At 44.2% G+C, this 72,089-nt stretch overlaps 1 long non-coding RNA gene across 1 annotated transcript; it reads left to right on the top strand.

Moving 5' to 3' along the window:
• The first annotated feature begins 17,491 nt into the window (after positions 1 to 17,491).
• On the top strand, positions 17,492 to 45,712 carry LOC143836869 (uncharacterized). Its single transcript, XR_013230804.1, has 3 exons — positions 17,492 to 17,548; positions 44,335 to 44,396; positions 45,629 to 45,712. It is a non-coding gene; the product is annotated as an uncharacterized LOC143836869 (long non-coding RNA).
• Positions 45,713 to 72,089: the final 26,377 nt, after the last annotated feature.

Genomic DNA, 72,089 nt, shown 5'->3' with positions numbered 1-72,089 from the left:
ATAGTGCCGCATGGCTCAGTTGCACTGCAATGTGTTTTGGTGACAGCACCCTTAGCATCATTATGTCATTTCCTACACTAATATATGGCAGTTTCATAACCTTCATAACAGCCAGTGTATAGTGGTGCTGGACTGGCCTAAAGAGGCTCATATTTATTTATTTAATTTATTTATTTATTTAGATTTATATACCGCCCTCCCCGAAGGCTCAGGGCAGTTTACATTAAAACTAGTCAACGATACATGAAACAGTCTTCGTTAAAACATACAGTAATTAATAACAGTGGTTGTAACCATATAACAGAATAATGTAACAGTATAACAATATAATAAAATAATATAACGATGGAACAGTGCAATACCACAACAGGTCCAGAGCGCTCTGGTGGAGTTCTGGGAGGAAGGGGGGAGAGGGGGGGAGCAGGGGGGAGAGGGGGGAGCGGGGGGGAGCGGGGGCCCTTCATTCGCTGTTGGTTGTGCCTGGTCTCAACCAAATGCCTGGCAGAGGAGCTCCTTTTTGCAGGCCCTGCGGAACTGTTTAAGCTCTGTTTATTTCTGTTTATTTCCCTGGCCCATGTATTGCTGGATAGTGTTGCCGGTTCGAGTTGGAAAATACCTGGTGATTTTGAGGTTGGAGCCTGAGGAAAGTGGGGCTTGGGGAGATAAGGGACTTCAAGGGGGTATAATGCAATATAGTCCATCTTCCAAAGCAGCCATTTCCCCCCAGGTGAGCTGATCTCTGTTGCTTGGAGATTTTCAGCTACCCCTTGGAGGTTGGCATCCCTATTGCTGGGTGACCTTTGGATTGTCCCCCCCAACCTAATCTACCTCCCAGGATTGCTGTAAGGCTGAAAAGAAGGAGGGGGATGATGGAACCTTGAGCTCCTCCAAAGAGTGGCTGATGGACTGAAACACCTGGCTGTTCTTATGCCTTTAAAAGAGGCGTGGAAAAGAACTGTTTGCCAAGTGAACTTTCTTATTACACTAGTGATATGACAGAAGAAGTACACCTGCCAACTCACTCCCTGCCTTTTAACTCTTCACAACATGTCAGTGTCACTTCAGGGCAAGAGAGGTTTCCCAGTTGTGAGTAAGAGAGAGGTAAGCTGGTAGGGCGGGGTTACCCCGTTACAGTATTTTTACAAGCTTTCCTGTAATATCCACACTCTACCAGTGCAATTTCAGCATTTCATACCATATCCTATTAAACATTTCAGTAATCTTGACAACGGCCCTGTAAAGTAGGTTGTCATCCTCATTTTACAGATGGGATGAAAGAAAGTAGCCCAGTGCATTACTTAAGGTCAATATTTTTAAGGCTTCTTTCGTTAGATACTTTAGGAGGTATCTGCTGAAGGAATCTTTGACTCTCAAAAGCAGATACTCTCCAAACCAGGGGTAGTCAAACTGCAGCCCTCCAGATGTCCGTGGACTACAATTCCCATGAGCCCCTGCCAGCAAACCTAAGGCAGAAAGATGTATTTCACAAAATGAGAAGAGAATGCACTTCAAAGGTGAGTGGCTGCTGCCCATTTAAATGAAAGCTCACAAGACAAGAGCAAGAAGGAGTGGGCAAAAGAAGAAGGAAAGGATTTGCCTGAACTCCTAAGTCAGGTTTATGTATACACTGCTGGAGATGATTCACTGTCTGGTTTTCGCTTTGTTCAATTCTGTTGGCAGACAGGGTGTCTCTCACAGTTGCACAGTTCTGACTGTCAGCCCTCCCTGGACAGTTCGGCATTTCACTCTGCTTAATATCTCTGCCGGGACACAGGCTTTAAGAATGTCTCTTCCCTCACCCCTTCTGCATCGTTAAGAACCTTTTGAAAAATAGGAATTGCTTGGGGTGGTAGAAACCACCCCCCCTTAAAAAAAACACCCTACCCCAGAGCTGTTATTAGCAGTCTGCCTTACAGAAATGGAACAGAATACACTTCCCTTAACTTTCTGCCCCCTGCCCTGTTCAATTTCTGCATGTCAGGCTGCACAGGGAGCAAGACTGGGAAGCTGATGGTGACTCTGCTGCCTGAGAAGTCAAATTGCAGTCACATTTCCTTCTTTTGAATGGTTACAAGTCATGACATGATCTGGAAAACACACGCTAAGGCTCTTGTGCCAGTTTCTAAAGAGCCTAGATGCAGCAGAGCCATGGCATATAGGCTCAGGGATGGTAAACCTTTCCCTTTGCACCATTTTGCTGATCTCACTCTCCGCCCTTGCTATGTGCAATATTTTACAAATAGGCATGCTCAGTTCTTTATGGCAGTTGTGCTTACTAAGTGAGCGTACCTTTTTTTGAGTGCCCTCAATGACATATTACAGGGGCAGTTGACCTGTGGTCCTCCAGATGTCCATGGACTACATTTGCTGGCAGGGGCTCATGGGGATTGTAGTCCATGAACATCTGGAGGACCACAGGTTGACTACCCCTGATATATTAGGCAAGCTCTTGGTTATTTTGCTGCAATGTTCCCTTCGAAGTTTGCCGCCAGCACAGTCAAACAGCTTTGCCCCTGTACAATAGCCACTTGAGAGCTGTGGTAGGTTTTGCCCTGTTCAAGAACTTAATTATGCCATTGACTGAAGCAGAAGCAGCATGCCCTTTGCATTAGGAAACTGACCAACAGGTGGGAATCATAGAATCAATCCTTCCTGCACTTCCCTAAAACGTGTGATGTTGGCCACTTTGCACTGTCTGCCTCTGGCATCTGAACTGCCAGCAGTATTTATTTAAGGAGAGATTGAAAGCACTGACTGTAAGTTAAACTAGATTGATTGGCGGACACCAAAGGCATACGGGGGTACTAAGTCTCAGCTCAAAAAATCTCAAATTGATTTTTTTTCATTTTGCTAGGTGACCTTTCAAATATTGAAGGGGAAGCCATGAATAGGTGCAACTGTGCAAGCAGATGAATCTGAATCTATTCAGACATATCTAAAGTGCTTGCCGAATGATCAGTACCTTCCCTGTGACCAGCAAGTAGAAGGTGTCTGTTGCCTTCAAGGGCTCTGTATGTGCTGACTGGCATCCAACAGTCTTCTAAGTGCAGAACAGGGCGAATATTCCACCCTTCTAAACTAAGGATGTCCAGAAGAGGGACTGGCCTAGGGTCAGCTGAGCCAGCTCCCACTGTTGGCATCTCTGGCCAGGTTGGAGCTGAATGGCTTCGGGAGTGACAGCAGAGCAGCTGGGGTTTGGCTCTGCTTGCTCTGTGTTGCCAGCAGTCTGCCCACTGGGAGCCTTTCCTGGAAGAGAAATAGCAAGCCCATCCCGCCCTTCCAGTTTTCCATCGTGACACGTTTGGTTCCATGTTTGGTTATGCTTTCTAACATGCATTTTAGGCACATCTTTATTGAGCTTTACTATTGTGGCAATCCAGTTTCTCTTTGATTACTTTTTAAACATGCTAAACCGAACCAGGTAGGCCTGTTTTGTGCTACACTTCAATGCAAAGTAATCGTTTCAGAATTTGGTCTAATAATGACAGTACAGATTGTCGTTTTTATGGGAGGGTTATTGTCTTTACTGTAGACCAGGGGTAGTCAAACTGCGGCCCTCCAGATGTCCATGGACTACAATTCCCAGAAGCCCCTGCCAGCGAATGCTGGCAGGGGCTCCTGGGAATTGTAGTCCATGGACATCTGGAGGGCCGCAGTTTGACTACCCCTGCTGTAGACTGTCATGAGCTGGCTGCGTCCAGGAGTGATGATCAACAAATACAAGTATATGTGTGCACACAATACCCTCCCCCATATAAAACAACAACAACAATCCTCATGGTGGATAAAGTAAACTGCTTCCCTCCCCCCACCCCATCCACAGCTGATGACACCAGGCCACACTGGTCCTCCAGTAGTCCACCATTGACCTCAGGAGAGGTACGCATGTCCAGCTGACTAAGGCCAAAGCCTCTACAGGGCCTCTACAGGGAGGGACCCAATCTTCCTGGCCCAGCCTCAACCAAAAGCCTGGTCTTTCAGGCCCTGCGGAATATTTACGGCTCCATCAGATATAGAAAAATATAGATGCACTGGGAAACCAATATGGCAATAAAATATCCAAACTGGACTCTATATGTCTTCTTTCTTCAATAATTCTTTATTCTTATTATTTCACACAAGTTCCACCACGTTTCGCCTTACAGCTTTTTCAAGGGACAATGGTTTTTATATTTGACCAACTTCAACTTATTACAGAATCTCTTTATAGACGTCTGGAGCACCACAAGCTAAGTTTAGCTATTGTTAGCATGACCTTATACTCTATCAAGAGATTCCTTAATTTGTTTCTTCACTGGGACCCACCCCTCCCAATTCATTATTTTTACAGCTCCATCAGGGCCCTTAGCTCTTATGGGAGCTCATTCCACCAGGTCAGGGGCAGGACTGAAAAAGCTCTGGCCCTGGCCAAGGCCAGGCATGCCTCCGGGACCCAGGGATAACCAGCAGATTCATACCTGCAGAGCGAAGAGCCCTGCAGGGGGCATAAGGCATTAAAAAATTAACTCCTTCCCCCAACCAGCACAACACCTCCAGGACTCTGGATTAACTCTGGGGTTACATATTATCCTGCTTGGGAAACTGCTCTAGGTACACTCTGGTGTGTATGTAGGACTTTAACTGTATGCCCTTGTAGAGACATCTGGTGACGTCTCCTATAGCAAGGCAGTGTTTACATTCTTAGGCTCTAAATAATGGCAAGTATTTTGCAAATGAAAGTGCAACTGATAAATCATAGTGGTTTCTGTTTCTGCTTTTGGCCCCAGAATCTAGATTGCATGTGGAAATATTTGTATCTGCAACTCTTCCTGCCGAATGATCTGAAAGGTATATCTGATTCCAAACGGCCCTGAGCTGCGTTGAACCTCAGGGATCAAAAGAGCTCCCAGCAATGACATCATTTCCCCCCCTTTCCTAAGCTCCCTGCCAAGCAGGCCTTGGCCAGCCTGAAGATGTGGCCCTCGGCGTTCCTCCTTCCTTAAGGCCAGATCATTAAAGTGAATTATTTATGAGTTCGCAAGATTTGCTGTTCATCTCGCCCATAAACCAATCTGGCAGGAAACTTCTTCGAATGCTGTGTGAACCGGAATTCAGAGACTTCCCACACCGTTAGCCGGAGACCACAAAACACCTTTCACTTCCTCTGGTGAGGTTACGTGTTGCGCCACTGCTGTCATAGGTTTAATTATTGTACTGCTCAGAAGCAAAAGCAGATGATCTCAACAGAGCCAGAATGTCAAAAAGTGTCTGGTGGGTGGGAAATGGAAATTGACCATTCAGCCCAAGCCCTGACATAAGAACTTAATTTTCCATTACTTCTAACTGACAAGGAGGGCTATATATATATGTGTGTATTAGAAGGCTTTTGCTACCCAGGGGGGCTTTAATGTAAATGTATATGTGTATTGGTTTTCTGGGAACAAAGTCTGAGTCTAGAGGCACCTTTAGAACCTGCAGAGTTTAATTCTGGATAGTCTGCCCTTTTCCTTTCCCCTCCCCAGCCTTTCTTCCCAGGTACTTTTCTCTCCGTTGGAGATCAGCTATGGCAAAAAAATGTCTTGAGTAATAGTGGGAAAAAAAAAACGATGGTCTCAGGAAGACCACAGGTCCCTTTGGTGCATTCATCTACACTTTCTGCTTTACACATAACTAGGGCAGATCTATGTTTATATACAGTGTGGCCCTAATAGATTTTCCATGCACATTGTCTGGCATAAACTAATATGCCAACATCTATGCTCTGTCGTAACACAGAGCGCAACCCGGGACAACACCCACATTTCTCTGAATGGTTCCTCCAGGGATTAAAAGTTCATGAGAAGGAGAGCTGATATTTGGCAAAATCTTTTATTTTAAATGGCTTTTGAAATGCTGAACATTTTTAATTTTGGATTTGAAATTCAAGTTTTGAATAGAATGATTCTGCTTTTTTTAGGGGGGGGAATATGATTGATTTTGAAATTGCATTTATCGTACTCATAGTTATTATTTTCTCTCAGGTTGAGCATCGCATATGATCACATCAATGAACTGTCTTTCCAGATGTTTTCAATTTGGGCAGTTGAGAACATTTCACTATAGCAGATGGGTGGGTACCTGGTGTTGGTGTATTTTTGTAATCTATTCTTTTGGTTGAATTATGTATTTAGAAATGAAGCCATCACTCAGCAACAGAGTTTGGAGAAGGTTCTAGGTTCAATACCAAGCAATTCCAGTAAAACGGATCAGGTAGAATACAATGGAAAAAGACTTCTGCCTGAGACCTGGGGCAGCCACTGCCAGTAGAAGATCTATCCCCTTTTCTTGTCCCAAAGGGAGTCTTCTTCTAGCTACCCACTCCTCTCCTCAACTTCCCCAGTTTTCCATCTTTGCTGAACTGCTCTCAGTCGGGGCTGATTCAGTACTGGACTCTTCTCAGAAAGCCTGCTGAAATTAGACTGAATTCTCCTAAGCATGCAGTTCAAAAGTCTTTCTCTGCTCAACTAACCAATCAGATATCTTGGAGCAGCCTGTCACTCAAGACTTTCTGACTCTGTGAGGAATTAGCCCTTCACAGTCATCTACCAGTTGGTACAGCACTCCTAAACTAGGAAGAAGAAGAATTGGTTCTTATATGCTGCTTTTCTCTCCCAGGAATCTCAAAGTGGCTTACAGTCGCCTTCCCTTTCCTCTCCCCACAACAGACATATTGTGAGGTAGGTGAGACTGAGAAAGCCCGGATATCAATGATTGGTCAGGTTTTATCAGTTCTGTGACGAGCCCAAGGTCACCCAGCTGGCTGCATGTGGGGGAGCAGAGAGTCAAACCTGGCTCTCCAGATAAGAAGCTGCTCCTCTTAACCATTACACCACGTGGTCTGTAAAACTCCACCACTGAAAACTGAGCCAGGCAGCCAATGCCCGCGATCTCTGCCCTTGGGCCAGTAGAGGCTGCTGGCATTCACTGCTGCAGTGCTTGGACTTGAAGCAACTGCTGGCATCCACTGCCACCATGCTTAGGCACGGAGCAGCTGCTGGCATCCTCATATCTAGATGCTGGGCCTGCAGCAACTCCCAGCATCCACCACCATGGTGCCCAGGCCCACAGCAGCTGCCAGTATCCTCTGCTGTAACTGGGCCTGCAGTGGCTGCCGGCAGTCCCCAAGTGTGAAAACACAATGGACAAACTACTTGAATACAGTTTAGAACAATTTTGCAGGATACAGTGCTCAAAATTTGTTATCAGATTGTGATTCAAGTGGAGGAGTGTTTACACACCACTTGATTTGAACGATACTTTTAAAAATCCCAATCTTTCTTAATTAATTTTATAGTACTAATATCAAGTTGTCATAACCAATATATATATATATATATATACATTCTTTTTAGTAAATGTCTCAGCTGTATTTTGTAAATATGGGGGAAGAAACCCAATTCGAAGAAGGGGCAAAGAAGTATCATTGATTGATTGACTCCTGGTCCAAGCTGTCTCGTAGTGGTTTATAAGAAACCCCAGTAAAATAACAATAAAATACAATGATAAAACCCCTGGCAGCATCCCTCCCAACCCACCAGTCCGATAAGAGCCAAAAATGCCTGCCCCCTACACTCCCGTCACCCAGCCACGGCAGGAGGGGGCACCTCCTGCCCTAGATGTACCAGGCATCCTGAGGAGGGGCCCCAGATCTTCTGCAGCCTGTCCTCAACCAAATTATTAGGTTTCTTTACTTCTGTAAAGAGCTGATTTCGCCACTATGGGTATCAGTGGATCTCATTCTAATCTAGCATTTGCCAATGGGGGAAAAAAACAACTCATAAAGGTGAAAACTGACCATCTCTAACTTCTCAATAAGTAAGTACATCAAAATTTTAGGGAACGAAAAAAGAAAGAGGGAAATGTTATAACTATTTTAATATTGCTCCAATAAGGAGATAGTGAAATCCAGGGCATGCAGGCCAAGACAGATAAGTGCACCCTACTGAGATTTAATGCAGGATCACAAATTAGTCATAGAGAGGAAGACATTGTTTAAGAGAATAGCTCCCACTCCAGCTTGCTAATTAATCAAGCGCAAAAAGCTCATCAAGGAACAGTCCAACGACACGAGCCAGATTAAGACAAGGTTGCCTTGAAGGTTAAAGATGCTCAGGTTTTAAAAATTAAATAATGAACCGGGGGGGGGGGGGAGTTTCAGCCACCTACCTGCAAGGGTATGTAACATTGAAAGTTTAATGACACTAACAGAAGTTGGAACTTGGGAGTTGCTAGAGGGCTGTCCGATGTTTTGCCCTTCATCCTGGAGTGGAAAGATAAAAGCACGGTGGCTGTGCTTGTGGATGGAGCACCACTTTTAAGCTTCATTGACAGATCTGCCACACACCCCCTGTGAGAATCTGAACAGCATTCTTTCTAACAAAGCTGAAAAAAATTTACTTCATCACCACTAAAGAATTCAGGCTTTATTTGAACTAGGGCACAGCCCCAGAAGTTACTTGAATGATTTTAATTACAATAAGAAACCCTCTGAGCATGTGTAGAGTCATTACTCTGTATAATGGAGCAGCTACATACGCAGCATCATTACAGGGAAACATAATTCAAAACTATGTAACCAGAAGACATTTGGAGACTTGGCAGGTGTCGTGTTAAAAACAAAGGCCGAAGGGATGTCTCAGGTCAATGCCAAACCTGGTGTATTCTCGAGACAGTGCTTTTTAACAAATCCAGTTACATGAATACAATCTAGCAAAGAACAACCAGTTTTCTTCTGATTTGATAAAGTGTGTTTTAATAAATATTTTGAAGATGTGAAGCAACTACTTTTTCCTGTTGACAACAGCAGAGTTGGAAGAGTTGGTTCTCATATGCTGCTTGTTCTCTACTAGATGGATTCTTAACATGGTTTCCCTTTCCTCTCCCGATAACAGACACCCTGTGAGGTAGGTGAGGCTGTGGGAGCCCTGTTATTACTGCTCGGTCAGAACTGCCCAAGGCCACCCAGCTGGCTGCATGTAGGGGAGCGGGGAATCAAATCAGGCTTGCCAGATTAGAAATCCGTGTTCCTAACCACTAAACCAACAGAGGATAGGACCCACAGTAATGGGTTTAAACTACCAGCTAGATATTTTTCACAGTCAGAGTAGTTCAGTAGTGCAATAGTTTGCCTAAGGAGGTGGTAAGCTCCCCCTCACTGGTGGTCTTCAACAATGGATGAACAGATACTTATCCTGGGCAGAGTCTGCACTTACTTTGTTTATTCCATTGTCAATCCTGTTTAATCCAGATCGCTTTGAACTCGGGTCTTCCTCTCCCCCCTCCCCATTGAAACAGGAAAGTGTTCTGCACGTGGTTAGGGTTCTGAAGGGGGGGGGGGGAGCCAAGCCAAGCCAAATCAAAACGGAAATCACATTCTGTGTAGAGGTCAGGGACTGAATCCACCTGGGATTGGAATAAAAGCTCCATGCAGTTTACACCCTGGATGCTTTAGGCTGATCCTGCATTGAGGAGGGGGTTGGACTAGATGGCCTGCATGGCCCCTTCCAACTCTATGATTCTATACTGATTTCGGTTACCGCAGAAAGTGTAAAGGTAGGGTCATAGCTGAACAGCAAAGACAAAGAAATCATGATGACTCAGGAATTTTACAACTTTAATGTTGATTATGGAGAAACTGAAATTGCTCAGGTTTTTCTATCCCCTGGCTCCAATATCCTACCCAAAGCAGAACTGCAGCCACAAAATCAGAAGGAAACTAGGGACAGAAGGGCAGTCATGAGGAAGCTAGAAAAGATTCTTAAGTATAAAGCTGTCTTGCTGGAAACCAACATAAATTCATGCCCGAGAATTCCCTATTATTATCTAAAGTGTGAAAATCTGACAATGACAAATGCTGACAATAATAAAGTTAAGATATTTCAAATGCAGTGTTGAAGGAGAGTTTCACAGATACCATGGACTGCCCCAAAGACAAAGCAAACACGATTTGTCTAGTGGGTTCTATCTAGATCAAATCAAGCACAAACTGTCTCTAAAAGCTAAAATGACTAAACTGAGGCTAGAATGAGAAGGTCACATCATGAGAAGACAAGATTCAGCAGAAAAAACAACACTTCTAGGAAAAGTTGAAAGCATCAGGAAAAGAGGAAGAGCAACATGTGATGGTTGACTCAATAAAAGACGCCATGGCCTTCAGTTCGTGAGACCTGAGCAGCTGGGAGGTGGTTAATTCATAGGGTCACCATAAGTCAGAAGTATCTTAACACATATATACACAGAAGTGTTTTTTTATGCATAAACCAGCTTTTATGCTGTATTATTCAAGCTACCGTATTTGCCGGCGTATAAGACGACTGGGCGTATAAGATGACCCCTCAACATTTCCACTCAAAATACAGTACTATGGACCACTATGGGCAGCTATGTCTATCCCAACTGAAGTGCACCCGGCATATAAGACAACCCCCCCCCCCCACTTGGAGGCATGTTTTTCAGGGGGGGGAAGTAGTCTTATACGTCAGCAAATACTGTACTTGAGAGCGGTTACTTGATGACACTTACACAAATATTTTGGACACGCCTTTGTCTATAAGTCTTCACCATCTGAGGGAAGGTTGGTGGTGACAGGAAGTGGAGCCATCATTGTGGAATATTCTCCACTGCCCCATCCACAAAACCTGTCCTGCACCTTCTTTGATGACTTTCCAGCATCAGGTGAAAACATGACCGATGCCTGCAGCTTTCCCAAACTGTTGGTTAAACCTTCTGTCTATGAACTCTGTTTTTGTGGTTCGTCTTTAGATATTAAATTTCTGTCTCTCTTAACTCTTTACCGTTTATTGTATAGTGATTAATACTTACAGTTTTTGTGAGGTGCATTGGGTTATAGGGGAAATGGGGCTGATTTTTTTTTTTTAAAAACATACAAATAAATATGTTTTAGGGAACATTGTCACAATTTAATGCTTATCTATTTCATATTGAAGCTATCCATTACTGTAAATACTTACTTGGCCAGAGGAGAGATTCAAGCATGCCTGAAATATTACACCTTGAGAGTTGACCTTTAACCAAAAGAGGAAAGGGGTGCCTACTTCATTGTGTGCAAATTTTGATGACATGGCAGGTGTCAATCTAAGACAAATTATTTTTAAAAAGAAATACAAGTAATTATTTTTTTCTAGAATAATCAAAATAACACAATATGTGAAAAGTTTTGAATTCCTCAGAATTCTTTATCAGTCTGGATCCTTAAAAACAAAAGAACGGAGGGTGAGAAAAAAATACTGCATGCCTTAACTTTAAACCTTCTTACCTGCATCCTTTGTAGAATGATAGATGAATCTGAATGGATACAGTAGGGTTGGCATTACAGTGACACTTTTGGTTCTCTAGGGAAGAAGTGGGGGATAGCTTCCAATTGAGTATATAAACAAGCAGTTGGCTAAAAGTACCTTATCAGAAAATAGAAAGGTTGCAAGGCTTGGCAACCAGTAGGAGATGGAGGGGAGGTTGTGACAACCAGTGGGAGACTAGGAATGGTGGAAATGTGGGGCAGCCATATGTTAAAAGCATGGCATGATTTTCAGGGGGGAAACATGGGTTCTGCCAGAAGTGGCATAACTCCTTGCTAGGAATCTATATACTTTTGATGATTCCTAGAGAAGCATAGCATCGTCTGGGGTTTCCACTAGCCCAACATCCATTAAATTTTTTTTCCTGTTTTCACTGCAGGAAAAGACAGACCAGGGCAGTGGATCTCCCACCTCTTCAATGGTCTGGAAGCACTTGGGAACACACAGAAGGATAAAAGCATCGTGAATATATAGTACATGTGGTAGTGACATTCTGGAGAGTAATATTAGGTGCTGATCTCTGTAAAGGGTCAATGGAAACCAAAGAGTCAATGGAATGCCTCATTATATATGGTTTAAGAAACACTACAAGGTTATGGGATGGACTCTCGTGCAGAGACAGAATAACAGATTTGCACAGAGAATGTCCCAGATTCAATCCCCTGCTAGTGTGAAGTAACAAGAGTGTCAGACCAGTATCTGAGGGATGAGATTTGAATCACTGCATGCCATGGAAACTTGCTGGGTGACTAATAGGTCAATCACACTTTCTCAACATAATCTACCTCACAGGATTGTTGTGAGGATAAAATAGAGGATAGGAGAATGCTGTAAGCTGCTTTAGGGAGAAAGACTGGATATAAATGAATTATTATATAATAAATATATATTAGTTACTTGGACTAGGTAGATGATGCAGTGAAAGACCTCTATGACTGATTATGTGCAGGACAGAAAGGCCATGCAGGACAGAAAGGTGGTGGCAGGGCAGTGGGGCTAATTCCCGTGTATGCATGACATCATCGCCATTCCAGCCCCCTCCTGGCCTTGGCCTGAATCAGGGATTCTTCCATGTTCCCTGTCTTGCTGCAGTGGCCAGCAGAGGCCCAGCTGGGGCAGGTCTGTGCATAAGGCCTTCCCCACAACTATAGTGTCCCTGCAGGGACACAAAATGCCCTGTTCAGCTTCACGGTGTTGCAGAGCCAAACAGGACATGTCTACACCCCCATGATACCATCCTGAAGTGGGATTCCTGTGCCTCCCCACTGCTGCTGCCGCCAGGAGGTGCAGCAGACCTTTCCCACCCTGGAGTTGTGCTTGCGCATGCACAACTCCAGGAAAGTCCATGTGCACTCTGGGATTTTGTCCCCTGTGTATTCAGGAAGCAGCAGCGGCCCGGCACAGCTGCTGTCATGCATAATTGGTTGTTGTGATTCCATAGGGAGTGGCTGCCACTTTGATAAGGCAATTTCAAATGTCACTTCTCAGGTCATACTTCATTTCATTGGTTAAATTCAGGTATTTTTAAAGACTATTACATAATTTCAGTGCAAAACCTGCATTTTATTATGACCAACCAAAATAGCATAAAGTATTAGAACTCTTCAGTAGGCTGGATGTAAACAATTTGAGAAAGGGACACATGGGGGAAATGTTCCTGAGGATAATCTTAAACCCCTTAATCTGCATCCAGTATGGAATGCCAGCAAGTTTGAATAATGTCTAATTTTTACTACATTTGTAGCCTGTTTCACAACCTTAATGCACAATCTGCATGCATGATTTATCTCCGTCATATAAGACCATAAACTGGCATGCTAGCATCTGTAAATCTGTATTAACTCATTTCATAGAAGCAAATAAAAGCAAATTTGTTTGGCTGTGATACTTCCTAATCTCATGGCATTTTATTATTTTTATGGTATCAGTGATGCCTCAAGCACTCACAGGCACACCAGTTTTGTTGAATGGGCATGGGTGTAGAACATTTCCTCATAATCAAAAAGCGTAATGAAACATCATCCATGGAGATCAGGGTTACAAGTGAAGATAAACTATTTGTATTGCATCTTTGGGACTGAAATAGTCCAGCAGGTAGTCTATGAAAGGCACCACAAGCCTTCCACCCTTGGAGGTCTGGGTGTGAGTCACTTGCTCCTAAATCTTACTCTCATCACGCTTAGGAAACAGTCATAAGCAGGCTTAATTCCTCCAAGCTGCTCCGATCTCTATCAGGCATCCATCTAAAACAAACCAGCAGTAACTATATCACCATGGCTTCATTGCTCTACAGCGATTATAGCTACTACTGATTTAAATATGACAGTAAAAAGCCCTCAGATGGCAAGTTTAAGGGGGAAAGCAGCAAAGAATGGAGAATCCTTCCATGCAGACTGTCTTCGCAGTGGCAACAAGCACGCGATGTGGGAAGCTTCCAGAAGGACACAATAAACACCTTTTAAAAATGCAACAATTATGCACAATGTAGGGAAGTAGATGAAGAGAATATTTTTGCTTCTTCTTCCTTAACACTAGAACTCAGAGGCATCCATTGAAGTTAATGGCAGGTAGATTCAGGAAAACAGTGTACTTCACACAGTACTTAACTTTTGGAACTGGGGCAGAGCGGTAAGGCAGCAAACATGCAGTCTGAAGCTCTGACCATGAGGCTGGGAGTTCAATCCCAGCTGCTGGCTCAAGGTTGACTCAGCCTTCCATCCTTCCGAGGTCGGTAAAATGAATACCCAGCTTGCTGGGGGGGGGGGGGTAAACGGTAATGACTGGGGAAGGCACTGGCTAACCACCCCGTATTGAGTCTGCCATGAAAACGCTAGAGGGCGTCACCCCAAGGGTCAGACATGACCTGGTGCTTGCACAGGGGATACCTTTACCTTTACCATACCACAAGTTGTATAGAAGGGCAGGGCTGGTTTATCCATGTAGCACATGTAGTACGTGGTATTGGTCCCAAGATTCCAGGGGCCCCATGCAGTGCCTCCCCCCCCCCCCATGGATCAGGGTTGTAGCTTCTCTCCTCCCCCCCTTCCCTCTTTAAGGACACTCAGAGGGGCACACATTTCCACTTTGGGGGGCCTCTCTCTGCACCTCATCTGGCTGCTCCCACTGCAATTATACTCTACTAGGGCCCTGCGTATCCTTAAACCTGCTCTGGGGCTATGGACCTCGTGAATCCTTAAACTACTTCTGCATAAGGTCACTAATTAAATGGCTTTAAAGGGAAACTAGGCAAATTCATGGAAAATGGCCACAAGCTATGATGGCAGATTAGATTATTTCATTTCTATGCCTCTTCTTGTAGGCCTACCAGGAGTATCTGACTGTCCACTGTAAAGGAACTGGATGCTGGACAAGGTGGACCAGTGGTTAGACATTTAACCAGGATTTTTGCCATGATCTGAAGATATTTGATTTCATTCAGTGATATTATGGAGCAATATTGAAATATGTGGTGGTATTTGAAACAAGGCACGAAAAGGCTTGTGTTTCATGCTTGATACTTTCTTCACCTGACTTGGATACAAACATTCACTCACCGGAAACCAGAATTGGAACATTAGCTTTCTTTATTAATGACATTCTTATGATCTCTCCTGCTTATTTACCTGGTCTTGTAAACAAGCCCTGACCTGAATAACCCAGCCTAGTCCAATCTCATCAGATCTTGGAAGCTAAGCAAGATTCACCGTGGATAGCATTGGATAGGAGATCTCCAAAGAATACCAGGGTCATGACACAGAGAAAAGCAATGACAAACCACCTCTGAATGTCTCTTGCCTTGAAAATGCTATGGGGTCGCCATAAGTCAGCTGTGACTTGATGGTAGTTTCCACCACCTGTAAACACAAAATAAGCTGAGGAATCATTGGGGAGGGAAAAACTTTAAAATCCCATTGATCCCCAAAATCCATAATTCCTCCTGCAATAATTTATTTCCTCACCAGGATATATTCAAGCTCCCCTCCCCTTTCCTGCACATTTGGGATAGAATAGATTGAGATCCCTATCTTGTCCGAAGATGGCTGGATTCCGTGACTTTTACTTACACAGAAACCAGCCAATTTTCTACTAGACATTCTGACAACTTAACACTGAGCACCTGAATATTCACGCTCTATTTCTAGAGGGTTGTACAAACAGCAACAATCTTCTTTTTGTAGAGTGAAACCCCAATTGGGTGGAACATGGAAAGGATTGTTGGCCTGGGAAGGAAGCAAAAGTGATTTATAAACTGTAAAAATAGCAAAAGACAGACAGTGAAGGCCAGCAAAGATGAAACCAAATTACAAAATATCTGAAAGAAGATCTGGTAACAAAGGTGAACCTGAAATAATATCTTGTGAAAGTCACCTATAATAGAGGTCTTCCAGGAACTGAGGTGACCCAATGAAACTATTGAACTAGGTGGAAAGAGTTCAAAGGTACCTCTAGACTGCTGAAATAGTTTATACTCCACACATTCCTGCTACAGTAAATGTACACTTAAACTATGAAATTCTTGGAAGAGGTTGTTTCCTTCCTATTCCATCCAACTGTATTCTGATTGACTTGATAACCTGGAATCACTGAAGGTTTGCGATGCAAACAGACCTGTTCAGATACTTCAGGATGTCACATATTGGTACCATCCACTATGGGAAAGACTTGATGTAAGTTCTGTAACACTATTTTACCACTATGCTATACAGCAGGGGTAGTCAACCTGTGGTCCTCCAGATGTTCATGGACTACAATTCCCACAAGCCCCTGCCAGCATTTGCTGGAAGGGGCTCATGGGAATTGTAGGCCATGAACATCTGGAGGACCACAGGTTGACTACCCCTGCAGTACATGCTGTTTTATCCAAACTATTATAGTTGAATTGCTGCACAAAGTTAAAAGAGGGTCATCTCTCTATGCTGGTGTGTATGTGCGCCTAAGGGCACTGACCGTGTAATATATGTTCCTGTTCGCTACTGCCTAGTGGCTAAGTGGCAGATACTTTTTGTTGAGTGGGGGTACCAGGCATGCTCCTGGGAAAGGGAGTTAGTGGATGCACTTCCCAAGTCAGGTACTCTGGAAAGATTTTGTGTACTGCAGCTCAAATAAGGCAACTTTATATTCTTGCCTTGGTAGTATGGACTCCATACTTTATAGATTTGGCCTTCCAAGTATTTTGAACACAGGTTACACATTTTTGCTAAGTTAAAAAAAAATCCAATATGAGAAGAAAGTCAATAGTGGTATGGGCTGGAGAGAGAAGGTGGCAAATGAAGGGGAAGAAGTACAGGAAGAATGTGAGAGCACTTCCACACCGTTTAAATGTAGCGTAACGCTTACCTTATGAAGTCATTATATTCCGGCCCCTCACATGCCCCTCACATCCAGCATCTGGGCAGTAACCGGCTGGCTACATCCTCCATTTTAAAGTGCTAGTTGGTGAATGCCAAAATGTGGATTCACCAATATATTTAGCGCTACCTAATGGAGAGCAGCCAGCAGCCTGCCAGACAAAGCCAGGTATGGAGGTTCAAATACGCAAAAGATACCTGCCTCATTCTGCCTTTGCTCCCATCCCGTCTTCCAGGGACAGGACCATCATTTTTAATATATCTGACATCTTAAAATGCCCCTGCCACCTGCAGCAAGGGAACTCTGAGGAGTGTGTGTGCGTGCGTGTGTTTGTGCGTGCATGCAGGGGAGGGGAACCAGCAGCAACGAGCCCCCACTGGGTAGCGTGTGTGCGTGTGTTTGTGCAGGAGGGGGGAGGCAGTGGCAGCAGAAGAGAGTTTTTTTTTAACTGAACTCCCTGGAGCAATGAATAGGCATTCAGTCGTGCAGGCAAAAGCAACATTTCCCCCAAAAAAGTTGTAGCACAAAGCATGCCTCTCCAAGCTCCCCCCCCCCAAATCAGGAATGAGATTTATTTTTAAAAGAAGCAAGCATAGCGATTCCATAAGCGGTGGCAATAAAGACGCTCTATGCATCATGATTAGATGCATAGGCATTTCAACAGAGAACTGCTGATTTAAAAAAATCAGTGGGCATTGCGGGGGGCCCTTCAAAGCATGGAGAAAGGGGATTGGCTGCCTGGCTTCATTGGCAGGGGCAAGGGAGTCAGGTATAAATTGCATTGCTCTCTTCCGCCATTTCCAGCAGCACTTGTGGAGGGGGAGAAACGCTAAATGGCGGCAGAGGAGAGCGAGAGAGCAGGAAAGGTGAGGAGGGGCCGGGAGGCTCGATTATATGCAGCGTTCTGCCACTCAGCTGGTGTAACACTGTTTTTAACTGTGCAGAAATGCTCCGAGTATTGGCAGAAGAAACAAATGGGGAACCACTACTGTGAAAGTTGTCATGTGGGGCTTAAGGAAACTTGTCTGTCCCAAGCCCACACATTCTGAGAGTGATGCGTCAGCTAGTTTTGGTGTACTCCGATGCCAGTATTTACTACCCCAGTGCTCAGCTATAATTTCCATGTTTTATTTGACCGAGGTTCCTTCAAAGATGTGCTAGGTTATATGAACTGAATGTAGTGGTGCGTTCCCCTCAGAGCTAAATACAAAAGAGGCGGCTTTGGGCTCTTTCTGGGGGCAGCGGGCTCTTTCTTTCTTGCTCTTTCAGTGATCTGGTTAATTGACATCTTTTTCCCCCTCCTAGGAATATTTGGCACTTACTCCCTGTCATTAACTCTCCACAAATAAGCCCAGCATTGTCTTGTGTGGAAAATGCTTTTGTGAGCTGAACTCAAGGCTGCATGGATGAAGCATGAGTTCAAGGACAGGGGTGACAGCGCTAATAATAAGGGGTCACTAGCTGGGATAAACGCTGACAATGGGCTGAAGGAAGCAAACAAAATGCAGAAGAAGTGGTGGGTGGGACACGAGGCAGAGGAAACACAGCCCCCAGATGGACAGTTCAGAATCCATGTGGAGAATGCGCTGGAGTGTGAGAATCAAGGCAATGTATTTTAAGTCACAGAAACAAATGCAAACCGGTCTGAATCCAGTTGGACTTCAGAACTCTTTAAAATATTTTCCAATACATCTTTTCTATTGGGAGAAAAACGTTTTCAAGTAATAGAGTTTGTAGCCGCATGAAGGCAAAATTATTAAGAATGCAAATGTGGTTTGTGCAGAGCGCTCCAAACTGATGGGCATATTTAGAGCCCATAAGAAAATGATGCCACCAGTGTGTCAGAACCTTAATGATACTTGGCTAGAATACACCAACCTGTAAATTCTTTTTGTTACTGTGAGAATTTCCATTAGTGCAAGATAAGGAACAGTTTCTTGAAATAAAGAACAGGTGGTTGACCTAACTGCAAAGGTGGGGGGGGGGGAGCAGGGGAGAATGGGGATTTTACTTTATTCTGTATTTTTAAAATTGTGTTTTGTTCGCTGCTTTGAGCCATAAGGAAAAGTGAAATATAGATACTGGGAAGAATGAAAAGGAAGTACGTTTTCCCCCCTATTTGTTGTTATGAGTCGCCCTGAGTTCTTCGACTAAGATTTCTATTTTCATATGAAAATAAATAAATAAATAAATAAATGTTTGCTTCTTCTCATGGTAGCTTCAGAGAAACAATTTTTCTTCAAACCAATTGTTAATTAGACCCTTTCCTCTTTTTGCATTTTGGGGTGTGGGATGCTTTTTCAGGAAGAGCTTTTGGTGTTGCTGAAAAAATGTGATATCTCCACTTAGGAAAATGCTGGCCACTCAGTGCATGTGTATGTGTGGTGTATGTGCGGTGTGTATGTCTGTGTGTGTGTGTGTGGGGGGGCTGCTTGAAAAAGGTGGCAAGCAACATAAGATACTGTGCAACCCTCTCCCTCCCTTGGAAAATTGTAAATTGCAGAAAGGGGGGAACCAATTGTATGGTGCCTTTTGCTTTATTTGCTTTTGCGTTGTTGCTGCCAGTTTAAGGGGAGCAAGCCACAGCAACTGTGGAGTTCAATCATTCACTATTTTGGTAACCATTTTTGTTGGGGTGGGATTGAATAAGAAGTGAAAACATTTACCTGGCAAGAGAGGGGTTGATTGGTTCTGCATAATGCTGCATATTGGCTCCGCTGCAGTAGTTGCGGCATCAGGATGTAAAATCTGATCCTTTTCCCAGTCCTTTGCCAAGAGAGGAGGAACGTCAGGTTTCACACAGAGGCAGCCCTGTAGATGGGTCTCATTTAAATGGGCAATTTCCCCTTTAAAGACAGGCAATGTTTTTGGTTCTGTTCAGTTGCTTCCTTGAAAGACTGACACTGGGGAGAGGGTTCTTTAGATAGGGATCAAAGTCTTTCAAGAAAACTCCAGACTACAGAGATCAGTTCCTCTGAAGGGTAGAATCTATGGTATCATATTCGTGCTCACTTCCTTCCCCTCTCCAAACTCTACTCTTCTCAGCCCCCCCCCCCCCCCCAGCTTCCCAGGACTTTCCAAACCACTAGCAATGCTGGGCCCAGCCAAGATGATCCACCTGTCTCCCCCTGATATGCCTTGCTCCTTTTGGCTCACTGCAGGTTTTCCATGTTTTGCAGTAGAAGTGTCTGGATTCTGGTTTTGTGAGTGGCTCAGCATCCATCCTTATCATGAAACAGCCAAGCTCAGAAATCAAGTATGTTCAATATGTGTTTGAAAGATGAGTTGTACTAAGATGTGGGGGGCAACTCCCACCCCCTGCATCTCATAGCCAGGCTTCATAATTAGGGTTGCTGGCATCTAGCAGGAAATAGAGGGGTAGGGACATAGGGGGGGTATCATCATTGAATGGGATGTGATGTCACTTCCAGGGTAAACTAGAAGTGATGTTATGATGTGATGTTAGTGATTAAAAAAAATTATCCCACCACCCAAAAGAGTGGTATTGAGAAGTAAGAGTTGCTAGTAGAAGATCTGCCATAATGACTCTATCGGCAACCCTATATGCATACATATCACCCTCTGTTACAGCAATACTTGGCTGCTGGGGTTGCCAACTCTGGGATGTTTAGGGGTACAGCCTCAGGAGGGTAGTGCTTGGGAAGGGGAAGGACTTCAAAGGGTCCATTCTCCAAAGCTGCCCTTTCCTCTAGAGAACTGTTCTTTGTGATAAATTCTAATTCCATGAGAACTCCAGTCCTCACCAGGAGGCTGGCAACCCTGTTGGTTGCTCATATGGGTTTCCCATTTGTTAAATCTGATATGGAGCCATCTCTGTGCAAATGAAGTTAACTATGTGGTATACTGTAATATTGTTATCACACATGTGGCATGGCCAGATTTTACTGCTCCTTCTACAACTAGTAATCAGTTATCAAGTACAATTTTCATATTTATCTTTGTTTTCTCCCCAATGGGGACTCGAAGCATTTCATTATCTCATTTTTCTTTTCTCTACTTGATCCTGACAACAGTAAGCCTGTGAAGTAGATTAGAATGAGAGTGACTGGGCCAAGGTCACCCAGCAAGATTCTATGGCAGAATGAGAACTCAATTAACTTTGGCCTCCCAGATCCTAGATTGTCACTACATCACTACACCATACTGTCTCTCTGAAAGTAACTTTGGGAGTTATTTTAAAACAACTACCATTTAGAGTAGGACAGAAAGTTTACTACAGGTACAGAACAAGGGTTTTTTTTTTTTGGGGGGGGGGCTAAAAAACAAAACAAAAACAGCCCTTTACCCTACAACTCCCAAACTTCTCCATAACTATTGGATACATTTTGAGTTGACTTCTTTTACTTTGCTTGGGCAGCCCTATAAGAGAAAGAGCCATAAATAGGGCTGGTTCAATGACAATTGTGACTCATTTGTGTCAACTCAAAACTCCCAATTGAATCTTTGAGCCCAACAAGAGCATTTGATGGGCTCTTTAGTGAATTCTACTACAATACACCTAATTTACTTCCTGATGTCAAAAGGCTGAATTGTGCTACAACTGCAAGCCCAAAATGTCTAGAGGAAAAGCTGAGGGAGAGAGGAAGTAGCCACAAGACCTTCTATGAATCCCTGCACATGGAGTTTCACAGAATGTTTAAATCTGGCTCTTAACATGGCAGGCTTTCAAATTCTGCTGCTGTTTTTTAGGTCTGTTTTTTAACCCAGATCTCACTAGGATTTAAGTCTTATGTTTGATGTTCCCGATATGTTATTTACGGGATTATGACGAGATCACCAGATAAAACCTGACACAAACTTGGCAAATTGTCCAGTGTGTTCTCCTTTTTTGAAAGCTTAATGATTTCATTGTCAAAACAAGAAGCTTGGGAACTTAGCTTGGGAATAACGGTCCTGTCCAACACCAGCTTAGTCACACAGGCGACGTCAGAAAAAACAGAATCCATTCAGACAAAGGCAAAGAATATAATTACACAGGAGCAAGCCCATCTCAGATGCAAGAGGCAGCCTGTGCTGATGGTTTATGCCTGTAGATCATCGACGGGCAGATCAGGCTAATGCACTTGGATGACACATTAAACCGTTCCTTGCTTCCCTTCATTCTACAGTTGCATCTCAATGAATGCTCCTTCTTTTCTCTCTTTTCGTGCTTATTTATTATTATTTATTTATTCTTTTCTTTATTTCATTTGTATACCGCCCTCCCTTGAGGTTCAGGGCAGTTCACATGGAACGTAAGATAACAATACATCAAACTCGCAATACATCAAATACAGCAATGGTAATAATAACAACAACAGAGAATAACAATTTAACAGGGTAACAATCAAACAGGTTCATGGTTCAGTTCAGGTTCACGGATTCCTGGGAGGGAGGTTCGGGGGCCTAGCAAGTGTTGCTGGTTCCGGTCGACCTCAAGCAAATGCCTGGTGGAAGAGCTCCCTTTTGCAGGCCTCGCTGAACTGTTTTAGGTCCATGAGGGCCCTGATCTCCTCTGGGAGCTCATTCCACCAGGTGGGGGCCAGGACAGAGAAGGCTCTGTCCCTGCTTAAGCAGGCTTCTTTGGACCCAGGATTACTAGCCAGAGGGGATGGCAGAGCGCCATCTAAAGGTTTTGGTTCTCCACTTTCCACTTTTTTGTGGGTAACTTTGTATTCTAGATGCAAGTTGCACAGCAAATGCATTTATGCTATCTCACCAAAGACAGGCTTGAGGCAACTTACATGTTAACGTGATAGAACTAAACCTACAGTACGAAAAACGATCCCATTAAAGGAAGCTTCATAAAACAACACCAAGTAGCGTAAAATGATATTCATACAATAGTTCTCAGGCTAGAAGCAGATAATTAAAAAAAAAACAAAACAATGGATTCCCCTCAGTTGAAAGCTTACGTAAAAAGGCGTGTTGTGGACCTACCACTTAAAGAACAGGAAGTTAGATGCCAGGTGAGCCTCAAAGTTGAGGTGCCATCACTGAAAAAGCCCTGTCTTGGTCGTAAGCCACCTTGTCTCTGCAGGCAGGAACATAGAAAACAGAGTTTGGGATGAAGAGCTTAACTGGCAGGCTTATAAGCCAGCAACACTGAAAAATGCATACATTAAATGGGGGAAAATTGGTGCAAGGAAATAGAACATGGTCTGAAAATTGAGAATGACAGGTTTAATTCTCATAAGAGAGAAGCAAAATTGAATCAGATTGTGCAGTGAAATACCAGGAACGAGAAATGTAATCATTTCTTGTAACTGTTGGACTTTTATTGTAATGTTTGTGTGCTGTAATGTGGAGCCCATGCAAGTCTGTTCCCAGTCTTCAAGCAGAAGACCTGTCCAATTATTCCCAGTAGGCATTCTCGCCATTAGTACATCCCTTCCTTCAAAAAACCACCCCCACCACCAACTTCCCCTTACTCTGTCATTATTAACTTTGGAAGACTTTCAGGGAGACTGGTGTGACTTTTTTTCAACCAAATCACACCAAAATTGTGGTGGAATGGACGATATCTGTCCTTTCAATAACCCCACCTGTCAAGCAAACTGGACCAAGAAGAATTTGAATTCTACAGGCCCCTGAACAAGCTGCCTCCAGTCCCATATAAAGCCAGGAGGGAGGATGAACTTGTCTGCAGCTTGTCTTCAAAGGTGATTAGCTAGAGTCATCTCTGCTCCTCCCATTCAAAGATCTGATTGGAAGGAAAATACAATTATTTAACCAAGTCAGTGGAATGAAGGGAAAGAGGAGGCATGCTGCTTTCACAGCAAGCATGCAAACTGAAAAGCAGAAGCAACAACAATAAGATTGTTTCAGAGAGGGGGTTTGTTTATACCAGGGGAAGTCAAACTGCAGCCCTCCAGATGTCCATGGACTACAATTCCCATGAGCCCCCTGCCAGCAAATTTGCTGGCAGGGCTCAGGGGAATTCTAGTCCATGGACATCTGAAGGGCTGCAGTTTGACTACCCCTGGTTTATACCAGCAACCCTGGATTTGTATTTCCATTCTAGGAAGGGAGGGGCTGTGGCTCGGCAGCAGAGCATCTGCTTGGCATACAGAAGGTTCCAGGTCCACTCCCTGGCATCTCCAGCTAAAAGGATCAGGCAGTAGGTAAGGTAAAAGAACACTTCTGCCACTTTCCATCTGGGTAGACAAGGTTGTCCTTGATGGACCTAGGGCCTGGTTCAGTGTAAAGCAGTTTCAAGCTTCTGTACTGACTCAAACCGGTCATTGCTATGTATATTTTCAGCTCAGCAACTTCTAGTAGAAACCATATCCACAGTGCAATCCTAATCAGTGTTATACACTTCTAAGCCCACAGGAATCAGTAATCTTGGATAACATGAATGAGGGTTGTGTCTTAACAGGGTGGGAGAAGGATTCTTGCCAAAGCACTTTGCTGTTCTTCTTTTGATGAATAATTTATTTATAGAGCTCCTGAATTTAAGGTGGTATCCCCACAACAAATATAAATATGAAATGTGTCCCGTTGGAAGTCTGCAGTGGATAAAGATAACAAAGGAAAAGGGCAACAGAGACATAAAAAGTGCTGATAGCTTGTTCTGATATGCCTATGTTGCAGAACGGCTTTTCCAAATGGTCTTCCAGCCATGTACAAGAGGGCAGAGGAGAAACATGATCACATCCACTGTCCCTCCATCTCATGTATTGTCTATGACTGTATGCTAGGGATGCCAGCCTCCAGGTGGGACCTGAGGATCCCATCTCTAGACAAAATTGATCAGATACCCTGGAGAAAATGGATGCTTTGGAGTGTGGACTCTATGGCTTTGTACCCTGAAGTCCCTGTTCTCCCCAGGCTCCACTTCCCAAATTTCCAGGAGTTTCCCAACTTGGATTTGAAAACCCTACTGTATGCACAAAGCCTATGTGCTCTCTCTGTATATGAGATCTGGAATACTACAAAATGCTGTTTCAGCTGCATGCAGTTTTGCTCTCCTTCCATTGGTCACCAGGCAAGGTTGTGATAAGAGGAAGTAGGGATAGGAATGCTTTGAAAAATCCACCCCAATTTCTTGTTAGAATGTAGGAGTAACCATACTGAGTCAAACCAGTAGCTCGTCTAATCCAGCATTCTGATTTACACTGAGTCCAGTTAGATACTCCCAATGGCCTACAAACAGGACAAAGAAGCCAAAACCTTCCCTTGCTGTTTTTCCCTGTACTGGTATTCAAAGTTATACTGCCTCTGAACATGGAGGCTCCAGTAAGTCAGGAATCTTCAACGCTTATGAATTTATGGGCACCTTTGGAATTCTAACACAGTGGGGTGGGTCAGCCACAAAATGGCTGCCATAAGAGGGGAACCCTTTCACAAAATGGCTGCCACAGTTTACCATCAGTTATACCATGAAGGGACTGTGTTATGAGTGGAAGCTTCTACCAAATCTGCATAGCCAATGAAACCCCCAATGGCCAATAGCCCCACCTGGACCTGTCTACTTTCTAAAATACATGGTGGGCACCAGGAAAGATGTTAGCAGGTGCATTGTCCTCATAGGTAACACATTGGGGACCTCTGTGTTAGGACTAATGTTCATTGTTAGACAGGCTGTTCTTTCTTGCATGATGGAACTCATATTTTGGATTCCTGGGAACTTTTTCACCTAGGCATTAGCAAGATACAGATTTCCTTAGCATTAGTTATGTTGCTATATTATGCTTTCCAATGGCTCCATGGGGCTCATTGTTGTCTCTCTGAAAATTTAAAAATTCTGAGGCTTCAGTGTTGTCCATTACCAGACATGCACCTTCTCCCACTGCTGATGTGATCATGGTCCTGCACCGTTGACTCTGGAGATCAAGAAGATTAGCTTGTAGATTTCATAAAAACAGCCACAATCTGTAACAAAGAAATTACAAATGCACCTTATTTATCAATGCATGTTCAGACGAGCCCTTTTTGCCTAAGCATCTAGCAGGCAGTCAGAAAACTGGCTTCAGGTGGACACAGAACAACATCAAAGTGATATTGGGTCATGCAATGGCTTGCTGAAATTATTGCATACAGTGGTCTCCTCTCTATGGTCCTTTGGCTATGTGGAGGAGGAACTATCACTGGTAGGATGGCACGTTTAACATTCCCAGCACTGTAGAGCTCTTTCAAGATGGTTCACAAAAATGTTCCACTTTGTCAATCAGTTGGCGCCTGCACCCCACCAGATTAGCATGGGCAAAGAGCCATTCTCTGCGGCAATTGATCGTCGTCATTTATTATTTACAGTGCACCTATACTAGGCGCCATTCAAAAGCCGTGGCCTGCCCACAGGATCACAATGAAATCTCAGGCAGAGTTCCAATCTCCTCCAAGTGATCAGTTCTTGGGCACATCATCTCCCTGTGTGGAAAGTTTAATCATAATAGCTTGTCTGATAGATTATTAGAATGTGACGATGCCCTTCTCCTATAAGAAGACACAATTACTCTTTTCTGTGATACACAGGAGAAGCTTTTGGTGTTCATTTGTTTTCCTGGAAAGTGTCTCTGTGCATCTCTTCAAGGGCTAGTCATCTCTATGTGTAAAGTACAAATTTGATAAAGAAACAATTTTTGCTTCCCTCACTCAGACCTTTGCTGCATGGGTGGTGTTGCGCCTTGCCACCGCCTGGTTTTTGGCTGGGGGCAGGTTGCCCCACCTCTTCCTGGCTCTGCACATTATAGCATTTGTCCCAATGCACCCCGTCCACTCTGGTTGTATGATCCCTCACAGCAGCCACAGCAGTGAGGTTCTGCAATGCCCTGAGGCAGCATGGACCTTTATTTTTTTTTTTAAGAATGTGGTATTGCATAACAACATAATACCACATTCTAAAAAAAATGCCACCTAAGGCATTTCTTTTTCCTTCCTGGATGCTTTACTCAGGCATAGGTGGGGAGGAGCCCAATTCTTCCTCAGATGCATGGCCCAGATCTGACATAGGCCCCAATGAGGCCCATGGCAAAGAAGGAGATGTGGATTTATCTGTGTTCCCTTACTGTTGCCATAAAGGTGGCCCATAATGGAAGGATACCTCACACAGAGACAACCTTCACGCATAGAAGCCCATGACTGGACTCTGAGCAGGTTGGTACACACAGGAACCAGCTGGGCAGAGACTGACTAGGGCCCCTCAGTAGACCCAGGAAGCCTGGCCCGGTCTCCATCTTGTTTGGCTTTCTTTCTCCTGTCTAACTTTCTTTCCCTTGCCTAGAAAAGCCAGGGCAGATTTCCACCTGGTTTGAGCTGGACTAGAACTTTATCTTCTACTTCCTGCTTGCCCAACTGACTGAGCAAAGTATGCACATTATGGAAATCACCCCCTCCCGGCCAAAGACCATTAGACTATCAACAAGAAACTATTGACAATACACATGCTAATAAAGGAGCTGCAGTCTTGCTTTCTCCTTGGTGTAATAGTTTCTATCTGTTGGGAGGGTTTAACTGCCCCCACAATAGACAACAAAATGTTAAAATATATAAATCTCTCCCTGCGCTTCCAAGTAGTACACACCCAGAAAATCTCTCTGACACACTTTCTGCATGATACTTGATATTTTGTATTTTTATGTATACTCTGTGGCTTTTAATTGTTATTAAACTCTTCTCCACTGCTTTGTGGCATGCACCATTGAAAAGCAAGGCTGAAACATTTTGATGAATAAATTAACACATAATTCTTCTGCATGCGTAGACTGAATCCACACATTCCTTTCACGAAGAAAGACAGACACAAACAAATAAAGATGTCATGGGGAGTTGTAAAGTTGTTGACTTTCCCTTGCTGCATTATATAGTTATATTAACGTGGTCACTTAAGAAAAAAGCCATTGCTTCAATTCTATTTCCCCCTGCTTGTTCTGTCATTTGCTGGTTGGGGCTGGTTACAGCCTAGCAAGGCTCACACCTGGTCTTGCTGGTGTTCTTTAAAATTCTGTTCTGTTTTGGTGTTGGTTGCTGTGGAAGAAGGCAGGCCAGAAAGAATATTCCCTTTGGGTAGAAAGTCCAATGGCTTTGGTGCTGTACAGTCTCAGGTATGTAAGAGCCCCTTTGGTGAAGATGCACCCTGTCCTCCACCAGTTGCCAAATGAATCCTTTCTGAGGTGCTCTTCTCACAAACAGCATCTTCATCTTAAACTAAGCAGATAATTGCTTGTCAAACTGATTGATGTTCTGTGGAACTGTCTTTTCCAAGAAAGAGCCACCCCCCCCCCAAGAGATGATTTGATTTTTGTACTAGGACTTTTTTTCCCCATCAAGAGCTGTAACTCTCCCCCCTCCCCCACTCTGAAGTAGTAATTATTTAATGAATAGCCATCCATGTTCCCTTGTCAGTTGTTCCTTGCAACAATCATTTGGTTTTGTCTGCCTGGATAGCAACCAAAAATATTAAAATAATAGTAAAAAGAATGATCTTTCATAGACAATATGCAATGTGGCCCTTGGAATTAATTATTTGGATAACAAGGAGAGGAGGAAGAGACAGAAAAGGCAGGCTGCCATGTCAGGCCACTAAATAAACTCCAAAAGACCATTAGGTAAAGGTAAAGGTATCCCCTGTGCAAGCACCGAGTCATGTCTGACCCTTGGGGTGACGCCCTCCAGCGTTTTCATGGCAGACTCAATACGGGGTGGTTTGCCAGTGCCTTCCCCAGTCATTACCGTTTACCCCCCAGCAAGCTGGGTACTCATCTTACCGACCTCGGAAGGATGGAAGGCTGAGTCAACCTTGAGCCGGCTGCTGGGATTGAACTCCCAGCCTCATGGGCAAAGCTTTCAGACGGCTGCCTTACCACTCTGCGCCACAAGAGGCTCATTTCAAAAGACCATTAGGAATTCCTAAAAAGGAATGACCTTTTAATGTCAGCTGCTTTTTGTCCTTGTCTTTATCTTCTATCATTTTCCTCATTTATGGGCTATCAGAACTGAGATTGAGAATAATCACTAGTTATTTGTATGTTTGTGTGTGGGGAGGACACTTGGGGCCTTTCCGCACAAGGACCAATGTTGCTAAATGTTTTCAGTATACAGAAACGCTATATTTAATAGTGGAATTTCGTCATTCCGCATACCTTTAATTCTAGTGGAATATTGAAGTCCCAGTAGCGGTCTATTAATTCCCCACAGGTTTCCGGTCTTGCTGGAATCGCAACAAAGGAAGCGATATTTTTCTGCACTTTTTCCCGCCCCTGGCCGTCAATCCAACAGAACGGCCAATGAACTGTTGTGTTCGTGCTCCCAAAAAGCCCCTTTCCCTTTAAAAACCCAAACACACCAGTTGCAACGAATATTTGTTCAATCATTGTCTCAGAAAGACCTTTTTAAGCTGGCGCTTAATCGTTTACACCCTCTTCAAGCAAAAAAAAAAATCCTCCCCTCCCCCCCCGATGGGCGCGATTTGTGGCCGAAATTACAGGCAGTGTCGAACAAGGGGCTGTATTGTGCTTGGAAACTTTAAAGACACTTGCAGTAGGGAGATTTGTTTTACTGTTAAGCTCTTCTGTGGAGGGACTTTAGCCGGAGAAGCCTCGCTCATTCATTGCTTTTGCCAGTCTAAGGGAAAAAAAAATGGCGATCGCGTCTCCGGAAGCTCGGGGGCAAGAGCAAGGGAGGGACATTCTTCTACTGCTATTTTGAGAACATACATGTCTTTCGCTGATGTGTTGCAGCTTATGCTCAGAAGTGTAGCGGTTTTTTCAGCAGGAATCCACTTTTCTGGATTTCCCCCTAAGCGCTATAAAATTCCAATTGTTGCAGGAATTTGGCGGGAGTTTTGCGGTTTGCTCACGATGTCATGTGGAACATTAAATTAATAGGGTTCACGGAAGGTAAGACTTTGGCTACATTTAAGCCGTGTGGAATGGCCCTTGTTTGCTTCCTGTTCTGTAAGGGTTTTTTTTTTGAAAGCCAAATCTGTAAGATCTCTGTTGAGTGTTCAGTATTGAGGTCAGGGCTTCTACAAGCTTGAATATGCATCATGAACCAGAGCCCAGAGTTAATTGTACACAAAGACATAGTGTTGTTCCTATTAAGGATTACAATACAACTGCATTTTAATTATCTGTTCACATTTTGCTCATTGTGTTGCCCCCTTCTCTTCCTTTCTTGCAAAATAAGAACATTTTATGTCCCTTGCGATCCCCCACAAATATAAATGCTAGGCATCCTAAACTCCAATGACATTTATTCTTAGCTGAGAAGTAAAAAAACTGAAAGGATTAAAAATAAAGTTATATATTTATATCCTAGTTTTATACCTAATGACTACCCAAAGCAGCTTTCAAGATTGTTCTCCCCTCCTTTTACCCTCTTGAAAGCCCTCTGAGATAGTTGAGATTGATTGATCTAAGTTTACTCAAGGAAGTGAACAATCTTTTATGGCCGAGGAGGGTTTCAAACAGATCCTAACCCTACACCCTAACCACTATATTACATTGTCTGTTTTATAGCTGGATAGATTCATATAAAGGGTGGGAAGTGTCTGAGAGAAAGTTCTGGAGCTGAGGACATCAGCTCAAGAACAAGCCCTCCCCTGAAAATGATCAAAATGACTACAGTGCTGCTTCCGTAGGAACAGATGCCAGGGCTGATTTATCCACTTAGCACATGCTACCGACCCTGTGCTTCGAGGGTCCTTCACTAGGCCTGTCTCCTGATGGAACAGAGCTGTAGCATCTCTCCTCCCCGTTTTCCCTCTTTAAGGAGTGACACTTCTTTCAACTGGGGGGGTGGGCTCCACCCTCAGTCTGGCTTTTCCTCTTGCAATTGTACTCTGCTTGTTGTTGTTAGGTGCGAAGTCGTGTCCGACCCATCGCGACCCCATGGACAATGATCCTCCAGGCTTTCCTGTCCTCTACCATTCTTCGTGTACTCTGCTAGGGCCCTGCAAATCCTGAAACTGGTTCTGGTGCTACAGGCCCTGCAAATCCTTAAACCACTCCTGACAGAGGCACTGGAACAGCTGATATTTCTGGAAGCTGATGCATGATAATCGGCTGCTTGAGGACTCCAGGGCCAGACCAATCCTACTACAAAGTTAAGTAGCAGGTTATGCCCATGGAAGCAAAGACTTCCTTCATACACTTTTTTTTTTTATCACCAGACAACGGAGTAGGAATAAAATCACATTTTAACTATTTGCTTTAGGAACAAGGTAGACAGAAATTGCCTACCTGTGTAGTAATTTTTTCTCTTTTCCTTCTTCCAAGGAGCTGAGGGTGGCATGCATGAGGTTTCTGCCTTCATTTTAGTGTCTTCAACAACTCTGTGAGGCAGATAAAACAGAGAGAAGGACTGGCCCAAGGCCACCTCATGGGATTCATGACAGGGGAGGGATCTGAATCTAAATTCCTGACACTCTAACCACTACACCAATTGCTATTCAGAACTGTATTCTATTAAATGAGTTCCTGTTTGGAACTCACTGGCAGTCTTCAAGCAAAGGTTGGATACACACTTTTCTTGGATGCTTTAGGATGCCTTGGGCTGATCCTGCGTTGAGCAGGGGGTTGGACTAGATGGCCTGTATGGCCCCTTCCAACTCTATGATTCTGTTATTCTATGATTGGTGAGATAGGCTATGTTGCAAGCTTGCACCAGGACATCTTAAGAGAACCCAATGAAGTTCTCATGCTCGATCTATTAAACTGATTGAGAGCACCTGGCAATCCTGACTCCTGCTTAGAGCTTGTTGGAGAACAGAAGGTTATGTGTGTAATCAATCCATCAATAAGTGTTTAAGAGGTCTCCTTATCACTGGCAAACTACAGTTCATGTTTCTTGTATAGCTTCCGTCCATACATTCCGCCAAGTTGCCAGTGGGCACAATAAATTAGTTTGCACTGATTCATGTTACCACCGGTGCATGTGGTAGCCCTGGCAAAAGACTGCGCATACTGGCTGCACACCATGGCTGCGAGTTTGTATCCGCTGTCTGAGATTGGTAATCACTTCCTTTTGGGTTGATTATGCAACCATTCACTAGCCCTAACTAGCCTCCCTGGCTTCTCCCATTCTTTGAGGTTTAGCTGGCTGCAGTGGCCTCTAATGCACAATAGGAGTAATGGTGCATGCTGCCAATTAGACTAATAGATGATTTGGTAATATATCTTTGAGAGTCTTCTGAATTAATCACATGACAATAAGCTAGAATCTACTGCTCATTGGATATTGCAGTTTTGTAATCATTCACCTCCCGGATTTCCTGACAGGGGAGGAAAATGCCAGAAGTGAATAAGGATGTATTTTGTCATGAATTTTGGCCCATTTGTGGTTCACAAACTGAAGAATTACAATGAACTTTCCCAAATATGGCACAATTTGTTGTGGCTTGTAATGGTTTACTCCAGCTTTCTGCTCTTCATGAGAAACAGCTGAGTGGCTAGGAGCTCTTCATTACTCTGATGTTTGTTTTAAATGGCTTCAAAACATTTAAACCAGCATGTTTTCTGCTCTTTCCCCGGGGAGCAGAAAACAGGGGTTTAAAGGACCCTGCTTTCTGCTCCCTACAAAAGTCATGGTGATAAACCATTTAAACCTTGCTTTTAACTCCCTGCAGATAAAAGGACCTCAAACTTGCTATACATGAAAAGGGCTGTAGCTCAATCTAAAGTAGACCTTCCTCATGTCAAGAGGCCTCAGCTGAATATAATGCCATAGAGCAGGGGTAGTCAACCTGTGGTCCTCCAGATGTCCATGGACTACAATTCCCATGAACCCCTGCCAGCAAACACTGGCAGGGGCTCATGGGAATTGTAGTTCATGAACATCTGGAGGACCACAGGTTGACTACCCCTGCTCCAGATGTTCATGGACTACAATTCCCATGAGCCCCTGCCAGTGTTTGCTGGCAGGGGCTCATGGGAATTGTAGTCCATGGACATCTGGAGGACCACGGGTTGACTACCCGTAGAGTACACCTTCCAACGCAATAATTTTCTCCTAGGGGACAGATCTCTGATGTCTTGAGATCAGTTGTAATTCTGCAACAACAAAAGGGGAAGAAAGTTAGTCACCAAACCTGGAACCTTTTGATCTTCAGCCTGATGCTTTCCAAATTGCATTGAAAGTCAAAACAGAAAAATGATAATCAGATTCTCAAGAGAGGGCACATATCTTTTTAAACTTAAGTGATAGAAGCTTAATAATGTTAATAATAGTCTTGTTTCCTGCCCTTCCTGTTAGCTCAGGGTCGGTTACAGCATGTTAAAGCAATTCATTAGCATTCCATATGCCTTTTCACTAGACCTATAGCCCAATGTAAAAAGAAATGTTTAAAAGATGGAAAACTGGGAAACCAGTGGAGATGGTACAACCATGAGGGGAGGAGGAGAGGTGGAAGATACATAGTGGGAGGACCAATCTCAATATGGGTGTTAGAGGAGTGCAGGACAAGCCAGTGGTGGAAAAGAGTAGAGACAAGAATATTTGTGCTTTTGATTTCACTTTGTCTGGGGGTGAAGAAACGGGAAAAATCATGGCAAAAGTACTTTTTTAAACCCGGTGAAACAGTGAGCAGAATATGAACTCACCACTGAAAGGTGGAAAATCAATGCAGAAGGAAAATAAAATCCTGACACATGTCTGCTTGGAAAATGGGGTGAAAGGCAGAAGAAAAAAAAAGTGACAGGAACGTGCAACGAAAACGAATGAAAACACCAATGCAGTAAAGGTCTTAATATTAATAACAGTCCTGCTGCTAAGTACTAGTGTGCTAGGTTCTCTTAAAAATACTGAATAGTATAGTCCCTGCCCAGTGAGCTTTTATTATACAAATAATCAGGAGTTATGAGGTTGAAGCCTGCAACTTGTAAATGCAAGGATCATAAATCATTCCTTTGTTCCCCTCTCCCAGGCAGCCATTTTTGATCCTGGGAAAGTTTGTGCTCTTGGGAGAGGCACTGAGGACAATTGTATTGTCTTCCCCCTCCCCACTTCAGTTTGAGGAATTCATTGTTGGAATTGGAAATGGTTGCTGGGGGGAAGGGAATACTGATTACTGTTGCCTTTCACTGGCAAATCTCTGGGCCATTCCGCACAACTTCAATGTTGCAAAAGGCTTCCAAATTGTAAACGCTACTAATTTGCAGTTATGCACGGCGTCGCATACAATCTGCCACACTCCTGAAACCGATCCGCAAAAAGCGATTCGTTGTAGCACTTAAAGGGAAATCCAGAAAAGTGGATTCACCCTCTGAAAAGCTATTGCAAACAATCTGCAACATTAGCGAAAAAGACCTGTGCATTCCCATTGTTGCGGTTCCAGCCAAGTCCCTCCCCCTGGCTCTCTCCTTCAAACTTCCGGCAAAGTGATCGCCATTTCTTTTTTCTCTGAGCGAGCAGAAAGCAACGAACTGGCGAGGCTTCATTCACCCAGCGAGGCTTCTCCGGCTACAGTCCCTCCACAGAGCTGCTTTAAAGCTCTGTCACCAAGCACAACACAGCCCCGTTTCCAAGTTCCCTTTATTTTCGGCCGAAAATCACGCCCGTGCACGGGGGGGGGGATTTTTTTTTCACTCGGGGGAGCGTGGCAACGAAGAATCGGCAGCTCACACGCCAGCTGCCAGCTAGATGGGTCTCTACATAAGGAGGAATCAAGGAATCAAGGAATCAAGGCATATTCATTGCAACACGTGTTTTTCTTTCTTTTTTTTTTAAACTGTTCTTAAAGGGAAAGGGGCTTTTCGGGAGCATGATAACAGCCGCCCATTGGCTGTTCATTTGATTGACGGCCAGGGGCGGAACAAAGCACAGAAAAAATTGCTTCCTTTCTAGCAATTTTTGGCAAGACCGGAAACCTGCGGGAAACGACTGAAACGCTACTGGATTCCACTACAAAGGAAGGTATGCGTAACTCAAGATAGCACTATTAAAAATAGCATTTCCGCTTTCAGGAACTATTGGCAACATTGGTCCTGGTGCAGAATGGGCCTCAGTATCATAGAACTCAACAAACTTCATGGAAGTCACATATTTGCTTTCAAAACAATTTGAATGCTCACCATAAAACCATATGTCAAATGGACAGTTTTATGCATAATTTGTACCTGTGCAATTGCTGCAAACTTTTCGCTACTAGCCTTTTTCACAGGAAGTGAAAAACAGAATCCTGATCTGATAAACTTTACCATGAAAAAGATAGACTTGTCTTATTTTGGCATTACGATTAAGTGCCAAGAATATGTCACAGTTACATTGTCAAATATGCCAAAGGGCCTAATCCAAGATTCAAATTGTCTGATTTTTAAAAATTCATTGACTTCAATAGGTATTAGATCATGCTATAAATCTTTGTGCTCTGGAGGAATCAGGGCAGGGCAGGATGAGAGAACAAAGATCTTATCATATTCTAAATAACATATAATGGCCATCCAGAATCACTGTATCCTAGGGTGCCAGACTCTGTTTTGGGGAATTCAAATAATCTTTAAGACAAATACTTGCACAAATGCAGATGACATGTTTTTGTGAGGCAGAAGGGGCACTGCCTCTTCTATGACACACACCATCATGTGTAAAGCACACAATTTTGCAGCTGGTATCAGAACATTATTTTTATTTTTATGCAAATATGTGCAAACTTGACTCAAAAATCAAATGAGTAACCTACCAGTTGTTGTTAGGTGCGAATTCGTGTCTGACCCATCACAACCCCATAGACGATGGTCCTCCAGGCCTTCCTGTCCTCTACCATTCCCCGAAGTCCATTTAAGTTCACACCGACTGCTTCAGTGGCTCCATCCACCCACCTCATTCTCTATCATCCCCTTCTTCTTTTGCCCTCTATGGACAGTTCCAAAAGGCAAAACCTACGACTAAGATCTCTTTTGTTATAACTGAAGAGAACAGGAAGATTGGAATGTCTAGAATCTCAGTATGCTTTGCTTTAAATGGTGCTGATAGGATACCAAAGGAGGACAAACAAATTGCATTGACATACTGCTTTAAAATTCACGCACACATATTGCATATACAATAGATCAGTGGTTCTCAACCTTGGGGTCGGGACCCAAATTGGGGTCGCCTGGCCCCTTCCTCAGGGTCACCAGGTTGGTGGCCGCTATGGTGGTGGCGGTGGGCGACTGCGGCAGGTGGCAGCGGGTGGGTGGGTGGACAACAGGCAGCGCAGACACCGCAGCTGCTTGCCCAGAGAAGATCTCCACACAGCGGAGCTCTGGGCACGAGTAGGCAGCGGCAGCAGAGTGAGACGTGGAGGGCTTTGCGGCAGCACTAGGGGACTGGGGCAGCATGGATCCGCTGAGGATGCTCTCAAAGTGCACCAGCAGACTCTGTTTGTTGATGGTGAGCATGCCTGAGAAGGAAGAGCTGCCTCCACCTGAGTCCTCCTGCGGGGGCTTCTGCTGGCACCCGCCTGCCTCCACGCACCTCGCTTCCCCCCGGCTGCTGCCGCCGCCTCCACGCTGCATCAAAAATTGTTGTGTGTGCACGGGCATGCACCACCCCCACCGCCCCCATGGTTGGGGTGGCAGCATTACGGCAGTTGAGAACCGCTACAATGGATTATAATACTTAAAAAAGATTCGTTGTCCTAGAACCATGTCTGTTATCATATTTGTTCATTGGAGAACTGTGAAAAAAAATGTCTGGAGCCAACCTCTTTGTGCTTTTGATACATTCTGTATTTAAGTATGTTTGGGGATCCCCATTCAATCCCCATTCTGTCCACTTTAAACTAGTCATCATTTCTCATCCTAATCTACTTTACAAGATTGTTCTAAGGACAAAACAGAGGGTGAGAAGTCATAAAGGAAGGTCAAGATTTTGTTATTTGTTTAAAAAAAACTCATTGTAAAATATTGAAAATATGTCTGCTAAAACTCGAAACCTTGTGCCAAGGAAATGCCACATGCTGTAGGAAAATAAACAGAAACAAATATGTATGGCAAGGAACCAAAACAAATCTGCTTTTGCTGATCATAGGGCATGAAACATGGAGGGCATTGACTGTCAATCCACAGGACCCACTGGGAATTTGCATCCTTAGGCCAGGTAGTACTTAGCCTAGGCCAGAAATTTATAGGAATTATATTCTACAGAATATTGCAATGTGGTTACCTAGCGCAAGGGATCGTGCAGAGCCGAGGACCAGAAATGGCTGAGCAATGCATTGCCTTTTCCAGTTTTAATTTGTATATTTTCTCAAGTGCCGAGAACTGGCTGTGTAGGAAAGGCTGAGGCCCCTAATTAGTGTAATAATATAACAATGAATAAATCAGCGTGTCCGGCAAAGTCCCTGGAGTCCTCTAGGTCTATGTGCAATATAGATGTAAGACAAGGGGAAGGAAGGCAGGGAAGTCCTACAGATTAATCAGATACCAAAGGAAATTCCTCAGTTCTTCGGCACAGAAGCTGAGTACAGCCTCAGACCCTCAGTGGAGATAACATTGATGCCTTGACCACGGCAAGACTTACAACAAACACAACTTTATCTCCCATCGCCACATGTACTCCCAGAATCAATAAGCACTCATCACAACGACATCTTGCAGGAAAGAGCTGTAAGTGGCTCGCACCCCCCTCCCAGTTCTTTGAGTTCGAAGGTCATATAAACATGACCAAGGCCGAAACAGGAAATACATGAATATTGGTAGAAGTGTAGATTTTGGCAAGAACAGTGTTGCAAATGGCAGAAAAGGAAAACACTGGCTTTGGACGATGTTTGTTTTTTCTTATTTGTTGTGAAGACCTGCTGTGAAGACACAAGCCTCAAAATCACTTTTGGAGTATATGTGTGTGTGTGTGTGTGTGTGTGTGTGTATGTGCACATTGAGATGTGTTTTCCTCTTGGCCTGGCAGGAAAGAGCAGGACAAAGAAAAGAAAAGAACTTCTGGTACTGGAAACATCTGGATTTTTATATGTGCTTAGCATCTCTGGAGAGCTCTGCACTGTTTGTCCTGCTTGCCAACAAATTCAAGACTTTTTACTGAAATATATGGGAGCAGGAAATATATATTAAAGGTTAAGTATTCGTGTTCCAGCTCAGTCTTGGATTATTAGGAACAGCGTGAGAGATGAGAAGAAGCATTTATGAGCAAATTTCACGCTATCTCCCAACCACAATTGAATTAATTGTGATTGCTGTACATCCCAGAACTATTAAATAAAATGGGAATCAGTGTGAATGATCAAGTAAACAGAATTGTTAGTGGTTAGCTCTTTGGCATAAGTTTTCACTCCTGTTGTTGCTACGGCCCAAACCGGAATCAACCCTTTTCTTTTTAGACTGCTTGTATTGATCTGCCGTTTGGGTGTGTGTCTCGACAAGCCATCCAAGAAGCATAAGCTTAAACAGCTCTATACTTTACAGTTGTTTTCAAAGCCTGGCTTGCCGCCTACATTCATATTTGTTATGAAAGTGCGTAGGTTCATAACAACTGGGCAGATGTTTGGTTGCATGTACATGGAAAAAATGTGAGAGTAGGATTATATCCACTGCATGTTCAGAGGAAGGTATGGATAGAAGCTACACACGTATATGTGTTGGTTCTTCCATGTTATTGGGTACACTGCTTATGTGCACACAGGGCTCTGCTCTTCTGAACATATGGAAGCTGGAGCCAGGATAAGCAGCCACTGCATGAGCTTCCCCTCTGTGTTTCATGCTCACAAGACTGAAAGTACATGACTGTCATTTGAGATTATACGTCCTTTGCATCACATGCATGTTGGCACCCATGAAAGGGGGTGATCAAGGCTACACCCACTAGTTTCAAATTTAAGTATTTGAAAGGTTGTCACGTGGAGGAGGGCAGGATGCTGTTTCTGTTGGCTGCGGAGGAGAGGACACGCAGTAATGGGTTTAAACTTCAAGTACAACGATATAGGCTAGATATCAGGAAAAAAATTTTCACAGTCAGAGTAGTTCAGCAGTGGAATAGGCTGCCTAAGGAGGTGGTGAGCTCCCCCTCACTGGCAGTCTTCAAGCAAAGGTTGGATACACACTTTTCTTGGATGCTTTAAGAAGCTTAGGGCTGATCCTGCGTTGAGCAGGGGGTTGGACTAGATGGCCTGTATGGCCCCTTCCAACTCTATGATTCTATGATTCTAGTTCTGTCCTGAACCTCCATGTACTCAAAGGTACCATGTGCGTGCACATCCAAACATAAATCCACTTTGTATATACATTCTAGGACTGTGTTTTCCAGGTTGTGAATCACACATAGAGGATATACTTGGGCACACAGACTCTTTGCAGATATATATAGAAGTCAGGAATGGGAGTAGTAAGCGTGACCCAACCTTATTCCACACCCCTGTGCATATCTGTACCTGAGTCAGGGCTTGGATGGACATAGGACTCGACAGTGGACCCACCTGCACTAAGTGTGCTGATTTCCCATTTCTGAAGCCCATACATGCAAACATGCTGGCTTTCTAGTGTTTGTTAAGCTCTGTGGACATTGGCCAAATTGAATGGAGTCACCCAACTCCCTCTGCTGGTCATCCCAACAGGAAACTGTTGTTCCAGAGGCTATTAGACATCATGGGGGTCTCTGAATGATCTACCATTTACTATGGGCAGACCAGTGATGTGCGACTCTCTCATGTGGAGTCATGCTCCATTTCCTCTAGCAGTTGGTGCAGGAGCTCTACCAGTTGTGAGTCCTGGAAGATGCAAATTCATGCTGTCCTATCATGGCAGTTCCAGTTTGTCCTGGCACAAATGTCAGAATGTCACATGAGCATTGTCTGTCTACACAATAGTAAAAAACGATGAAAGTGGATTGTGCCAAGCATATACACTTTACAAATTGATCCATTTTACATTATATCTCATATTATATTCTTTGTGTTCTCCTGTTTTGCACAACTCAGCTCCATTATTTGAAACTCAGAACTACCTACCTTCCAGCATCTGTGCAAGTATTACGCACGAAAATTCAAACACATCTTCATGCCTGTAAGGACCAGAAACTTGCTTATATAGAAATGGAAGTGGAGGACCTCAGAAACTGATTCTTCTTTGGGACTATATTTTGTACCTTATCTGGCTTGTAGAATCACAGCACCCAAGCGCACACACACACACACACACACACACACACAGAGTTTGGATATCCTCAGACCCTACTCCTCACAGGGCTATTGTGAGCCTTGTGATATAATAGGAAGAAAGCACAATTTTATTCATAATAAATATGATTGTATTATTGCTTTGTGTATAAGGCAGGCTTTCTTGACAGCCCTGGAAGGGTTTCCTGAATGGGTGGGAGTTAATTATTTTTATATATTTTAAATTTGTTCAACATTTATTGAGTGATATGACTTAATATGGTCATAGCAATCCACCTCCCTCTCCCAAAATGGCCAGTGATGGGCCTGGAGGGCAGGGAAAGGGGAGGGGCCCCAGGTGGGCAGGTACACAGCGATGCTTCCCAGCCATATTCTGCATGATTGCATAACTTGTGGGGTTTCTTGAAGCCTGAAGAACCTTTCAGGGCTTTCTCAACAGTAGAAAAATTGAGAAAGGCTGATAAAAGGGAACAACCAAGAATGTAAACCATGACTGGTGACAACTACACACCACCTTCAACTTTGTAATAACTAATCTCTATCTCCCATCTTTTCTTGTGCCTGCAGCAACTGCATTGCCAAAATGAATGAATAAGCTCAGTTACAATGAATGAATATACCCAGTTACAACCACCCTGTCTACTGGAACTAGGTCCACAAGTTATTTCAATAAGCTTGCCACACAGCTACCAAATTTTAGGAAGCAAAATGATAGGCTGGGACATTAAAACAATGATGTGTAAGCAGAGTCTGACCAAACATCTAGGATTCTAAAAGTTCTGATCCTTATCCAAAGTTTACGTAAGCCATCCCGTCAACCTTAGTCACTTACAATTTTCATCTGATTCACAGGTTTTTGGAATCCATGAGAACTTTGACACTGATTTCAGATAATCTTTTACACACATGCAGGTAACACAGTTTAAATTTCTGGCAGCTGAGGTCTGCAGGTGCAAACAAGGTGTCTGCAAAAATGCTACAATGCTTAGGAAAGGAATATTTATAATGGCCTAGTACTTTCATATCGACAACACCCTTGTTTATCTAGTTGCTGCTACTCCAGGCGGCTGCTGGATTACATCCTTCTGGGAAATGGCAAAAAGATGAACTGCTACGGGTGATCCAAGCAAGTCTTCTAGTGACTGCATAGCCCCTGAAATAAGGCTCCTTAAGGTGCAGCCAGCTGATATTCCAGGTCTGCAGAGTTTATGAGCAATTAAGCTGAATATAGTCTTCCACCAAATACCTGGTGGAAGAGCTCCATCTTGCAGGCCTTGTGGAACTGGGGAGGGAGGAGTTTTCTTTGAGTCTCTTGAATGGAAGAAGAAGAGCTGGGTGTTTTATACCCTGCTTTTACTTGAAGGAATCCCAAAGTAGCTTACAAACACCTTTCCCTTCTTTTCCCCATAACAGACACCTTGTGAAGGAGGTGGAGCTGAGAGAGCTCTAATAGAACTGCTCCGTGAAAATAACTCTAAGAAAACTGTGATTGACTTGCATTCTTGAACATTTTCTCTTTCTCACAAATACATATTTTTCCTTCAAATATGTATTGGGTCTGAGATATTGGTTCTGATTGCTGGGAGCTGCAGAGAAAGAGAGAAAGATGGCGACAGCCCCACCCCCTGAAGTAGAGCCGCAACATTTAACCAGTTCATTGATTAGATTAATTAATTAAATGCAATTTGGTTAAAGGAAAAAAAAAGATGCTTCCATAGGTAGCCATTTAGAAAAATAATTCATAACAATATAATCTTCAAAGATTTTTAGTGCCATCCTATGCAGAGTTATACCAGTTCTCAGCCCATTGAATTCAGTGAGCTGATAATGACCTAACCCCGTTTAGGATTCAACTGTTTTAACTTTTACTGTTCAGCTAAAACCCATATGACGCTCTCACAAAGGGTGGGTGAAATTTGTCAAGATGGTAGGAGACTGGTATAATCTTAAATGAAGAGAAGAGGCTTTTCAAGAACAATGGGGCCCTTATCTGATCTACCTAAGAAAATAAGTTAAAAGGGGATTGAAACGGGGTATCAAGTGTATCAAACGAAGAGCATAATCTTTTTTCTTTCTGTATCAATAATGTAGATTATTTGCATTGTATTATCTTTAAATATTACAAAAGGGGATTGAAACGGGGGACTAAATGTATCAAATGAAGAGCATAACCTTTCTTTTTCTGTATTAACAATGTAGATTGCCTGTATTTCATTATCTTTAATCTTGGAAAACAAAAATAAAAATCTTATTAAAAAAAAAAAGATGGTAGGAGACTGGTGATCAGGAGTCGGAAAACAGCAGCTGTGGCAGGGGTGACTGAACCCTCCCCATGATACACTGTTCACAAAGCAAAGCCAGTCTTCTTCTTTACTGCTCCTTGCTCAGACAGGCAAAACAAGGGGCCTGTCTTTTGCTTCTTGTAGGCTAGCAGACAAGGGAAGGCCATCCTTCTCAGTATGCAAAACTGCATTAGTGTAAGTCTCACATTCCCTCTCCCATTAGACTGATATCCCTCTTTTTCAAAATCCTGAGAAGGTGTGATCCCAGTTTCTCCAGCATCTCATCCAGGTTGGTCCTATGACTTCTTTAATCGAGGGACTGCCCTGCTTTGAAGTTACGATGAGGAAGTGGTGATGAGCTGGGTGGAAAGAGACAGGAGAACCTGCTCCTGCACCATAGCTTAAAGCAAAATGAGTATAGAACCAAGTAATCTGTGAGTTAATTTAGGAGGAGGCATTTAACCTTGCACCTACCACTGGGAGCCATGTAGATGATTCAGTTGTAATAGCATTGCTTGGGTGAGTTCAGCCAGGTGATCTGTGAAACACCACATCTGAACACGGCATCATGATTTGATAAAGATACTGTTCGCTTGACTAAACAATATGCACCAGGCCTCTCATTTACCCATCCTGGCCCAGGAATTACCCACTGACATCAACAGTTTCCTATCCCTGAGGAATTTAGTAGGGAGAGAAAAAATGTCCATTACTATCCCTATTGAACGCTCCTGACTTGCTAATGCATGCATGCACATTGCCATATAGTGAAGAAGGTGCTGCTGGAAAGTATTTGCTGGAGTCTTGGACCTGTTGTGAATGCCTTCAGAGAGATCTGCTCCCAGTTTTATTTTTCTGTACATCTGCAGGATAGGATGCTTCTCTTTAGACCTCTGTTCAGCTACGTTGTATTGACAGTGAACTCTGCAATTCAAAGTGTCAAATGTTGCTCTGCAGGCCACATGTCATGATATCCTGGAGACCTTTCCTACATTGCAAACGGGGGGGGGGGGGGGGGGAGAGTGATCTGCAGTGCCTCGTGTGGAGTTCCAGAATCATAGAACAACAGAATTATAGATTTGTAAAGAACTCTAGTTGTAGGTGAATTTCCTCCAGACCAGTTGTAAGGAACCTTCAGGATCATCTAGTCCAGGGGTCCCCAACCCCTGGTCCTTGGACCGGTCCCAGTGCGTGGAAACTGGGCCGTGGCTCCTCCTAGTCCTCCTCCCTGGCTGCTGCCTCGGGGGCTGCCCTGCCACTCTGCCGCCAGCTCACCTTTGGTGCTCTCCAAGGACTGCCATGGCTGGGGCTCCCCCTCAGTGTGGCACTGTGCAGCTGCTGCTGGCAGTGCCCACCCAGTGTGCAGCAGGAAGTCAGGGGCGCCGGCTGGAAAGCAAGTGGAGCAGGGGTTCAGGCGGTGCCGACGTCCCTCGGCAAAAGACTACCCCCCCGGGCCTCAGTAAAATTGTCAAGTATTGACCAGTCCCCAGTGATAAAACAGTTGGGGACCACTGATCTAGTCTAACCCCCTGCAGAATGCAGGAAATTCACAACTACCTGCCCACCAACAAGGACCCCAATTCCATGGCCAAATGCTGCCCCCCCCCAAGAAAATCCCAGAATCCCTGGCCAGTGTGGTCTGGAAGAAATTTGCCTCCCAACAAAATTCTCCTTTCCAAAAAATAAATAGTTCTGAGACACTGGGGGAAGCAAAGGTAATGGGAAGGAGATTCAGTTGAAAAGTGATTAGTGGGGATTGGTTAAGAAACTTTACCTCCTGTCATTTCTTTTGCTTTTTTTGTTGTAAAGTAGCCCCCCTCCCTCTCAAGAATGCAATGGAGAAAGGGTCATTAGTTACATACAGCTGCAGAAGACATTTAGGCCAAATATATAGTTAAGTGGAATCATGAAAAAGTATCCAGAGGAGGCGTTCTGATTAGTTTACAAATTCAGAGCTTCTCCCCATTCCTGACAATACATATGTACATCAAGGAACTGTGCCCAATGCAGGATTTTTCCAAGCAGTAAAAACCTAAGTGGGGCAACCCTTTCATCCAACAGTGAATGAGTCAAACAAGTCCATTCCTATTCTTAATCACCTCTTTTTCTCATCCACAATGGAAACACAAACAATGAATATAGAATGAAGACACTCTTTAAAAAAAAAACACCTTTAACTGTAATGTTGGACAAAGAGGACAGAAGCCCGGGCAAGTCCACAGGGCAAGTCTCAACTTTGTGTGAGAGAATTTGAAGTCATTGGGTGCTTCCAAAGGAAACGCCAAACCCTCTATGATGCTTAATCTTCTTCCTTTACTGTTTGCAGTACAGCCAGTCCCAGAGCTCAGAGATTCCTAAGTGCAGACCACAGGCAATGGAGAGGAGATGGTGAGTAAATTTAGGAACAAGTTGTAAAGGAGAGAGAAGGCTGTCAAGCTTGGATCCATCTCAGAGTTTGGAATAGATTATGGGCGTTTTTATTCATCACACTCAATGCCAGTTTTTAAAAATTTCTTGCATTCTGTAATTTAAATATGAAACTGACATTGGCTGGAATGTCAAGTGCTGCCAAATTGTAGCAGATTTATGTTGACTCTGTAGGTCAGGGGTAGTCAAACTGCGGCCCTCCAGAGGAAGGCAATGGCAAACCACCTACATTCGCTGGCAGGGGCTTCTGGGAATTGTAGTCCATGGACATCTGGAGGGCCGCAGTTTGACTACCCCTGCTGTAGGTGTTCAAGGTAAGAGACATTAAGCAGTGGTTTGCCATTGCCTTCCTCTGCATCATGACCCTGAACTTCCCTGGTGGCTTCTCATCCAAACACTCAGTAGAGCTGACATTGCTTAGCTTCCAGGGTCTGATGAGATCAGGTTAGCCTGGCCAGGTCAGGGCTAATTTGGTATTAGTTTAATTAATTGCTATAAATATTAACACACTGGCCAATCATAAACCTTTGCCAACTGATGATCTTAGTCACTATGGGCATGCCTATACTAAGGAAAAAATCATTTTATTAGAATGTGCAAGATCTGTAGTGTGCATGATTCAAAAACATATGAAGAGTGGGGGCATTGGAGCAGATGTGTATTTAGCATAGCAAGAATAGAAACTTCCAGATATTTTTCAAATAAACTCCTCCAGTGTTCTGATTGGCTCAGTTGGAGACTTCCTGATCCTTTAGCACATTTGTTCTTTTAAGCATCTTGGTGCTTCAACCTACTTTGCATATTTAAGTTTTGCCAGAGAAACCTGGGGGAAGGAGGAATTTAAAGAGCGTGCCAAGCAGCTGATGATCACACATCAGCTGCTTGGCAGGTTCTTTCCTCCCCCTCTCCCACTCAGGCACTGTCTGAGAAAGTCAGGAAAGAGGTATTTAAACCGAATCATGGCTGAATCACCGAATTACAATTCAGCCACCGCATGGGGTAAGTATGGCCCCGATCCTCAGATTCGGGTATCCGTAGACGGGAGCCACACTTTTGTAACTTTGAAATTCAGCTTCACTATATAGTTTCTTACAATATCTTTATTATATGGTTCTCCAAATTTGTAATCCTGTTTTATTTTTTATTGTACATATGTATTCCTGCTTCCTTGTGTACTCCTCCTTGCATCACAGTGAGGACGGTGAAGTGTGAAGAAAGTAAAGAATTGAACCTGGGACCCTCTGCATGCAAATCATATGCTCTACCACTGATTTACGGCCTCTGCACCATGACTTGTCAAGTGCAGTGAAAATAAACCATCCTATGCAAATTTGGTGAAAATCCAAAAGCTCAACTAAATGTGAATGAATGCACATTGTCTCTTAAACATGACTGTTAGCATTTCTTTGCATAGGTCCCCCAAAGGGGACCACAGGTTCCAGTTTCCATCTGGGCTTCTCAGAATTTCAAGAATATTAATCCATTTGGGGGCATTATTTTTAACATATATAGGATTTTTGTTTGTTTAGCAACATTACTTGGATTTTGTAAAAAGTACACAATACAGTTTCAAATACAATTTAAGAAAGGGGAAAGGATGAGCATTTGTTCGGATGTCCTAAAAAAATTACCAAACTATTTTTTAAATAAAAAGAATATAATTCTGCTCTAGGAAGAATGACTTCAGTGGGTTTTTAGACCCCTCCCCAATAACAGTTTCCCCAGTCCTATTTAATGTTGCTCATATGTCTCAATCTCAACCACATTATTAATGGTGCTTCTTTGAGATATCCTGTTCCCTTTGTCTGGATTAGCTTTTTAAAAATATACAAATTAATTTGGTGTCTGAAGCTTTTGCTGTTCATTGAAGCTGCCTCTTTAAACATGACACACACACAGAAAAAGAAATCAACTATCTTCGGGATAAAGCTGTCCTCATCAACATGCATGGAGTCTGCTTGTCTGTCACATCGCCCACATCTCCTCAATCACTCCCTTTCATTTATCCTTTTAGGCCCCTATTTTAACTTATTCGACTGCTCAGTGACAGAAGGAATCCAGCTGAGCATTAATCCTTCTGCAGCTAGGCAAGACCAGTCTGACAAACTTGATCAGAAACACAGCAGAGCAGCTTTCTAAAACCAGGGGCAGCAGTTGGGATACTCATGAAGATCATGCCAGTAAATGGATGAGTGGATGTGTGCAAGGTTTTAAAATCGAAACACTGACTTATCAGAATGTAATTGTTTTGACACTGAAAAAAATCTAAAAAATTTCATTCAGGACTCTTCGCTCTTTGAGATGTATTTTAGAGGAGGAATCGTCCCGTAGCTTAAATGAGGAAGGCAGCATCTTGTTAATCTCAAAAGCTAAACAGGGTCGGGACTTGGATAGAAGACCACCAAGGAAAGCTCTGCAGTGGAGAGCAATAGCAAGCCCTCTCTGTTTCTCACTTGCCTTAATAATCCCTATGAGTCAGCTATGACTTGACAGCCCTTATGTATGTATAAATAAATGAATGGCAGCTATACAGATTATAAACTGTTATAGAATCATAGAATCATAGAATCATAGAGTTGGAAGGGGCCATACAGGCCATCTAGTCCAACCCCCTGCTCAATGCAGGATCAGCCCAAAGCATCCTAAAGCATCCAAGAAAAGTATGTATCCAACCTTTGCTTGAAGACTGCCAGTGAGGGGGAGCTCACCACCTCCCCAGGCAGCCTATACCACTGCTGAATCATGTTATGTGGCAAAGGTGCATGAAAAAGTTGCAACCAGTGAACTGAAGTGAGTGTAACTTCATGCATCTGAAAAATAACTACATGCAGCTGGGGGACATAGTCACAGACATGTATACATGGGTAATTTAAAATATATGGGCATGCATGTATATTAAAAGTGCTGCTCAGGTATGCACGTTATCCCTATTGTTGAGGAAAACACAGGTGTGTCTTCTGTGCACAGGTAGCAATAGTTTTGACACAGTTGGCCTAATTTATATGTTAATCTTAATTTTGTCCTGCCACTGCTCTCTGATTGGCTCTTGGGGTTCATTTGTCATCTGATCACTTGGAGAAAATAAACTGATAAAATATTTTATATGTACCCTATTTTTTAATGTCGACAGTTTGAATTGTAAATTGTTGCTGTGGGATAGTAGGTGAATTTCCTCCAAGCCAGACTGGATTCTGGAGATTTTTGGAGTGTGTGTGTGTGTGTGGGGGGGTGTCACTTGGGCATGAAATTGGGGTCACTGTGGGTGTGCAGTAGTTGTGAGTTCCTGCATTGTGTAGGTTGGACTGGATGACCCTGGAGGTCCCTTCCAACTCTATTTTACTACATTCAAACATAGGCACAAAGCACAACAGCAGAAAAGGGGAGGGAATGCTCTGGCAGTAGCTTGTGCTGCATTTGATGGCCTCCACAGCAGCCTGCCAGGTGACAAGGCAACCCAACCCTAAAGAAACAGTCTCCCCTGCAAGAAGTCCCTTGAAAAGAATGCCAGAGCCCCTCCCCCCCAATCCAGAATAGCCACTGAAGGGCAAAGCTGAAGGCAGTGGGGGGGGGGGTGCTGTGAACAGCTTGGAGCTGCTGGTGTTAGCTGAGGCAGGAGAGTGGCCTCTTAACTGCAGGAAGTAGTTGGCACATATAAAAGGATCCCTGGGAGATACATCAGTGCTCTGGAACTGGAAATACAAACCCTCAAAAAGTCCCTAAGTATACTCACATTAAGAGCCTCTTGTGGCACAGAATGTTAAGGCTGCAGACGTGCAGTCTGAAGCTCTGCCCACCTAGCTGGGAGTTTGATCCCAGCAGCCGGCTCAAGGCTGACTCAGCCTTCCATCCTTCCAAGGTCAGTAAATGGTAACGACTGGGGAAGGCACTGGCAAACCACCCCGTATTGAGTCTGCCATGAAAACGCTAGAGGGCGTCACCCCAAGGGTCAGACATAACTCGGTGCTTGCACAGGGGATACCTTTACCTTATACTCAAATTATAAAAAAAAGTTGTTTTCCTTTTTATGCTAAGGAAGTTTAGAGTTTAGGATTATACTAGTAAATGTTTTCAGCAAAGTGAAGTAACAGTTGCTTCCAAAGTTCCTCGCTATCCCTGGGAAGGGAGCCCCGCTGATACTTGTGCAGCATAAATAACAGCACCAGTTGTGTTCCGCTGGGGCTCTGATGGCTCTGGTGCTCTGGCCCCACAAATCCTTAAACCGAGCCTGAATCTTTTTTAAAGGTGCTTTTTCTCATTTATTTTGGTTGCAAGAATGGAAAAAAAAACATGATTTAGGTGGATGCCAAATCAGTGCTAGAATGCCACTGCCCAGGGAATTGAAAGTTTGTTCAGGGGAAGCTCTCCATTACAGCAGGACAGAGTGACTGCTGGCTTCCTCTAGCCCAGGGATAGTCAAACTGTGGCCCTCCAGATGTCCATGGACTACAATTCCCAGGAGCCCCTGCCAGCATTCGCTGGGAATTGTAATCCATGGACATCTGGAGGGCCGCAGTTTGACTACCCCTGCTCTAGCCTGAACATAAAGACATGACCTCCTGAGTTCCTCTGAACCACCCCCTGTGCCAATGGGACAGAGGAAATTCAGACTTCGGACTCAGTTCTGCACTTTTGGAATGGAGTTGTGATTAATTTTGCTTCCAGTAGGTAGGTTTGCTTCCTGAATGAGCACAGGGAGAGAATTCTGAGGTCAGAGACTTAAAGAAGTCTCCTTTTGTGGACACACTGGGGATGTATAATTGCCTTGCATGGGGACATGTGCCAGGTGGAATAAGGAAATAAACACCAGCAAATAGGTTTGGGCAAGAAATGGCCACAGCTTTATTATAATGCAAATGACCGCCGGCCCAGCATGGGAGGATCCAGCCATCTTGGGGCCAGCAGGCCACAATGAAACCCCAACACCACCAGCAAGGCCCAAAGTCACGTGGCAATGTGCATATGCAAACAAAGATGTTTCTCACAATGAGAAACAAAAGGTTCGGGCTCTCGTGAGCTCCCAGAAGGCGGGAAAACTGAAGAGGGCCCTGAGTGGCAGGAATGGCATGCCATTAGGAAGGTGTTCACGTGGGGTTTCCTTCCCTCCCCTGAATGCTGCAGTCTGTGGCCTTTGAGGTAATGGCAGCGGCGGTTGTGAATAATATAGTAGCTTACTAGCCAGTTTGCTGGCAGAAAGTACCCCCCCACACACACACCTTTTCTGTTCCATTCAAAGCTCGTTGGATTTTAATCTATTTCTTTTAAAACAAAAAGAGGAACCAAGGAATGCACTGGAAGTCACCCTAGTGCCCCTGGAGACCACACAGTATGCTAATACTCTAGGCCAGAGGTAGTCAAACTGCGGCCCTCCAGATGTCCATGGACTGGCAGGGGGCTCCTGGGAATTGTAGTCCATGGGCATCTGGAGGGCCGCAGTTTGACCACCCCTGCTCTAGGCTATCTTCTTTTGGTTATATTTCTGGACCGACTGTGGTATCTGATGCTGTATGTTGTATTAGTCCTTCATGTGGAAAAGTTGTTGGAATGCAGTGCTTATTTGGGGTCTCTGCTGCTGTTGGAGTTCCATTTTTTTTGTTTTCCAGCTGTTTTGGGCTAGAAAATACGTTATGCTTTGTTAAGCTTGAACTATGATGTACCGTAGAGCAGTGGTCCCCAACCCCCGGTCTGGTGACCAGGACCAGTCCGTAGATCAGTCGGTACCGGGCCTTGGCTCCTCCTCGTCCTCCTCCCCGGCTGCTGCCTCGGGGGCTGCCCTGCCACTCTGCCACCAACTCACCTTTGGTGCTCTCCAGTGGCTACCATGGCTGGGGCTTCCCCTCAGTGTGGCATTGCACAGCTGCTGCTGGCAGCAACCCCCCAGTGGGGGGTGAGAAGTCAGGGGCACCGGTGAGAAAGCAAGTGGATCAGGGGTGCAGGCAGCGACATCCCTCGGCAAAAGACTACTTCCCCCCACCAGGCCTCAGTAAAATTGTCAAGCCTTGACCGGTCGCCAGTGATAAAAAGGTTGGGGACCGCTGCCGTAGAGCATTGACCATGCTTGACTTATTTCTATGCTGGAGTTAACTCTCCAGCATCAAGGTGACATGAATAAGAAATTACAGTCAATTTCATCTCTATAAGTGTTTCCTTGGATTTTGATTCAGAACTGAGGGGAAAGTCTATCACCCCTGCTTTCTACAGGCTAAACTGAGCTAGATTCTGGCAATTTAAACAATATTTATGCATATATTCTACCCCCGCCGACTGTTATGAAGATGATTTCATGTACCCACTTGCTTGTTATTTTCCCTCCAGGATGGAATCATGAGGAAATACCACCAGGCCCTGAGGAAATCAGTCAAATTAAGCTTCCAGAATGAATAATGTTTAATTGAATACAAATTAATGCACTTGGTAACACAAATATTGAAGTGGCTGGTGCACAAAACAATCACAACACAACTGGGCAGATGCAGGATTACAGCCGGTATCATCTTACTGACAAAGCTTCAAGAGGCCAGAACAGAAACGAGCAGCCTCAAGGGATGTCTAAATATGCTGACTTACAGGAAGTAGGAAGAGACCCAAAGGCACAGTGATTGACAGGAAAAAGGAGGCAATTGAATGACACAGAGGAAAAGCAGAAATCCTATCAACTGTATCTGCACCTCTTTTTTTTTTCTTTAAGAATATTTGAACATGGCTGTGCAGGGAATAGATCTGTTTCAAATTTCAGCTAGTGAATTGGGTATCTGATTATCACTACAGATTTATTTTACCTTCCCTCCCGGGCATTCATGGTTCTTTCCATCATTCTGCTTTCTCGACAGTCCTGCAAGGTAGGTTCCATTAGGACAGAAATATTGCCCCAAAGTCAGCCAATGCATCTTGGGGCTGAGAAAGGATCTTACCCAACATTTCCAAGTTTCAAAGTCTTATCCCAAGCTATGTGGAGCAGTACATTGAAATTCATTTGCAGTTTGTTTGGAACATTTTTGCTTTTCGTTGGCTGCCTAGTGATATCAGTCTTAATTTGACAGATTTCCTCAGGGCCTGAGGTTTCCTCCCCCCCCCTTGGTATCCCCAAGCTGCTACAGTCTGTGCCCTTTGAGGTAATAGTAGTTCCAGTTGTGAGTAATACAGTAGTTTGTGAGCCAGTTTGCTGGCAGAAAGTACCCCCCTCCTTTCTGTTCCATTCAAAGCACTTTGGAATTTAGACTTTAAAAAAAAACGGTACCAAGGAATGCACTGGAAGTCATCCTAGTGTCCCTGGAGACCACACAGGATGCTAATACTCTAGGCCAGGGGTAGTCAACCTGCGGTCCTCCAGATGTTCATGGACTACAATTCCCATGAGCCCCTGCCAGTAAATGTTGCTGGCATGGGCTCTTGGGAATTGTAGTCCATGGACATCTGGAAGACCACAGGTTGACTACCCCTGCTCAAGGCTATCTTCTTTTGGTTATATTTCTGGACCAACTGTGGTATCTGACACTGTATGCCATATTAGTCCTTCATGTGGAAAAGTTGTTGGAATGCAGTGCTTATTTGGGGGTCTCTGCTGTTGTTGGAGTTCCAATTTGTTTTTGGCTTTACAGCAGTTGTGAGCTAGAAAACATGTAATGCCTTGTTAAGCTTGAACTATGATGTACCGTAGAGCATTGACCATGCAGAAGACAACACAGAGTGAACCATTCATGTGAAACAAGGCCCACTGTTCTTTCTTGTGTGACTTCAAATCGCAGATGAAAGCAAACTGGGGAGTACACTTCACAAAGAAATATGCTGGAAACATGTCGCAGTACAGAGACAACAATGTCCGTGCCCCTTTCCGATCAATACATCAGAGCACTTTTGGAAGTGCCTCTTCCTGATAGCTTCATCATTTTGGAAGCCTTTGCCATTTTTTTTTTTACTCTGAGACTTTTCCTTCAGTGGTTCCAGAGAACTGTGCAAGCAGAGATCACTAGGATCAATATGGAGTTGTCAGCACAAATGTATGAATGGGGAAGATAAAATCAATACGAGTTGTATGGAGCCATCACACCTGTGAGGCTTTTAAGTAAGAGTAAATACCCTGGGATGTGCAATAAGACTAAAACTGCAGGATAGAGTGGAAGAGTCAAAGCAGGAAGGGAAGCGTCTTGTGTAACCAATCTTGTGCATTGAGCCATGCATGTGAGTTAAGTTTTCCTTGCTTCGCCTTCCACAAGATAGACAAAGGGGAGCCAAGTCCCAGATGTCTCACAGAGTTTTCAAGGGAAGAGATCTTCAGAGGCCATTTCCTGCTTCTGCATCATGAACCTGGTATTCCTTGATGGTCTCCCACCCAAATACTAGGAGAGCTAACTATGCTTAGCTTCCAAGATCTGACAAGAACTGGCTAGCCTGGGCTATGGCTCGCTATCACTTAACTATGGACACCATGGGTGCAACGTTGAGAAACGTTGAAAAGCAATGGGAAATGTCTTTGTTTGCAACAAAATTTTGGCGAAGCATCCATGCTGCAGGATGGATGCCATAAAGGTGAAGATCTTCTAAATGAAATGAATCGGAAAATCCATAGTATATTTTTTACTTTGAAGGGGACGTTTTCCATGGCATCACCCTCCTCAACCAGTCTATAATTTCAGAGGGCCCGAGCCGAGCAAATGATAATCTGCATAAAGGCAAAGGTAAATGCTATGTTAAAAAGAAGAAGTTTTAATATATGGATCGCTCCTCAGACAGCCTGTCATCCTTCGCTACTATATTTCCATCACTGCCGACAACATAATGCTGCAGCGCCATTCATGTTCCAGCAAACACCTCTAGTCAGGTAGACACATAGCAGGTTAATTAGGGGGCTTGGTAAATTGAAACTGCGGACTGTAATTACTGGCACTCCAGACCTGCAATTTCTGTTTTAATTAAAATAAACAGTCTGAAGAAGCTGACATCACAGCGGAGTAACCAGCATGTAAGTCACAGTTAATTATGTTGAACTGTGGCCTCTACAGTTGGGAAAGGAGGTTGGAGGAGGGGAACCTGATTTGAATACACATGTTCTGGACATGACTGGCCATCTTGGTAGAACTGAATTAGTGGATGCACACCACCAATCTCCATTTGTAAGCAGACAGCACGGATAAGCTTACAGTATCAGCCGGATACACAGGAGATTGCTTAGGCCTGTAAGCCAAAACGGGTGCTGTCATTTATGGTATAAACTTTCATTGCTGACCTGACCTAATAAACTTTTATAAGAAACTGGGGGCAGATAGATTTACTGGTTGATTAAGATGGATCTTCTAAACTGAAGTCAGGTGGCTCCCACTGAATTCACTGGTAATATGGACTGAAGTACTGCCAGGTTGCAACCACCTTATGATGACCCCAGCAAGGGGCTTTGGAAGCAAGGGAGAAGCAGAGGTGCTTTGCCATTGCCTTTTTCTGCAGACTATTCCTTGGTGGTCTCCCATCCTAATACTGATCCTGTGTAGCCTCTGAGATCTGATGAGATCGGGTTAAACCATGCTGCTTTTGTTCACTCAGTGGTGCTAAAGGAGCTTCAACATAGATAATATGTCCTAACTGACAGGAAGATCAAATATGGAACTGTAAAGATGAGCATTTATCAAGCACACAGCTAAAATCCATTTGCAGGCTAGAGATGGGCATGAGCCAACCCACATGTCTCCACGAACCTATGAAATGGGGTAATTTGTGGGTTGGGAACCAGGCTCGTATGGCTACATGCCCAATGACCTCACAGAACCACATATGGGTCTCCCCCTCTGTGTGCGTTCATGGGCTTTTGTGGGAGTTTCCTCCCTTGGCTATTTGGAGGGAGATAATTTTGCAGGATAGGTGTGTGGTTTAGAGCAGGGGTAGTCAACCTGTGGTCCTCCAGATGTTCATGGACTACAATTCCCATGAGCTCCTGCCAGCAAACGCAACTGGCAGGGGCTCGTGGGAATTGTAGTCCATGAACATCTGGAGGACCACAGGTTGACTACCCCTGGTTTAGAGTGAAAAAGGACCTTCAATGTTACCTGTGGGTCTTCAGCTGCTCATTTCTGGCTGGCATTCAACCCCTTCCCTCCCCAGGCTGATTGCCTATCAAGCAGAGACTCACTGAGTGCAGGCAGATGTCTTATTTTTTTGTCTTTGAAGGGGGGATGGGATTTTTTCTTTGAAGATGGGGCAGGGATTTTCCTGGAAACATTTTCTGGGTTAACTCTCCTAATTTTCTTTTTGGAAGTGGGGTTAAGGATCACAAATAAATTCTGATTTCTACTTTAGTTTTCTACAAAGTGCTTTTGGGAGGGTGTGGGTAGAAGCCAGGACTAGATGATTTCAAATGGATCCATGTCTTAGACTATAGTCAGCACCACAAAAGTCATGCGTCCACAGCATCGTGGTGCCACAGTAGGGCAAAAACATGATTAACCTCATCACCATAAGATCACTCCTATTGATAGCCACAGTATACACCACAAAAATCACAGATCCATGCCTTTGTGGCAATGCCAGGGGCAAAAACATGGTTCCAAATGTCAGATCCTCAGGGTTTTTGAATCCAATCACCTCAAACTCAATGTAAGATCATCTATCCAATCAATAGCAACAGCATACACCACAAAAATCACAGATCCACACCTTCCTGGCCACACCACAGAGCAAAAACATTGTTCCAAAGGTCAGATCCTCACAGATCTTCAGGGGTTTTGCATCCATTCACCCCCAAACTTGCCGTAAGATCACTTCTATTGATCCTCAGAACTTTTGTGTTGTGCCACCTAAAACACAACTCCGGATATTGTTTTCTTTGCCCCATATTTTAGCATGAGGAAATGGATCCACTTCTTTGTGCTGTTTCCATGATGGAAATCCATGGTTTCAAAGCATGGATCCAAATGATTTTTTTATACCAAGACTCACAATCACTTATCATCTCCATACCAACAGAAGACAACACAGAAATAACGAATCTACTGCTTCATGAGATACACACATCCAATATACTATCTTTATCCAATTGTCTTTGGAGGACAATCCATTGCAGAGTCCTCCTTCCTTTCTACCTGCATGCTCATTCCCCCTTTTGACATTCCATAGTCTGACAGTGAGTCCAGTCATAGGTGTCAAGGGGTAATTTGGGAGGTGTTTGGGAGAGGATCTATTTTGCCACTTTTCCCTCCCTTCCACTGTCATTTACATGACTAATCACACATTTTGGTTTTCCTTTGCCTTGGGGCTTTTCCTTGTTGTACATTCAAAGACACTTGAAGCATCCCTTTGTTGCTTTCCCTCTAGGGATGGTTGATGACTCATAAGAGAATCCCTACTGTGTTTACCCACCCTCCCTGAAAGATTTATAGATCTCATGCCAACACGTACCTATCCACTCTCAAGTAACTGCTTTCTCTCCCACTGGCCAAACTCCTTCTGTTTCCCCCCCAACAAGATGGGTGGTAGGACATAAATATGGGGTCCAGATTGAATGAGGGGTAGGGTGCGCATGAGGGGTATGTGTTGTGGAGTGGTGAGGCTCATCCCTTATATTATGATGCAGGGACCCACCCCAGTAAAGGCCAGCCTGCCACCAGAAGAGGAGGCAACCCCCACTGTTGAGTATCCCCCTCCCCAACAGTCCCTTCTCTTATGACACAGGAATCCTTCCCAGTGGAGGCTCACCAAGTGCCAAAAAAAGAGGAGCCCCCCGCAATTGACTATTCCCCCCTGTCATGACTGTGAGTTCTACTTTGGGTATTGTGGCAGGCGAGGATTCAGAGGTGTGCTCCTCATCATAGATGTATAGTAAAGGGGAGCAATTCCTTGAGTAGCCCAAGGAGCAGCAGTTGCTCATGCTGTTTCTGGAGGAGGAACCTGACTGGGGGATGGGGATTGGAGAACCTCTGGCCCTTCCATATCATAAGTCACTGTGTCCGAATCTGTCTCAAACACACCATTGGGCTCATCCTTGAGGTCTAGCATCTGACCCAGGACATAGGGAGTCAGATTGGGAGCGACTCCCCACCCAGGACCCTCCAGGCTTATGGACCCTCATGGTCATATGTGCAGGCACCACTTGGCCCCTGTGGGGGCTCCCAATGCCCATTTCAGTCAACATCCATTAATTCCATAGGACATGGGAAGGTAGGTGGGTGGACATGGGAAGTTAGGTGGGTAGATGACCACCTCCCAGGGCTAAAGGGAAGAAGGGTGGACACTGGAGAAAACCCAGAAACCATGTCCACAATGAGCCAATGCAGTCAGGGGATTTCACATGTATATCACCCACTCCCTCTTTATGTCCAGGAGAGGGATGCTGTCAAGCATTCTTGCTTTCACTACTAAAACATAATGGAGAGAGATAAGAAGTCAAAGAGGAAAAGACTCTTAGAAATGTAATAATTGTATAGAAGAGGGGCTCTTCCCTCCCCATTAGGTACAGATTTGTTTCTCCTTGCATAACAAGCCTCATCTCCCAACACTTCCTCTTCCATACAGGGATTAAAAGTTTTATTAGGAATTTTGTTTTCTGGTGCATCTGGATTCCGGGGCTGTAGGACATTAGACGTTTAGCAACCTTTTAAATCCTTTTCTCCTCAGCAAATAACATGATGCTGCACCAAAAATCACCTAATCAACGAGATATTAACATTTCAGTTGTAGATTTCAGTGTTATTGATCCTCTCCGGAGGCAGTTGAGTGTTCTTATGTTTCAATCTTGGAGGCAGTGGAAGAAAGCTTCACCTTCTATCCAACAGCAGCAGACACTGGGGTGTGGTAGCGTGGGGGTGTGAGTCACTTTTGGCTTTCCACACAATGATTCTGTTGCTTTGGCTGGCAGGTATCCAGCGTCCTGACCCAGACAGAGCACAGATAAAACATTAGGTGCAGAAGGCAGAAAGGTGATAGTGTCTTCCCTCACACCTACTCACAAAGACCTTTCACAATATATGGGACAGAAATCTATGTTATGATGACCAAACAAAATATGCTATTCCAGCTATGTATGACATGCCAACAGAAGGTCCTGCTTCTCTATCTTCGTGAGACTGCAGAAATCAGGATAGTCATCAAATATCTGGCAAGCCAAACTTGATGGCTGGTGGGTTCATGTCTTATCAGTAGAAATGCAATCACATTTATTAAGCAAGCTTATTTTTGAACTGGATGAGGCTCAATTAATTCCCAAATGTGCTGCAACTTTATTCTAAGCATGCACATAAACCAGAGATCAATCCGTAGAGATTCTATGACTGTGGAGATTGATTTGGATGAACTGGTTTGATGTGGATTTCCTTTTATCTTAAATTGTGCAGGTTTCACTGGGAACTCATATAATGAGCTGAGAGAGCACTTGGTTTTGATATGGCCCACCTTGGCTGCTTATTATATTATTATATAATCCCCTCCAAAAAGATTTCCATATGCAAAGAACCTTTTAATGCTTGCTTTGCCAGCATCAGTTCCTTTATCTGATCCCACACCCCTTCCATATTTTACTCTCCACACGGGTTCCTCTCATGTCTACTCCCTTTACCAGTTTCCAAATATATGTGTTCTTTGATGTCACATGTCACACAAAGAACATCCTCCCAGTGAATTCATACCAGACGTCCATCTTCTTGTACCAGATGCCCACAGATGTGCTGTGTTAGTCTATAACACATCATAAACACCTGAGAATCAATGAAAAACCCAGAGCTCTGAGACACTCAGACAATACTAAGCATGTGCTCAGGGAGCTGTAACAGCAGCAGCTGCTGTTATTAAAGCTGCCTCAGGGTTCAAAAACCTTGGAAACCTACAGCTGGACAATACAGCAGCAACAGAAAGACTAACTGGAGAAAATCTATGGCACCACAAGTAGCTTAACATTTGCCAAGGAATCTGCTACCCCAGCAATGGAAATCATAATGAAAATGGAAGTGATCATCAGACATACGTATTAAGCAAGATCAGTAGTTCTCAGAACTTGAATGCACTGTAGTCTTGATCCAGTGTACTGAGAGAAGCCATATGCCAGGGAGAATTTTGCCTACAAATAGGTAGGCTAGAGGCTATTGGTATCTGCCAATGAAGCTCCCTTGCATCAAACTGGCTAGATTAGGATAATCTACTCGACACCTTTTCTTTCTGGGCAGTTGTGCTCAGTAACCTAAGCATTACAATGGGGAACTGTAGCCATAGATTCAAGCCCTGCTTTGCCAAAGATGGCTTTCTGCTGTTTTATTTTGGGGAGTTCTATAAAACGTACACGAGCACCTCTTTGAGGTTAGGAGTGATAGGCAGAGGAAGGCAGGTCGTTTCCTTGTCTTCATGCAATTCCAAAATGGATTGTGGTGCAGAATAGAAACTGGGCCACACTTGTGTTTTCTGACCACACAGGGTAACACTGGGAGCGTGAAACAGGTGTGAGGCAAGTAGGGGGCTATTTTGAAATAACAATGGAAACAGTGCTCAACACTGAATGCCACGTCAACCCTGCACAAGCTTCATTTATTTGAGCATGTTTCTTTCATCCTATGCTTATTTTAACTTCCTTCCTAGTATTCGGTGAGGAGCCAGCAGGCTAGCTGTGGGAGCATTTCCCCCGCTGAACAATGAGATAAATGCAAAGCTGCATATTTGGTTCTATTCTGGGTTTCTGTTAAATAAGGAGAGGTTTTCAATCCTCATTCAATGATTTCTGTCCTATAGAATGACCTGGCCCTTTCTCACAATTTTTATCTGGTCCTATGCATGCATGGTGATAGGGTGATTGCCTCCATGGCAGTGGTGTGTGGGTTGTTAGAAAGAAATCACAGGGCCCATTGTCATTGATTTGACTATGAATGGCCAAACTGGCTCATGAACTAAAGTTTATGATTAAAGTTCATGATGAATTTTGGTCAGTTTGTGGCTTGCAAACTTGTGTGGTAGGTCAACCAGCCAAACCTCTCCACAAACTTTCAAGTGGTTTATGGTGGTTTGTGAATGGATACATTTCCAGACAGACTGTCTCTGCTCAATCAAAATGTTTGTCAAACTTCAAAGGCAGGGTGAGGTTCCATCTATGTTTGGCGCGTGGCTTTCATGGGATCCATTCTATGCATTTTGAACCAGCACCTAACATTTCACTAGAAAGCACTTTCAAGGGGGCACCTTCTGTGGGGGCTGTAATCCAGACCCCACAAATCTAATCCTGATCAAACATGGAGCACTGGTAGAGGAGAGATGGAGCTGGAGATCCCCTATATCAGTGTTGTATGGCAGGGTGGGGCATTCTACTGTGTTCCAAACCTCACAAACTGAACCAGTGTGTTTGCTCCCTAAGAATCCATGACAGTTTTTGGCTCATGAATCAGGCATGCCACAAACCATGAAATGAAATAAACCACAATTTCCTGGTTCATGACCATCCTAGATTTGACTAACATTAGGGTTTGAAGGAAAGGTTTGGCCACACACATATTAAACCCAAACAAAATCAACAACATGAAGCATATTATTGTGATCAGGAATAATCCATAAAAATGATAAATAATCTAAGGCTCTGTAATCTAAAGCCATACAAGCAGCAGCACCCCAGAATTTATTGATGGTCAAGCAACTCAAGGAGCTTGTGGCTATCATCTCCTCCTTCACCAGTGCTACTGCTGCTGGACCTTGGCAACCATGGCCAGTATCAGCATACCCTGAAGTGCAGCAGCTGTCAGAGCCTGGGCCTTTGGGCAAGGCCCCCCCACAGTCACCTTCCTCCTAATCCCTTGCTAGCACTCCATTCCCCATGTTCCAAATGCATGTATTGCTTAATGTGATTGGGCAAAGGGCCATAGGTAGTGCTGGTGGTTTGGAGCTCTAGCATTGGTGGGAGGGCTTGCAGGTGGGCAACAGAAGGTCACACAGGTAAGTGGGAGTCATGTGAAGTGTGGGAAAGAAGGAGAGTGTGAGGGAACGGAAGGGGCCCACTACAACTAAAATAGGGTTCCCAGCTTTGAGATGGGAAATACCTGGAGATTTTGGGGGTGGAGCCTGAGGAGGGGAGCCTGAGGAGGAGAGGGACTTCAGTGGGTCATAATCCCATAGAGTCAGTTTTCTCCAGGTGAACTAATATCAGTCTCCTGGAGATCAGTTATAATCTCAGGAGATCTCCAGCCACCACCTGGGGATTCGCAGCCCTAACTTGGAACCAGCCCTTTTGGCAACAACGCACAAGAACAAAGTCACAAGGGGGACACAAACAGCAGGGCAGAAGAGCATTCATGATAGGCAGACTTAATGGGAAGAGACAACCTTTCAAGTATGCTCGTGTGCTGAGCTGCAGTGAAAATTTTGGGATTAAAGCAGCAGAAATGTGTTTTCCATGTATCATGCCCCACAATGAAAACTGCAACTAATCAAGTTGCATGCTGGCTTAACCAAGGATACACCCATGGCAGCTAAGGTTGGCAAGGTGGGGATTGGAGATTCCTGGAATTACAGTTTTCCTGGGTGAGAGGGTAGCTTTGAGGGAGGAGCTGCCTCTTCTCTCCAGGCTCCTCCCTCACTTGGCACCACCTCCAGGGATTTCCCAAGCCAGAGTTGTAAAACCTAACAGGGATTGCTATGCCATAGATCTTATGTCACGGTCACAGTTGAGCCATTTCCAGTGACAATTTTGCTGATTCTTTGCTAATCTTTAATGCCTGTCAGTTAGCATAGGCACAGCTTGCATCTTACTAATTGTCAATTAAAAAGCACTTGGAAAGCAATCATGTGATTAAAGAGGTATTTATTTATCTGGGATATTCCTATTCCGCTTCTTCAGAGTCCTGCTCAATTAATAGATTGATATATTTTTAGGGCACCTGGCATCTTTTCAAACATTTCTTTATACAAAATGGTGTGACAATCAGATTCTCACATACAATATATATATGTGAAACATCTTATGCAGCAGCCTTGGTTTGCACAGCTCTTTCTGGCCAAGGGAGGGCACGGTGGCCAGCTGAGCACCATGCTCCCTCCTGGACCTCTGGGCTCCTTGCACCCCTGCCCCAAAGATGGGTCTGTGGATGCAACACCAGTGTGTATATATATGTGTGGGAATTAGGGTTGTGCACGGTGGCATCCGAGGTGGCCATTCCAGGTGGATGCAGCCAGTGGCGCGCCGCAGGGGGGGGGGAGGGGAGGCCCGAGCATTGATGCACCATTCGGCGCACACATGCAGGTGCAGAGCTCTGCATCTGTGTGTGTGTGTCAACTGATGCACTGGTGCCCGAGCCTCTCCTTCCCCCCCCCCCCACAGCGTGGCACTGGCTGTGTCAACCTGGAACGGCCACTTTGACCGCACACAACCCTAATAATATGCAAGATGGCAAAAGCACCCAGAAGATGCATAACAACCAGAAATGACAGAAATGCCTGAGACTGCACCCTGCCTCTGTCCATTCCTATCTGGTACACAGGTCCCCCCCCTCCCCGCACATCAGCCGGGATGGGAGGGGGGTAGGGTTGCAAGAGCCAAGTCGGGAAACTCCTGGATCTATTATGCATGTATCAGTTTTCAACACAGTCAGTTTGCCAACCCTTTAAAATCATCCTTCAAAAAATGTTTTTAAAACATTCCCATTTATGCACGAGCTGTGATACTGCGTTGGTTCCCCCCCCCCCCAGTGATTATGCACCTCAAAAAGTTTCTATGGTGACTCTGGGAAGGGGATGAGAGTTTGAGGAGGAAATTCCATTCCTAGGTAACAGTCATTCACATTCCAACTAACATTGTCTGCAATTAGCATTTCAATTGTAGCTATTATATTTAAGACAGAGAGCCTTGGTCTGAGGAAATCAAGCTATTATGGACTGATTTATGGGGAAAATTGCTCTAAACTGGCTACCAGAGAGCCACCCAGAATTAAGGCAAAGACCCTTCTTCCCTAAGAAAAAGCCACGCAGAACACCCACGCTGTCCTCAGGCTATTATGGGCAATGGAAAACTGAATCAAATTGCATGTTCACCTGACTGCTGACACTGAAGAAGCATAAATCAGCAGCAGGCACCTTGAGCTCCCCCCCCCCCCTCACCACCATGATCACTGATCAGAGGTAGAGCTTTGTAGTCTCAGGACTTTTCTTGGAAGGCTGTGGAGGAAATGCATAACACAGGGTAATTTCGACTAATTTACATAGCGATAAAGTCGGCAAATGGTATTTTCATGTGATCACTTACAAAGGCAGAGTATCAGCAGCAGGTGCTCGAGCTCCCATTGGTAGATGAGGGACTGTGAGCAGAAAAGGGGAGGAGACCAAGGGGAGGAAGGGAGGCTTTGTGGCATGTACCTAGGGTTCCTCACTGGCATGATCAGGCCCACAAAACAGCCACTGATGCTTCCTCTGCTGACTCCCACCTGCTCCAACAGCAGTTCGGTTCTGTCCTAGTCAGCCCAGGTGAGGGAAAGAGGGCAGCCCATGCACTTCAAAGTGCGTGCTGACACCACCCACACTACTGACTGATTGCTCCAACGGCAGCTCTGTGTGCCTCATCCTGCTGTGGCAAAGAGGCCTCATCTCACTTGCCCTCTCCTCCTGTACCCTGTGAGCTGCTGCTGCCCACCATCTCTCAGGTGGCAAAGTTTTTGGCAGGCAGTGGCTTGCAGGACTACAGGAGGAGGGGGAGAACAAGGGGAGACCAGTTTCCTTTGGTGAGTTCCCCACTTCCGAGGACATCCAGAGCCCATGCAAGTCTCCACCACCACCCAGGAGAGACGGAGTGTGTGAGAGCCCCACCCTTTTGTATTTATATCAATTTTGAGCTCAACTGTCCGTGTCCCGCGAAAGGTGTTTCACATCAGAAATTGTCCAATAGTATATTCTGTCTTCTATATTACTGGGGAGGGGTTGCTGCAATGTGTGGCTACCATTTTTATTTATCTATTTAAAAAAATCAGATATCACAGAACTGGAGAGGGAAGCACAGAACAGTCATAGAATTGTTTTTGGAAAGGAAAGAACAGATTCCCAAAGTGGCACAACGTTGCCATGGGGAGAAAAATGAGAAAGCTGTCACAACAGTGCAGCAAAGCTACACATTCAATATTTGTAAGGACATGTAAAGTTGTCCAGAGAAGCAGCACCTAAGGTGTCAGGATACCCGGGTCACACTGCCTCTGTCCCTCAGATGCACAGCATCCTTTAATATGCTTGAATCATTCCATCTTGGCTGACCAAAGGCAACGGGTGGAGGAAGTATTAGCAAAGCTTGAAGGGGAGTTAGCAGACTCCTCTGGGGTTCCCTGGAATGAGACCTCACTGAGAATCTCCCCTCCCTGAGCACTTCTTGTAATGAATAGGTTTGTTATGACTCTTCTCTAAAACAATGGGCTTCCGTGCAATAAAATGCATTTTTTATGCATAAAATGGGGAGAGCCAGGGGGTCCTCCATCCAAAGAGCTATTGAGGTATTCTGACAAGGATGTTGGATTAGGATTGGGGGAGATCCAAAGTCAGATCCCCACTGAAAGCTCACTTGTTAGTCTTGGTCCACTTACTTTCACTCAAACTAAAATTGCCTTACAGGATTTTTGTAAGGGCAAATGGAAGACGGAAGAGGTTGTGTGTTGCCATGAGTTGTTTGGAAGAAGGGTGAGATAAAAACTAAGAACATACTGGCTTCCTTCTTTCCTTCCTTAAAAAAAATCCTCATTGAGTCAAGGCTATTTTGTTTCCTAGATGAAATGACTATCCATTGTTCTTTGGTAGTTTGTTTTCTCCAATATTCTTCCTCAGAGCCTGGACTTTCTCCTTCAAGCTTTCTCATTTGTTGGGCTGATTACCCCATATTTTACAACCAAAGTATGACCTTGCTGGAGAGCCTATCAAGGACAAAACTATCAAGATTTAGATTTTTCTGCTTTCCAGTTGTGTTGCAGAATAAATTTCAAAACCTGCTCAGTTTGGAGCATGTCATAGGAGAGAGAGAGCTTCTGACGTGTTTCCTTACCAAGTAAGGATGACAAACGAAGGATCACACCCGCTTTTGTTGGGTGTGCCATTTCCTTTTCTCATATCCTGGACTGGGTATAAGCCTTTAACAGGAAAGTAATAGAGATGGTTTCTATGATAAAATTGATCCCAAACACCCAGGAAATGTTTCTATGCATTTTGGTGATCCTTCCGCATCTTTTGGAAGCATGGCTTTACATTCAGCCAACAAACTGCTCTCTTTTGTTGGTGAGAGTAAGCATAATGATAAAGCATAATTAGATTAAGCATAATCTGGCATATTGTTTGGAATTAGGAGATCAAAATTTCATACGGTGGGCTTTTCTGCATACATGGCTACTCCAACTTTTTACTGAATTTGCATTGGTGTGGCTTTAATTTGCATGCTGTATGTCCACTCTGCATATTTTTTTTCTTGTTCTCCAAAGCAAACCAGAGCATTCTCTCTGCAATAAGAAGAAATATCAGAGGTTCTGCGTCAACAAAGTTATGGGGATGGAGCATCATTTGATGAAATGCTCTCCTGACTGGTCAATTCTGCTGTGCAAGGGGGATGACATGATGCAAGTATGTTTACTTCTGTGCTTCCGTCTTATCAGTTATTTAATATAAACATTGAGGTTCCTAGTGAGGAAATGTAGCCTACAGCAGGGGTAGTCAACCTGTGGTCCTCCAGATGTTCGTGGACTACAATTCCCATGAGCCCCTGCCAGCGTTTGCTGTCAATTACCATTTGCAAATGCTGGCAGAGGCTCATGGGAATTGTAGTCCACGAACATCTGGAGGACCACAGGTTGACTACCCCTGCTCTAGAGGAAACCCATGATAAACACTAAAATACTTTCGCAGAGTGAGCAAATTGTAGTACAGCATTACATCTCCTCCCTTATTAGAGGTGCCACCGAGCACAGCAATAGTGGAGGAGTGCTGGTGGTTGGGAAGGAAAGGAGGCTGTTTGCTTGCAGGTCAAGCGCAGTGTGCTCATGTGTGGGTGCAAGCGTGTATGTGTCCCTGTGTTGGGCATGTGTGCCCTGCAACATATTTCTTGCAGTTATGCATAGATGCCCAAACTTCAGAATAATTCCCTATAGGTTTGTCATCTAAACAACTGAGGAGGAGTTTAGGGATGGGTCGATGCTGTGAATGGCGATTGAATCAATAGCACCTCATGTCGGCAAGCACTTTTGATTCTTTGTGTGTGCAGGAACACACAGGCAGAAACAAACACACCAATACCTGCCCTGCCGAGAGTGCTTGCCTTAACCACCAGCCCTCTCTCCCCTTACCATTTTTCTGAGCTTGCAAAGAAGCTCCTCAGAAGGAGGGAAGATACCTACCACGATAAATTATTATTGTTCCCTCATTGATTGCAGCCTAGTTATTGAAATGGGTTTTCATTAGACAGGACAACATATCCCCCCTGTTATTGTTATTATTTAAGACAGCAGAATATTGTACAATGAAAAGGGCGGGGAGAAATATAGCAGACAGCGGGGAGTGTGTGTGGGGGAGAAGACTCCAAGGTAAACTGAGCTGAGGAGGAACACAGGAATTTCTGCCTAGGGGTGGGGAAAGGGCAGGGGGCAACAAATCTGACAGAATCGTTATGCTTTACATTAAACTTGAAAGCCATTGGAAAACCTCCACAGAAGGCACACTCAAATAACTCATAGATTAAGTGGATGGACAAACTGAGAGCTGAATGGAGTGATAACTGTGCAGAACAGAAAATTAAAGTGGATTGAAGTCTGTGGTGAAAGCAACGGGTCAGCAGAACAAAGAAAATATATGACAGAAATGCACTGTGAAAACACGGGAAAACACCAATGCAAAATAGCCCAGTATCAGGTGATAAGCAAACATAACTGGGGAAATAGCAGATCATGAAGCAGGTTTTGCAGGGGCTACTGTAGACTAGTGTTTAAAAAGTATTTTGCACCACTAGTATAAAAGAAGATTCTGTATAGAACATTCACATGATCACTTCCTGAAAGCTGAGGGTCAAAGTAGCTGAGAGGCCACTGCTGGGAGTTCCATGTTTAGAGCCCGCAAGCATTTATTTTTGTTGTAAAACAGCAGCCACACGACTGCTTCATTCAGAGCAGGATTGCAGAACAGGGGGATTGCAAAACTCTTTCCCTTTGCACCATCATCTCAATGAATAACAGCCCCTGCTCTCTGCCCCTATACAATTGCCTATGTTTCCTGTGTGTTCGCCCCAACATGGCTAATATCATCCCTGCAGGGCCTTTCCAGTCAGTGAGTGTTAGTCCCCCACCCCTTCTGTGCTGGTCTGCCTTGGGACACAAGAAAAGAACATAAAAAAATGAAATGCTTGAGAGCTGCGGATTCAGTCTGTTTTGTCCTCTGCAGAGCTCTTAGGGCAGAGTGGCCAACATTCTTACACATTCATTTATTATTCCCCTCTCCTTTTAAAAACAGAGATTATTTTCTTTAGAAACACAAGTATATTTATTAATAAAGACTAATAAACCATTTTTATTCACTTTGGTTTCAATGCGAAGCACATTTCTGCTTGGAAATATTTATCTCCCTGGCATGGTCTGTTACCAGACATTAGATAGTAGGGTGCAGGAGGGGGCTGTGATCATGGGTGGACTGGCACACTTGCATTCTGAGCAAGTCCACATTCACAAAACCAGCCTCAGAAACTTCTCCATAATCTCTTGTTCCTAAAGCTGCCATCTAGGGTTACTGCAGGCCTGAAGAACCATGAGCTGTTTCTTTGACTGAGATTAAATGTAAGGAAATTGGCAGCAGAAGCTCGCAATGTGCACTTGACAATTTTTTTAGCATTCATATTTCAGAAAGACCACAAATACTGGTCTTAAGTAGTATTCAAGTCTCCCAGTATCACATGGGGATTCAAGTTTTTCTGGATTCCAGAATTATTCCATATTGGAAAACTTTGGGGCTTTTTGCACGGCTTCAAAATCGCACAATGGTTGCCAATTGGAAACGCTATTGATTTGCCATAGCGCACGACGTCGTAGACAATCTGCAACACTCCTGAAACCGATCAGCAAAAAGCGCTTCGTTGTAGCGCTTTCAGGGGAATCCCAAAAAGTGGATTCACCCTCCGGAAAGCGCTACACTCTTGCAAACAATCTGCAACACTAGCGATAAAGACCTGTGCATTAACATTGTTGCGGTTTCTTCAAAGTCCCTCCTCCTGAGCCTGTCCTCCAAACTTCCGGCGAAGCGATCGCCATTTTTTTTTCTCCGAGCGAGCGGGGATAAACGCACCAGCGAGCCTCTTTCTGTTTAGAGGCTTCCCTGGCTTCAGTCCTTCACCTTTAGTCACTAAGCACAAACCACATAAAAGCCCGTTTGCTGAAATAAAGTCCCTTTATTTTTTACACATTAATTCAGCCGAAAATCGGGCCCGTGAGAGGGGGGGGGGAATTTTTTTTTTATCACTCGAGGCAGCGTGGCAACGATCATACGATCAAACGACAGCTCACATTAGGCAGCTGGATGGGTCTCTCCGTTGCAACGAATCTACACAGATTCGTTACAATGGGTCTGTTTTTTTTTTTTTTAAACCTTTCTTAAAGGGAAAGGGGCTGTTTGGGAGCATGCTAACGGCTGCCCATTGGCTGCTTGACGGCCAGGGGCGGGACGAGCTTGGAAATAGCGCTTCCTTTTCTGCCGAGACCGGAAGCTGTGGGAAACGCTACAAAACGCAACTGGATTCCACTACAAAGGCAGGTATGCATAACGACGAATTCCACTATTTTAAATGGCGATTTTTCGTTCAGTGATCAATTTGCAACAAAGATCCCGGTGCGTAAATTTTTTTTGAAGGGGGGGAGGTGGAGTAGATGTTTTTCAGCTAAATTATGCCAGAATTTCAGGGGAGCTAGTGCTGCTATAAAAGCCTCTTGTGGCGCAGAGTGGTAAGGCACCAGAAATGCTGTCTGAAGCTCTGTCCATGAGGCTGGGAGTTCAATCCCAGCAGCCGGCTCAAGGTTGACTCAGCCTTCCATCCTTCCGAGGTTGGTAAAATGAGTACCCAGCTTTCTGGGGGTAAACAGTAATGACTTGGGAAGGCACTGGCAAACCACCCCGTATTGAGTCTGCCGTGAAAATGCTAGAGGGCGTCACCCCAAGGCTCAGACATGACCCGGTGCTTGCACAGGGGATACCTTTACCTTTAGTGCTGCTATCTACTAAGGTTCAAGTGAATTAGACCAAGGTGCCCTCAGCCATCCTACTTACAGTTGAAAACTGGGAGGGAAAAATTATCCCATCCCCATAAAAAAAAATATTGTGCCAGCCAGGAGCCACCTTCCAAGGGCTGGGTATTGATTAATTAGATCTGTCCAGAAAGCAGAAATGCTATTGCCTGGCAAATTCAGAGAATCAAAGACAAACAAGTTTTCTGCTGTTATGGCTTAGCATACAAACATGAAAAACTACATCGAATTCTTGGGGTGAGGGTGATTTTGCAATCCTCAAGAATCCCAACGTTTTGTACATATTCTGGAAAATTGCAGTAAGAACCCCAAACAACAATTTTTGTTAATATTTTCAGCTCAGGAACTCCAGAATGCACCTAGCTGAACCTTTTCCTGATGTGAAGGTAAATAACTTCAACTGGTAAATAACATCCCATTAAGCTTATATTAAAAGGACAGCACATTACCTCCCCCCCCCCCGCCTTTCCCCTACTACTGGCCTGAATTTAACTGAGAATGAAGCGCTATATTTCAAAACAATGTATTTTGTGTTTCTACAGCTCCAACAATATTTTAAAAGCTAATTTGGAGGCATGACTTACATGACAGCAAAAAAGATTCATAACTGAGTGCTGCCTTGTGCATTGCCACAAATTTGGAACTGGTAAAGCTATCTACAGAGAACCCAGTCAGGATTAAAAACCAGAAATAATATTTAACAAAGAAGAATTCATGCTTAGCATCATTGCGGAAGTTATGATCTTGTTCCGATCAGTTCTTGACTATTTTTCTGCCACTGAACTGTTATGAGTACTGTTTCTCTGTCAGGACTTTGCTTTCCTGACCGGTCGACTCCTATTGCAAGGTATTGTGGTTAGAGCAGGTTAAAGCAATCCTTTTTAGCCTTTGGGCACCTTTAGGTTTTTGACATGGGGTGATAAGGACAAATGGATTTGGGAAGACATGGGGGTCAACCATAAAATGGCTGCCAGAAGGGGCCAGGCCCACCACAAAACTGAAAGGTTACTTTTATAGGAGTCTGACTTGGGGGGGGGGGTGAGAGCTTCACCCTCCTTCAAACCAACAAATCTCTTTTTCTCTCAGGCAGTTCTGTTTAGGAGGAAAAGAAGCTGACTGGGATGGAAGGGATGGTTTCCTCACCCCTCCTTGCAAACCAATGAGTCTCCTTTCCTTCCAGGTGATGCTGCTCAGAAGAAAAGAAGTTGACTGGCTGGGGGAGAGGGCAGGTGGGCTTTCCCCTCCCTTCCTTTGAAGTCAGTGAGTCTTTTTTCCTCCCAGACATTGCTGCTCAGGAAGAAAATAGGTGACTGTTGTGGGTATGTATATCTTTAAAAGGTCCATTTAGAGCCTGTAAATGGTAAACAAGTAACTGCCTGGAGAAGTATAGGAACTAAAGTGACTTTGCTCAAGCCTGGCCTGGTAAATAAAAATCAGTATTTGCCAGGAAGGTCCTACACAATTAAAGGCATACTTGGCTTAGAATTTCAAGTGGAGTTAGCTTTAACGGAAAGTAGACAGTGAGATTTTAGAGGGAACTGGGTATTCCACTTTTATTAGGCAACAACTTGGCCTTGCAGACAACAACAGGAACTGCAATTGCCAGCAGTAGGCCTCGGGCTTCAGAAGGGCAGAAATCACCAGCCAAGCAACAGGAGGTGCTAGCCAAGGAGTAACCACATGCATTCCTTTTGAAGGGGCTCATGTATGGGGGGGGGGGGGGAGAGCTTTCCCTTCAGCCTAACTGCCTGGGGATGAGCTGTACTTCTGGAGGATCCTCAGATCCCATCTGGAGGCTGGCATCCCTAAATCTCAGTGGGGTACAATGTTAAGGAGTCCCCGCTCCAAAGTAGCAATTTATGCCTGGGGAGCTGATCTTTATAGTCTGGATATGAGCAGTAATTCCAGGAGCTCTCCAGACCCCATCTGGAGGTTGGCTACCCCTGGGTTGGAAATATTACTTGAAAGTGAGGCCTCAAAAGTGTATAATGCCTCCACAGCCACCCAACCAGCCACTTAGTACCCACTGGCCTATTTCAGGTCAAGAAAACATTGCAGAGAGGAGATAAGGCTGCCTGATAGGTGTAGGCTCCTGTTCTGGAATTCCACATTTCCCAGGTGTGCATGAACCTGATTCGGGTCAGACCTGCTGTGCATAGAGAGACCTCCTCTTAGGGTTGCCAGTTTCCAAGTGAGGCACTAAACCCACACCAACCATGAGCTAGCACCCCTATTGCATTACAGCACACAACGGGATTTACTACTAGTATTGGACAAAGTTTGAGGTTTAGCTTCCCTGAAACCAAATTTTCAACCATGAAATGAGTGTGGGGGAAAAATCCATTTTATTCCACATCAATATGCCTGATACCACACTTTGTTCCTCCAAGCATCAGAGCTACTCTGGGCCAGAGCCCTGTTGAAACTCGTGCTGACAGGAGCGTTGAGGAAGGAACTCTTTGGAGATGCCTCCTTTCATTCTTCATCATGTTCAACAGGTTGCAATGTGTCAGCGTTACTCAGCAAAGGCACTAGAATAAGTTGTGGAGGAGGCAAGAGAGGCGAAAAGAATGTTCTGACAGATTAAACTCTAGATTAGAGGGGGGAATTCAGAAATGCTGTATGCCCTTCCACTGCAAATTCTGCTCTAGCTGTTTCCTTTGCCCTTAAGAGCACTCTGTGAGAAAGGAGACATTTCTCCTAGCATTCTTCGTTGGAACACTGAATGCTGTCATTGGATTGGGGAGCTCTATGTACCTCATGGAGGGCACAGCCTCTTGGAGGAGGGAGTATGATTTGTCCAAAGATTACTTGGGGGCACAGAACTTTTTAAAAATAATACTGTCAATATTTATGGTTGGATTGGCAAATAAGGAAGTAAGAACACAAATAAGGAACTGGGAGCTGAAAACCAGCTTCTGCCTTACAGCAAATGGAGAGGTAACTTCCCGCCTTCAACCCCATGTACCACTGTGTATCTTGACGGTGCCATCTGTTCTTTGCATGATAGTAGGCTTAGGGACAGAAGCCAAATGACTGAAATATGCACAAACATCAAGGCTGCCGTTCTATTGGTACAACAACAACTGCCGGTAAAACATTGTTTCTATGGTGGAGGCGGGGACACAGTTTTACCAATTCCCTTCCCTACCATGGACCCATATTTTGACTCCTGGGGCAGAATTTGAAGGGGCCATTGCATTGAAACAGAATCAGCCTCTCCGTCAGATGGCTATCTAGCCTCTGTTAAAAAATTTCCAAAGATGGAGAACCCACCACCTCCCGAGGAAGCCTGTTCCACTGAGAAACCGCTCTAACTGTCAAGGACTTCTTCTGGATGTTTAGATGGAATTTCTTTTGAATTAATTTCATTCAATTCATTCTGGTCTGTTCCTCTGGGGCAAGAGAGAACAATTCTGCTCCATCCTCCATATGGCACCCTTTTAAATACTTGAAGATGGTTATCAGATCCCCTCTCAGT

This window comes from Paroedura picta, chromosome 4 (assembly GCF_049243985.1).
Source record: "Paroedura picta isolate Pp20150507F chromosome 4, Ppicta_v3.0, whole genome shotgun sequence".
Lineage (NCBI taxonomy): Eukaryota > Metazoa > Chordata > Lepidosauria > Squamata > Gekkonidae > Paroedura > Paroedura picta.
The sequence above is the reverse complement of the archived record's forward strand: the minus strand, read 5'-3'. Positions and strand labels throughout refer to the sequence as shown.